The 56,690-nt window shown below is 38.9% G+C and overlaps 4 protein-coding genes across 8 annotated transcripts in view; 2 read left to right on the top strand and 2 right to left on the bottom strand.

Annotated features, from left to right (window-relative positions):
- The first annotated feature begins 2,897 nt into the window (after window positions 1–2,897).
- On the top strand, window positions 2,898–6,249 carry LOC118777711. Its single transcript, XM_036528826.1, has 4 exons — window positions 2,898–3,276; window positions 3,859–3,922; window positions 4,959–5,139; window positions 5,728–6,249. The coding sequence occupies exons 1-4, from the start codon at window positions 2,898–2,900 to the stop codon at window positions 6,247–6,249; spliced, it is 1,146 nt and encodes a 381-aa protein (XP_036384719.1).
- Window positions 6,250–13,579: 7,330 nt separating this feature from the next.
- On the top strand, window positions 13,580–28,384 carry LOC118777547 (myosin heavy chain, fast skeletal muscle-like). 2 transcript variants are annotated; one of them, XM_036528589.1, is made up of 39 exons: window positions 13,580–13,786; window positions 13,907–14,050; window positions 14,145–14,301; window positions 14,402–14,429; window positions 14,549–14,663; window positions 14,830–14,922; window positions 15,005–15,068; window positions 15,162–15,260; window positions 15,359–15,462; window positions 15,552–15,690; window positions 16,197–16,315; window positions 16,448–16,597; window positions 16,722–16,892; window positions 16,980–17,277; window positions 17,821–17,894; window positions 17,984–18,071; window positions 18,792–18,909; window positions 19,007–19,130; window positions 19,251–19,387; window positions 19,667–19,922; window positions 20,082–20,324; window positions 20,414–20,590; window positions 20,676–20,821; window positions 20,940–21,030; window positions 21,118–21,507; window positions 21,603–21,729; window positions 22,303–22,421; window positions 22,517–22,713; window positions 22,810–22,993; window positions 23,106–23,271; window positions 23,895–24,019; window positions 24,241–24,549; window positions 24,655–24,858; window positions 24,976–25,101; window positions 25,208–25,378; window positions 25,653–25,757; window positions 25,845–25,940; window positions 26,072–26,203; window positions 28,364–28,384. In XM_036528589.1, exons 1-39 carry the CDS (start codon window positions 13,580–13,582, stop codon window positions 28,382–28,384), a joined length of 5,814 nt encoding a protein of 1,937 aa, XP_036384482.1. The 2 variants fall into 2 exon arrangements, with proteins under 2 accessions (XP_036384482.1, XP_036384481.1); XM_036528588.1 differs by having other exon boundaries at window positions 16,980–17,286.
- Window positions 28,385–31,093: 2,709 nt separating this feature from the next.
- Window positions 31,094–42,439, bottom strand: LOC118777549 (myosin heavy chain, fast skeletal muscle-like). Of its 3 annotated transcripts, none has more exons than XM_036528593.1 (39): window positions 42,229–42,439; window positions 41,969–42,102; window positions 41,718–41,874; window positions 41,590–41,617; window positions 41,357–41,471; window positions 41,098–41,190; window positions 40,952–41,015; window positions 40,760–40,858; window positions 40,556–40,659; window positions 40,328–40,466; window positions 39,847–39,965; window positions 39,567–39,716; window positions 39,262–39,432; window positions 38,880–39,174; window positions 38,610–38,683; window positions 38,433–38,520; window positions 37,998–38,115; window positions 37,779–37,902; window positions 37,533–37,669; window positions 36,966–37,221; window positions 36,563–36,805; window positions 36,297–36,473; window positions 36,066–36,211; window positions 35,891–35,981; window positions 35,414–35,803; window positions 35,196–35,322; window positions 34,884–35,002; window positions 34,591–34,787; window positions 34,311–34,494; window positions 34,019–34,184; window positions 33,476–33,600; window positions 32,938–33,246; window positions 32,629–32,832; window positions 32,388–32,513; window positions 32,111–32,281; window positions 31,732–31,836; window positions 31,549–31,644; window positions 31,286–31,417; window positions 31,094–31,114 (listed from the first exon to the last, which is right to left on the bottom strand). In XM_036528593.1, the coding sequence occupies exons 1-39, from the start codon at window positions 42,437–42,439 to the stop codon at window positions 31,094–31,096; spliced, it is 5,805 nt and encodes a 1,934-aa protein (XP_036384486.1). The 3 variants fall into 3 exon arrangements, with proteins under 3 accessions (XP_036384486.1, XP_036384485.1, XP_036384487.1); XM_036528592.1 differs by having other exon boundaries at window positions 41,969–42,112; window positions 42,233–42,439; XM_036528594.1 differs by having other exon boundaries at window positions 38,610–38,681; window positions 38,890–39,174; window positions 41,969–42,112; window positions 42,233–42,439.
- An 11,194-nt stretch (window positions 42,440–53,633) lies between these two features.
- The window catches only part of LOC118777548 (myosin heavy chain, fast skeletal muscle-like), a 14,015-nt gene continuing 10,958 nt past the window's right edge, over window positions 53,634–56,690 (bottom strand). For both annotated transcript variants that reach the window (XM_036528590.1, XM_036528591.1), the window contains exons 32-39: window positions 56,671–56,690; window positions 56,357–56,560; window positions 56,114–56,239; window positions 55,837–56,007; window positions 55,465–55,569; window positions 55,282–55,377; window positions 55,033–55,164; window positions 53,634–53,654 (exon numbers count right to left, since the gene is read on the bottom strand). The exon at window positions 56,671–56,690 is cut by the window's right edge and continues 289 nt beyond it. In XM_036528590.1, the coding sequence (XP_036384483.1) occupies window positions 53,634–53,654; window positions 55,033–55,164; window positions 55,282–55,377; window positions 55,465–55,569; window positions 55,837–56,007; window positions 56,114–56,239; window positions 56,357–56,560; window positions 56,671–56,690 (875 nt within the window). The remainder of the gene's footprint in view (window positions 53,655–55,032; window positions 55,165–55,281; window positions 55,378–55,464; window positions 55,570–55,836; window positions 56,008–56,113; window positions 56,240–56,356; window positions 56,561–56,670) is intronic.

Below are 56,690 nucleotides of genomic sequence, written 5' to 3'. Positions count from 1 at the left end.
CATTGTATACAGAATACACAGTACAGAGATATTGTATCTCAGAGAAAATATAGTCAGTGAGATGACATATTTCACAGACTAAGAGGCATAATCTATAGAATAACACAGAGTAGCAGACAAAATATACAGTGTATATCACACACAAAGTGTAGAGCACATATCTAGGGGCTAACAGAGAGCAGGGCAGGATTGGCCTACATATCTAAGATGGCTTGAATGTTCTTAGTGTTATTTCCACCCTGTCCTATGGACGTGTTACATGTGGAAACTATTTCTTTTATTGATTTTTTTTCTCATCTCTTTAAAGGTCAGTCGGTAATATTTGACCTCTGTGCTGTTTAGTTTGAGATTTGACCTCTGTGCCTTTTAGTTTTAGCCCTCTCATTGTAGTGGTTCTTATTGCATATAGTGGTAGCAAGGCTTTACCAGATTCCACTGCCGTTTGCAAGCATGGGTTTGCATTAGTACAGCACAGACAGTAGTCATTAGTAATAAGGAGATAGGGGACACACCCCTGACAAGAGCAGAGCAGAGCAAAGCAGGTGGGAATGGGGGGTTTGGGGGTGTGGTTACAATTTATTACTTTATCACAGTATGTAAAGCCAGGAGTTCAGTCTACTCAGTCAATCAAATAGCAGTCTATGCAGCCCACCTTCCATAAGAAGTTCATTGCATATAAAAATACAGTAATATATACAGTGTATTAGCAATCTGAGTACATACACTTTTCATTTTAATGATAATACTAGAATAATAGAATAGTAGAATTTTAATGTAATGATGGATTTCTGCTGCTGTGAATTTAGCACAATTAAATGGTATAATGAGGTCATTCAGATATTATAGTGCCAGCCCATTTAATGATTTGCAGGTAAGGAACAGAATTCAAAAACCCTCACAGGATTTACTAGCCACCCAGTAAAGAGAGAGTGGGGCAAGTGTTATGCAGTCAGTTCTTTTGTTTAAATTAAAATCCTTGCAGTACCATTATTGACCAGTTAAAGAATGGGCAAAATACAGTTTTGATTGCCAAACAGGAAGCCACTGCAATAACACAGTTGTGAGGAAGGCCTAAACATGTTTTTCTATTGTATAGATGATTGGAAGCACCATCATAGTTTAACAATCGGAATAATGTTTCCAGTCAATTTAATACAGATGATTGATGACTGTATTTGTCAGCAAATATCTGTTCTATGTATGGGATTGTTTTAATATGTTTGTCAGTTCTGCTGTCTTAAATGTATAGTTTTTTGCTTTTAGCCAGCTTTGATTTTCTTTATTTGTTTTACAATTTACTGTTTGCCAGTCTACCAATGATTCCTACCTTGTTGCTCTACACAGCCCTGGACATGGTTAGGATCACTGGTTTAGGTCCTGACCACAAATAGCCCAAGTAGCTGGGTCCACACAACCAAGCAGAGTAATGAACTCCCCTGGGAAAAGCATCGGGGAGGATCCAAGCATTGAAAACTTCAGCAAGGCAAGGAAATGCGTTTAGAGAAGCAGATCAAAACCTACACTCCATACTTACAATTCAACTTCACACTCTATTCTTTCTTCCAGGCCACTCTGCTCAGCTGCTGCTGGTTGCCTAGTAGTCCCTTTTCCAGAAGAATTGCTCATCTCATTCTTCACCCTTGTCCCAAATTGGGGAATAAGATTAATTTTCCATTGCAGTCTCAAAATTCACTTAAGATTACACCTTGGCTCTCTGAACTCTCATTCACCCCCCACCCCAATTCCCGCTCATTCTAACATCATAATAAAAGTTAACAGTTTAATAGGCAGCCTTCTTAACTAGGTGGACATAACAAAATTCCTTTGAATTCTTGTATACCTTACCTCTCAGGCAGACATTTCCTAGTTTCAACTACTTATGGAGGGGTTAATTTTGGGTCCTCTATAATTCTTGACTTCTATGCCACCTCTTTGCCAGGTCATATGAAAGGAAAATCTCTCACTTTCATGCAGATGACAGTGTTTGTGCCACCAGACTCAAAAGAAAATGAAAGGATGAGTTCACTGCAAAGGCTCCATGGCTCTGGTTTCCAGAAGAGATCAGGGCTGCAGAATCTAGCAAACTCTCTTAAAACTCACTTTATTAAAACTTGCATTTAACTGTGTGCTTCATGTGTCATGTGTGTCACATACGAAGAGTGCTGTATGAATAAAATTATTATTACTGGCTCCCAAGCAGTGGTTTAATCCACCTCTCTCTAACCAGGGTACCTTAAACCCCAGTGTAAAACCTGAAGAGAGGAACCATCTTCTTAACTAACTTGACTGTTTTTTGTTACTTCTCAGCGCAGTGCTTAGGCATACAATGCTGCAGGATGTGGCTTACGAGGAAGAGAATACTGCACTCAGTGATGTGACAGGATTGCAGATGCTATCAGAGAACAACCACATTGCCACGACTGCTCAACTCATCTGCCAACTATTTGCCATTTTCCCTCCAAAGCTATAAATACAGACAATTAGCATCTCATGCTATAGCCATGGCAACACGTACGTAACAGCCCCATGACCAACACCTCATTCCTACCTCTTCTCCTCATAGCGTGACTATTACTGCTCCTGAGGTGTCAAAGCAGAGGGGCTATATAAAGAGGACACCATGTCTCCACGCCGCACAGAGCTTTTCTTTGGACCGCTCCTGTGATTGATGAGCCACACAAGCTCTTCAAAACACTGAACTGCATCTTTTGTCCTTTGTCTCCTCTACAATCAAACTGACTTGTGTCTTTTGGTTTCTGTAGGACAGAACATCAAGTCATCCGTTGCCAGGGGAGGAAAGTCACTGGCAAAGCAAAGGGGTGAAAGAGAAAACGAGAAAAGAGGAACTGTTCCCATCAACTTTGTTTTCTCCCTTCTCAACAAACGCTCTAAGAGCCATGGCCGAGCGCAGCCGTTTACCTCGCCCCCTGTTCCGCCGCGATATGCGCTGGGACCCTTACTGCGACTGGTCGCTGCCCAGCCGCACCTTTGACTACGAGATGGACCTGCCCCCCTTCCTGGAGCCGAGGGACCTGAGCTGGATCGAGTGGGCCAGGAGACGGCTGGCTACATCCTCGTGGCCGGGGTACATGCCTCCCCCCACTGTCAGTCCCTTTGCCATGCAGACTCCCAGTCACAGTCCCCACAGGGAGCTGTCTGCAGGAGTGTCGGAGGTCAGGACTGGCCCAGACAGCTGGAGGATCAGCCTGGATGTCAACTGCTTCTCACCCCAGGAAATTAGCATCAAGACCAGTGGGGGCTACTTGGAGATAGCAGGTAGTTTCTCCTCTTTATCAATACACTTTGGAAAGATTATGTGTCTATGTTTTGCACACTTTTTACATACTTTTAGTCATATACTGTTTCAGAGTGACTCAAATTCTCACAGAATAACATCTGATTCTTTAACCGAATGCAGCTCCTGTCTGCATTTATAAGGAACTACCATCACTGTTTCTCTGCTTCCAATACAATCTAAAATTCTGGGAACTGAATTAGCTATAGAGTCTCTAAAATGTTTTATTTTTCTCATTGTCATGTTCATCAATATTTACTAAATGCAACCTAATAGGAGGAAGGAAACATATTTCGTTTTTTTAATTTCTAAGGAAAATATGGTTGCTTTACAATATATATTAAATTTCATCAAAAGGATTCTTACTGCGTGCACTTCTCCTGAGAACAACATTTCAGAGTTAGAGAACTATTGTGCAGGAGGTCTATATGTTACCGGGGTATGTGATTATGCGTGGACATGTACTGTGTGTGTGTGTGTGTGTGTGTGTGTGTGTATATATATATATATATGCATGTGTTTATATATGGGCAGATGTAACTGATTTTGAATTTAATTTAAAGGAAAACAAGAGGGTAGGGAGGACATGTATGGCTTCGTCTCAAGATGTTTTTCAAGAAAGTACAAGTAAGTTGTCAATAAAAACAACTGCTAATAAACTTCTATTTACGTTTATTCATCAGGCTCAATTAACAATTAACAAGAAGTACATTCAATAAAGTTTTGCACTCCGAGATACAGATACTGAGTTATTAGTGCCATCCTACAAATGTAGTGCTTTTGTGGGAAATGTTGTCATAAGGCAAGTAAGTGCTGTTATAGGGCCACAGCCTCAAACTATTACTGACAACTTCTAGCCACCAGATTTGTACCACCACAATATGTTTGCCGCTGAACTTTTTGTCACTGCAAAAGTTTGAAGTTCCACCAAAATTTCATCCTCTATGCTTAAACTGTGATCTGTTTTAAAGCTATTATTTTCTATCCCATTGCTAGGGGGTCATAGTTCATAGAGCCAAGATAGAGCCCGAACCAGTGGGTTTTGAGTCTGTGCTGGAAACTGGACAGTGACTCCACTGTGCATACAATTATGGGGAGCTCAGTCCACCACTTGGGAGCAAGGGCACAGAAGGGACATGATAAACAAGATACGCAACTCTTCCAGGAAGGAACTACTAGGGGAACAAGGTGGCAGAGCAGAGTATAACAGATTGTAGGGTGTGATGATGGTTTGTGAGAATGGAGGTGCATTTTTTCTTTCCACTCTGTAGACTAGAAGCAGAGTTTTGAATTTTTCAAGCCATAACATGAAGACAGTGTAGAGAGAGGAGGAGAGGTGTGACATGACAGGTCTTTGGTTGTATATCATTTGAGCAGCTGTGTTCTGAATCAGCTCATACCATAGTTCGAGTGAATGCATTAAACTGTTAAACTATTTTCTCTGTCTCTTGATGTTGAAAAAAAAAAACAATAGAGTTGTGTCATACGGTTTAACCTCAGTGTATAATCCACTTCATCAACTGTCTGTGTGCTGTTTGTCTGGGCACCCGACTAGCTGTGCTTCTTGTGCTTTGGACCTTTTGTTGGCTGTGCTCCTTCTGTGCCAGATCCTGTTTGGCTGTGTTCTTTCTGTTGTGGTCCCTGATTGGCGGTGTTCCAGCAGGCTGCCAGCTGGAGTGGACCTCCGGCACATCCGCTCCTCTCTGTCCCCTGATGGTGTTCTGTCTGTTGAAGCCCCACTTCCTGTACTGGCCCCTGAAGTTCCAGTTGAGATCATCATTCCCGTCCAGGTGAGTCACCAGTACCATCTGCTGGCCGTCAAGCCTCAGTGCAAGCAGACACAAGCATTACTTTCTCCCTGAACTGGTCTGTTTAAGGTTAGTGCTGTTTGGATTTCGACAATAAACCTGAATTTATGACTGATTTGCATTTTAAATCTTTTTTCCCTGTTATTAAACAATTTATTTAAGACTATTTTTGCCTGGATTTTTCTCTCAGCCCCTGCATAAAAATACATGACTAATGAAATCTATGAATTTGGCAATCAATTAAATTACTAATCTTATTGAAAGGACAATATATTACTGCTGATAGGTTTGTATAGATACATGAATATATATTACCATAGATATTACTTTCACTGTAACACAAAATCCTTTTTACTAGGGGTCATCTTATGACTAAAAAAATATCTTAGATTACTTTATCCTCCACAAAGGAAAAACACAAAAAGTATTGGAAGCAATTCTTCTCTTCTAAAATGAAATTGATCAGGTTTATTTGGCAGTTTAAGGAATAACTTCTAAATTTAGACTAAAAGTGAATCAATTTTTCTTCTCATTAAGCCTGTATGTGCTGAATAAGTGATAACTCTGGTGTTGGTGGATCTTTCCTTTGTACTGTGAGTGACAGTTGATGTTGTTTTTGTGCAGGTGGAGAAGAGGCCCCAGACTCAGAGAGGGGGGGAAGTGAGTCCTCAGATGCAGAGAGGGGAGGAAGGTGAGCAGGGTCAGCAGGAGAGGGTCAGAGCGACTGAAATTGCTCCCCCTGCTGGAGACCAACAGGAGGGCAAAGGGAAACAGGTGGCCATTGAGGAGTTGCAGACCTCAGCCACAGAGAGAGTGTGGGCAAGTGCTGGGGAGGAATCAGAAGAGCACAGTCTAAGGAAGGAAGAGGATGGAAAGGAAGGCGAACATGATGAGGTGTCTGCCAAGACAGAGATGGAGACAGCAGTGCTGGGCAACTTGGGCAGCGTGGAGCAGAATGGAGAAGCTCTTTCTGAAACTGTCCAAGAGGAAGTGCTGGCTGAAGGTTCTGACCAGCCCAGTGAGCCCCAAACGTCTGGACGGGATGTCCTGCAGGAGAGTAAGGTGGAGACGCACGTGGACACCAAGTGGCTGTCCCGTGATACCAAGTGGATGCTCCGCAGCACCAAGTGGCCATCCCAGTACTAAACAAAACCAGGGGTTCGTCCAATCACCTTACACTTCCCAGATCCAGATCTGCTGACCCACCTTTCCAGAACCAGGAATGTTTTTATAGATAGGCTGTAAGGAGGCTGCACAGTACTGGCTTTCCCAGAGCACTAATAAATCATCAAATATCATTTACGCATGACTGGTCATTTAGGATAAATCTTGTGACAGTGAAAAATTATAGATAATTGGGATATTTGCTGTGTGATTTATTTGATCCCTGATAAAATAAAGAATTAAAATTATTCCCTGAGATTATGTTTCCAATTTGTTCTTGGTCTAAGTGGATTTTAAATAAAATATAAAATATATTTTACCATAAATATATACACCCTTATGGAAAGCAAAATAACTCCATACATTTTGACATCAGACTTAAAAGGCCATCCAAAGGCTTTCTCATTTACAAATCCATTATTTCATGCGGTGTCAGTTAAGCAAACATTATTGCTTTGTGTTATAATAAAAGGTAGATCAGTTTTATGACTTTTCTCAACATATTATTTGCCTTGGATTCTAATTAAATCTAGGTGTTCATTGTAAAATAGCAACATTTTTAAGAAGCAGAGAGCTTCTAAAAATGAACCTTTTTAATAATATTAGAGTCAAGTGTAATGTATCCAGCTAGCACCCATCTCCTCTGGCTAAGTATCGCTGACATCAGCTATGCCTCTGCACTCATGGTGGCTGTGTGCAAAGATTACTCTCAGACACTTGAGAAGGACTCCAAGCTGCGAAATATCTCATGATTTATGATACCCCTCTCAGAGGGAAGCACTTGTATAAACAAATTTGTGTTCTATTTTAAAGAGAAAATGACATAAAGAAACCTGAAACTACTCATGGTGGTAGGAGATTTCACCTCTCTTCACAGCCATGCACATACACATGTTTAGAAAATGTAATTTAAAGTCTAAGTGGAGTAAATACACACTATATAATTTTGACATGTTTAATTAAATTCCGTCAACTAAAATTCAGCACAGTTAAAAGTAAATGTTTTGAATTTATTCATGATAAAAGTATTTAAGTTATACGGATTTTATTTTCAACATGGTGTCAGGATTTGGGGAAAACAGCAGGGCATTGATAAATGGAGACGCACTGAGTGAGCTGCTTCAGTAAGGTCGTAGACGTGGAAGTGAAATTATAGGAAAGGACTGCAAAGACTGCAGGTTGATAATGTACTGAGGGTATGTATATCCAGTAAGTTTTGAATTGCAATAATTTTCTTCTGGTTTCCTGCTCTGTGTTTTTTTCAAATATATTCAATCATTTTTAAAATCAAAACTAGCAGCTTACACAGATAAGGCTATGATGTGTGCATATTTTAACATCCATGTTGACATAAAAAATGATCCTTTAATTTTTCTTTAATCTGTGCTTGATTCCGTTTTTTTGAAGTTTTGTGAAGCTACCAGCCACATAATAACAAAGTAAATATTTATTTTGCACTGTTCCTTTTGTCCTTGCAAGACTTGCATTTTAGAGCTTGACTGAATAGTTTGTTTGTCTTGGCAGGAAATGCCATCTTGTGGTTTACAGCATACAGTACCAGTCAAACTTTGGACACACCTACTCACAGAAGGGTTTTTCTTCTTTTTTACCATTTTCCACATTCTAGAATAATAGTAAAGACATCAAAACTATGAAATAACACAAATGTTAGATTCTTCAAAGTGGCCAAAAAAATATATATATTTTTTAAAGAATGTCATACATAGGTATAAACTTCACTATTTACATTTGTCTAACAAACAAAGGTAGGCCTATTCTCACACAAGCTGGTTAAGAGAAGTTAGTTTATACTGTTTTTACAAACAAGGTAGACTATTGCAATGCACTAGTCTCTAATCTGCCTCCCCTTTACAAGGCTGTAATTGGTACAGAACCCTCCAGTCAGAGTAACAACCTGAACCAAATAGAGAATCCATGCTACCCCTGTACCTTTCTTCTTGCACTGGCTACCTGTGAGTTCAAAAATATATTTTAAGGTCCTCTTATTAGTTTTCAAAGCACAGAATGGTTCAGTGCCTCAAGACATAACAGATTTGTTAACTCATCACCAGCCCAAATGTATTCTCAGATCATCCCAAGATAATCTGCTGCATGTTCCACAAGTAGAGGGGAGAGGTGAGACAAAGCCAGGTGGAGAGGCATCATTCTGTTGTTATACCCCAGACTTCAACACACCCTACCCAAACATATCCTATTACAGTAGATACAGTATCGTATTTCAGCAGATGCAGCATCCTGTCACAGCAGTGAGTTTTCACTAGACTGTATTCCCTCATAAGACCTCCATGGGAAGTGTCTTTTTCTAATGTTATACACATAACAGTATCACTATTTGAAATTTATAATCCACAGATAACATTTAGTAAATATTAGTTTTTCACTTCAGTCTTTAAAGATACAGTACCAGTCAAAACTTTGGACACAACATTTATTCTTCATTTTTACTATTTTCCACCATTTAAGGATAATAAGAAAGACATCAAAACTATGAAATAAATGGAATTATGCAGTAACCAAGACAGTGTTAAACCATTCAAAACTATCTTAAGTTTAGATTCTTCAAAGTAGCCAAAAATATTTTTTTTAAATATTTTTTGGAAAGAAATTCATACATAGGCATCAACTTCACTATTTATATTTGTCTAAGAAAAAAATTCAAGCATTTAAGCATAAGTCTTTAGATCAAAATGTCTTTGAATGCATGTTTCCCATTATCTTAATCAGGTGTGTCCAAACTTTTGACTGGTCCTGTACATGAAAGATACATCTTCCCAGTGAATTTCTAAAGTATCAAATATATTACACTAGATGGCTGAACAGTGCTATTTGGTAGTAAAGTAAGTAAAGTAAAATATTATTTATTAAATTTATGGCAATTGATCATGCAATTCTTTTACTGACTTGAGGAACTGCATGACATCTCCTGCTGTGTCAGAGTCTACACCAAACCACAGTTTCACATTCTAATCTTCTCCCATTCTAAACTTCTTTAAGCCCTTCTGCTGGTGGATATTAATGTTTATAAATATATAACACTAGTATACATGCATTATATTATTAAACATAAAAAACATCATTCCGCACTGAAGTCAGCATTCGATTTTCAATTAAATTTCCTGACAGGCTGTTAAGAGATAATCTCAGATGACTTTAAAACTGACAACAAAATTTAGATACTGTTCAGTGTTAACATTTCCCCTGTGCGGAATTCACATTTACACATACCACACAACACACACACAATGTTACCAGTGCAATACAGTAGCAGCATCCCCTGATTTCTTTACACATGCACAGCATAACCAGTAGAGTACTTCTAATAGAGTAGTAGTGTCCTAAATAATCCTACTAGCCTAACTCACACACAACAAAACCATTGTAACACAGTACTACTGTCCTCAGTAACCCTATTAACTGACACAACACAACCAATTAGTAGAACAGTATAGTCCTCACTTCCCCTCCTCCAGTCTTCTTGTCTGCTGGACACAGCAGCTGCTGCCTAAGGAAGACGAAGTGGTAAAGGCTCTGCCCACATAAGGACATGTTTCCTGGTAGAAGATCAGGTACACACCCTTCCTGACCAGCTGGGCCCCCAATTTCCTCTCTGGTCACTCTGAGTCCTGCTGCATAGGGGGTAAACAGAGAACTGGGGCTCAGGGGTACATAAGGTCCACCCTGGCAGATGAGGACAATTCCAGCGATCACATGTTATATGGTCCCTCTGCCATCAAATGCTTTTTGAAGCATCTTGCTGGGTCCATTACAGATAGATTTCTTCACCGCATTACATTACGATGCAAGCACTCACATCCATGTGATCTACTTTTGCAGTTGTATATTTACTGAGGCAATGTGGGCAGGTTATCATGCCCAAGGGTACAATAACAGTACCCCACCTGGGAATTGAACTGGCAACTACTGAGTCATGAGTGCTGCTTCATACCTCTACACCACAATGTGGCCCCTGTGTTTCTACATGCAATTATTTCTTAATAATAATAATTTTACATTTACATTTATTCATTTGGCAGACACTTTTATCCAAAGCGACTTACATAGGTTACTTTTCTTTACAATGTTATCCATTTATACAGCTGGATATTTACTGAGGCAATTGTGGGTTAAGTGCCTTGCCCAAGGGTACAGCAGCAGTGTCCCAGCAGGGATTGAACCAGCAACCTTTTGGTCACGGTCTTCCTAATAATAATGATAATAATACCTTTAATCAAAAGAAAATTGAACCAGATTGCTTCAAAGAGAGCCATGTTAATACTCAGGTTAAAATGCAGTCAAAATGCAGTGATATTGGAGTCTACAAAGTTAAATTAGTCTAATGAAGAACACAAGTATGGCTGCATCTCTCTTATCAAATCACCCTGCCATCAAGCATCATCAAGTAAATAAAAACATAACAAATTTAAACCTAATGAAAGAAAAGTCAGAATATGCATTTTTTTAAAGTGCAGTTCTACATACACATCACTGATCTGATTGCGTTTCAGAATGAGATCATTGCTTTTCTTCAGAGTTGCCTTTACCAGAAAAGTAAAGGCTAAAAAGTATAAAAGGGATTTTGTTTGAAATACAAATTCATAGTGTGCTGTTGAAAGCCTACAGTGCTCTCTTGCTTCCACAGGTTTTGGGGGTGCCATACAAACAGCAGCCCAGCAGCGGAGCCCTTTCTGAAACTCAGAGATGCCTCACATGGACGGGGTCAGTCATCCTGAATTAGATTCCCCTCCCTGCAGTGACGAACATGCAGAAGGGCTTTGCTCCTGTCAATGAAAAAATGCCAAGTATGCTGATGAGAAGTGAACAGATGCCTGGATCTGCAGTGTGGACTGACAGCACAATATGCCAGCCTGTCATGCCTTCTGTGTAAGCAAATGTATCCTCATCTTCTTGACCGCTGCACACACCTCATAAAATTTTACTGCTAGTTATGTGAGGGCAAATGCCTTTACTAATTGCCTTGGTGTTCTGAAGACTTACAATTATGTCATTATTTTAGAAAAGAAAACACCGGTTTTCACGTTCATTGTTTGGTGCTGTAATGTATTACATTGCAATGCTGGGCTTCACAGTGTGCTTCACAGAAATAATTACAGTATACTATTTTAAAAGACAATTAATAATGATAATGAAGCATTCATACATACACTGTCCATACTGTGCGCAACTACATCATGTCAGTGGCATTTGTTGATTGATATATAATATTTTACAATGTTAGACACTGAGTAACTGATAAGTTGTGAATGCCCAAATGGAAGTTAGTTGCAGCAATATAAGGACAAACAGGATAACAGCTCTTCAGTTAATACTAAGTGGATCATAAAGATGAGCATTCTGCACTGCTATTCTGCACTATTAAATCATTATCTTGGACTAAATCATAAAGGTTGATGGTTCATTTACACGTTAAAAGTAAAAACTAATAAAACAAATGTTAAAGCCTAAATCCCACACAAACTGTTAAGTCATATAACTGACTCAGGAATGTGCCTCAATGTATAAAAATTCAGGATGACAGTTCAGAGATACAATGAATTTACTCCATTCACATGTAACTGGTTCGCCTTTTCAGTTAATGTGAATAAATTCACCAACACCACATATTCCATGAAAAGATGGTAGAGTCACAAGATAAACAAAAGGCCTTTAAAGAGAAAAAAGGGAGAACGTTTAAAAAAAACACTTCTAAGATCATGATCAGATTATCTTGGTATTTTATTTGTGCCAGGAAAAAAAGGTTGTCTACACTCTCAAAAATATGATTTTAACAAATTGTCTTTTATGAAACTAACAATTTTTAACGTAATGCTGTACTGACATGAACAATAGATAATATTAGATGAAACTGTCATTAGATGTATTAGGTACTAGTGTATTTTGAGACAAGAATAAATTAAAAATATCTAGACCTATTGGACAACCATATACAAACATGTTCGTGCACACAGGAGTCAAGCTTCTGACAAATCAGTGGCTGGACCAAAGCGTCCAAATTTAGCTTGTGCTTAGATGGCAGATGGAGACCAATATAAGGAGCCCCACAGAGCTGGGACCACAGCAGAGAAGAACATCAAGACCCAGTTTGTGGTGAGTCTTTTAACCAACACTGATCACAAGTGTGAAGTCTACTGTTTGTCCTTAACAGAGTAGCAGGAATTGCTATAGAATTTTGAATGTTTGTTTACCCAACAGACATATATCAAGCTAGCTCTGAAATCTGAATAATCAATCTCAAGTATTTTTGTTATTTCTTTTTCTTGGGTGGAGTGCTTCAAACTCCTTGTATGAAAAGGCCATGTTATAATTAAATCCATTATGTATGAGTGTGCTTCTCATGTTTAAAATGTACTCCAAAAAGAGTTAGATCAATACATGATTAATATATAGTCCTTTCTGAAGATAAATAGTACAGGACAAAGGAAAATGGAAAACCTCCACAAGTTGGAAAAAGCTATTGGACATCTGTTCACATACAAATTTTATGATACAACTGATATTTCATTAAGCCTTGTGTTTCTCACTCTAATTATATTAAAAAAGATCAAAATGGTAAGTGAAATCTAAAAAACTGATCTTGAAATATATTTAATATAAAAAATAGATATAAAATGTTAAAAATACACAAGTGGGCTAAATAATAATCATCCTCAGATTAAGTTAAGTTTTAAATAAATTAGAATTTTTAATTTTAAATTGCATCATTGAAAGAAAAAACAGAAAATATTTGAAAAATGAGTAATATTTGTGTTAAATATATGTGTGCATTATACAAATAGCATGGTGGTAAGGAGCAGTGCTTGTAACCAAAAGGTTGCTGGTTCAAATCCCTTCTGGGACACTGCTGCTGTACCCTTGGGCAAAGTACTGAATCCAGGATTACCTAAAAAAATATCCAGATGTGTAAATGTAAAAACTGTAGCCTATGTAAATCACTCTGGATAACAACATCTGCTAAATGACAATAATGTGAATTTTTAAATTCATTAATATGAAATGGGAACTGTCCAATATAACTAGAAAACCTTAAATGACATTTAAATATTTGCATATACACTTTATTATTAAATGTTAAGTCATGGTGACTGAAAATAACATATTTTGCAGTGTCCTGGAATACTAAACTGCTCTTGGTGTAAAAAAGGTAAGATATGTTGCTCTTTTCTACTGAATACAATTCGAAAAGCCTCAAAAAGATCTGAATTATGTGTTTAATGGGGGAAATAGTGTTGACAGAGCATTAACTAAATTTTTAATACTGCAGTAAACAGCCACCATGAGTACGGACGCGGAGATGGCGATTTATGGCAAGGCTGCCATATACCTGCGGAAGCCAGAAAAGGAGAGAATTGAGGCACAAAGCAAGCCTTTCGATGCCAAAACCGCCTGTTACGTGACCGATACCAAGGAGCTGTACCTCAAAGGCACAATCCTGAGCAAAGAGGGGGGCAAAGTCTCTGTCAAAGTGCTCGATACCCAAGAAGTAAGTCTGTCACCCATGAAACAAATATAACCATTTGGCTTCATTAAGTTTAAATGTGCTTCAGTGAATAGTATGTTCAAGAGTTTTATGATTTCTAAGGTTTAACTGGTTGTGTTTCAGACTGTAACAGTTAAGGAGGATGACGTCAGCCCAATGAACCCCCCCAAGTTCGATAAAATTGAGGACATGGCCATGATGACCCACCTCAATGAAGCCTCTGTGCTGTATAACCTCAAAGAGCGTTATGCAGCATGGATGATCTATGTAAGATATTCAATAATATTGAGAGAATAACTTAATTCCACTAGCTATGAAGTGCCTTGAAGTCATCTGAACTCTGTCCCCTTTGCTGTTTCAGACCTACTCTGGGCTGTTCTGTGTCACTGTAAACCCCTACAAGTGGCTCCCAGTGTACGACCAAGAAGTTGTGACAGCATACAGAGGCAAAAAGCGCATGGAGGCCCCACCACACATCTTCTCTGTCTCAGACAATGCCTATCAGTTTATGCTTACTGGTAAGATCCTGTTGAAGAAGGCACTGCTCATTTTGTGAACTTTTCATAATTCACTGATTTTTATGGAAAATACATGTTGAGATTTATCTTCTTTTTGCAGATAGAGAAAACCAGTCTGTCCTGATTACGTAAGTACTGTCATTAAATTCCTTAATTTCTAGAAACAAAAAAAACTTTCAAATGTCTCCTTCCTTTGTAGCCCCATAACAAACAAGACTAATCTGCCTTCCCTTTTCTTACTACCCAGTGGAGAATCTGGTGCCGGAAAGACTGTGAACACCAAACGTGTCATCCAGTACTTTGCGACAATCGCAGTTGCAGGTGACAAAAAGAAAGAAGCTGCAGCTGCTGGCAAAATGCAGGTAGGAAACAGTGACCCTCTGTCAGATCCTTCTGAACTGGGTTTCTTTCAAAAAGCAAAACTACTACTACATGACACATTACAGAGATTGCATTATAGGAATGCAGACATGTATTTGAAGTGTACATGCTATGACACATGCATAAGTTATCTGACATCCTCTGCAGGGATCTCTGGAGGATCAGATTATTGCTGCTAACCCCCTGCTGGAAGCTTACGGCAATGCCAAGACTGTGAGGAATGACAACTCCTCTCGCTTTGTAAGTCTGAAATGAAAACATGCACTATTGAAGAAATGATGTTGGTTGACACTTCAAATAACACATGGATTGTTTGCAATAGGGTAAATTCATCAGAATTCACTTCGGCACCTCAGGAAAACTGGCCAGTGCTGACATTGAAACTTGTGAGTTCTTTCACTATCTGTTAGATCAGAATTGTTTTCTCAAGACTTTTTTGAATAAAAGTTAATTTGATTTTGAATGAATTTATTGGACAGATCTGCTGGAAAAGTCAAGAGTGACATTCCAGCTTCCAGATGAGAGAGGCTACCACATCTTCTATCAGATGATGACAAACCACAAGCCTGAGCTGATTGGTAAGCACTAAGTAAAGAATAAAAATTGTTTTAAAATAATGAAATGAGAAAATGAACATTAAGATTTAGTGATTTAAATCAACTTTTTTTCATATCAGAAATGACGCTCATCACAACCAACCCCTACGATTTCCCCATGATCAGCCAGGGCCAGATTACTGTGGCCAGCATTGATGACAAGGAGGAGCTGGTGGCCACAGATGTGAGTGATTCAGAGGAAGTCACCTGGGACCAATGCTTATGAGTGCTGTTAATTTTCTGGTCTGACGTCTCATCTTCTTTGTCCTCTAGACTGCCATTGACATCTTGGGCTTCAGTGCAGAGGAGAAAATGGGCATCTACAAGCTGACTGGTGCTGTGATCCATCATGGAAACATGAAGTTCAAGCAGAAGCAGCGTGAGGAGCAGGCTGAACCAGATGGCACTGAGGGTGAGTCCACACTCTGCTTGGAAAAGTTGCCTGTTTTGCATATAACTGCACACTCTGGGGTATTAAAGTACACTACTCAAACACATTTTACTACAAGAGTAAGGGCAAATGGAGTAAAACAGATTAACTAATAAAAAAGTGAGATACAAAATATGCTTAAGCTCTAGTGCTCAGTAAGCCATCTTGATGCAATTAAAGGGGTAAACCTTCCACTAGCACTAGCTGCTGCAGATGATTGAAAAATGGACAATACCCCCTTGTCATTTCATGTTAAACAGAGATACTGTATAATAATCTTTCAGCTTCTGTTTTGTGAGACTAACTATAAGTAAAGACTATACTGCACAGACACAGTATACATTTATTATTACTCTTTACCAACTCATTTTGTTTCTACATTGATATTCCTTTTATGAGACCAAAATGATTTTCAATGTCTGATTGAACTAATCAATGTCTGTGAAGTCATAGAGCCTGAATCACTTAAATCTATGTTTTGTTTCCAGTGGCTGACAAAATTGGCTACCTGCTGGGCTTGAACTCAGCTGATATGCTGAAGGCTCTGTGCTACCCCAGAGTAAAGGTCGGAAATGAGTTTGTCACCAAGGGGCAGACTGTACCACAGGTAAGGTTTTTACAGCTGAATACAGGTTTATCCCATACTATAAAATATCGCTATATCAGCTGTGTACAATGGACAAAAAATGTACCAATACATGGGAAGATGTATTTACAAGTGTCAATACCATTTTCTCAGGTCAACAATTCCGTGAGTGCTCTGGCCAAGTCTATCTATGAGAGGATGTTCTTGTGGATGGTCATCCGCATTAACCAGATGCTGGACACAAAGCAGCCCAGGCAATTCTTCATTGGTGTGCTGGACATTGCTGGTTTTGAGATCTTTGATGTAAGTATAAAAAACCAGACACGCTTAGGTGGTTTTATATAGATGTTGGAAGGAATGAGTCTAACCCAGATTCTCACAGTCTTTATGGATGTCACTGTTAAAATGTCACTGTTTCCATTCAAAGTTCAACAGCATGGAACAGCTGTGCATCAACTTCACCAATGAGAAACTGCAACAGTTCTTCAACCACCACATGTTTGTGCTGGAACAAGAGGAGTACAAGAAAGAGGGAATTGACTGGGAGTTCATTGACTTCGGTATGGACTTGGCTGCCTGCATTGAGCTCATTGAGAAGGTGAGTGAATGTTACTTTAATAGAAAAAGGAAAATGTAAAGCATGATTATCTTTGCATGTTTTCTCACTGTGGTCTTTTCTGAACAGCCCATGGGCATCTTCTCCATCCTTGAAGAGGAGTGTATGTTCCCTAAGGCTTCCGACACTTCCTTCAAGAACAAACTGTATGACCAGCATCTTGGCAAGAACAATGCCTTCCAGAAGCCCAAGCCTGCCAAAGGCAAGGCTGAGGCCCACTTCTCCCTGGTGCACTATGCTGGCACTGTGGACTACAACATCTGCGGCTGGCTGGACAAGAACAAGGACCCCCTGAACGACTCTGTGGTACAGCTGTACCAGAAGTCCTCAGTCAAACTGCTGTCCCTCTTGTATGCATCTGTTGCTAGCGCTGAGGGTAAGGACTTCAGTTCAAAAATCAAACATTCTAGTCAAAATAAAATTAATCTCCTATGTAATCTCACAGGTTTAACTAATACACTTCAGATGATAGTAGGTTCATGTCTTTTTAACTATGTACTGGTAAAATGCCATTTCATTTCTTAAGATGTTTTAAGAAAAATAGCAACATTAACATTTATTTGCCCTTTTAATGGTTTGTGATGAACAGCAGTGTAGCTACTCTAAGGAGTTGGACAGTAGCCAGGGGCATTGCGCTGTCACTGTACCTTTGATCTAGGATAGGAGACTGTCACTATACCATTCAGCTAGAGTAGGACACTGTCACTGTCCTCATCGGCTAAAGTAGGACTGTGTCACTGTACCCTTCAACAAAGACAATACACTGTCACTGAACCCCTCAGCTAGGTACTTAATGTGAAATTCTTTCTCAACATGCATGCTCGCATATCAGTTAGAATGAAAAAACCCACTGAAACCAAAGGCTGTGGAAAGTACACTTAAAACTGTTGAACATTGATTTCTTATTTAGAGAGCGGTGGTGGTGGCAAGAAGGGAGGCAAGAAGAAGGGTGGTTCCATGCAGACTGTGTCCTCTCAGTTCAGGGTAGGTTCATATTACTTAATAGCACAGTTAAGGCAAAATCTATGAGTATTTTACATAAAATTAACTGAATATATTCCTTCACCATACAGGAGAACTTGGGCAAGCTGATGACCAACTTGAGAAGCACTCATCCTCACTTTGTGCGTTGCTTGATTCCCAATGAGTCCAAAACACCAGGTACTGTTCCTATGGTTACATACTGAAATAAATCTATCAGTGTATTTTCATAGTATAACTAGTCTAGTGTTCTTGTAGTTATGTATTCATTGTCAGTAAATAGATGTGATTTATAAGCTGCCCTGACATCAGTAGCATCCAATGCATGTACAACTGAACTAATAGTTCTATGGAAGTTCTTCATTTTCACATCAAAGACCATGGTGCTGCTGTCAAAAGAAATCAATCAGTCAATCTCTGAGCTCCACACAACTCTATATATTTTCACACAGTATAATTTATGATTACGAAATCATTTGGAGATCAGATGTCCACATGTGATTTCAATGTCCTCTGTACTGCAGCACTTGTGAATAAAGGAAATTGTTAGATCTTGCCATTGCATAATGATTCCATGATAGGAGGTATTCCCAGGATACATCCTGCATTTTGAGCTCCTCAGCATAGCACATGGTCAGTCCAAAATATTTTTACCACACCATAGATGTCATGTGCACATCATAATCATGTGCTGCCCTTCTAATCCAGTCCAAAGAGAAATTTCAAGCACCACAGCAGAGCTTGCTCTACAAGTTAAAAATAATTCCTTAGTAAAACTGAGTGCATAAAAATGAGTGATGGATTTAGCTCATATAGTTCAGGGACGTTTCCATGCCAAGGCCAGTTAACATACTCTGTCTGTAACAGAATTTTCACAAGCGTTACTGTATTTCTCTCCAGGTCTCATGGAGAACTTCCTGGTCATCCACCAGCTGAGATGTAATGGTGTGCTGGAAGGTATCAGAATCTGTAGAAAGGGTTTCCCCAGCAGAATCCTCTATGCTGATTTCAAGCAGAGGTGATTCAGATTCCTGACACACGCACACATGCCAGTCTTTTCCAGTCCCTTTGCAAAAGTGTCTAACCTCTTCTCATCTTAAATCTACCTTTGACAGATACAAAGTACTGAATGCCAGTGTTATCCCAGAAGGACAGTTCATTGACAACAAGAAGGCTTCTGAGAAACTCTTGGGATCCATTGATGTGGATCACACACAGTACAAGTTTGGACATACTAAGGTAAAGAAAATCTATTAGAAAATGAATATAGAGATATTAGAAGTTTCAGAGAAAGCAGTTAGAAAAAAATTAAACTGAAACAAATTCTGTGTCTGATTCCACTTGTGAAACTCCATGCAGGTGTTCTTCAAAGCTGGTCTCCTTGGTACTCTTGAAGAGATGCGAGATGAGAAACTTGCAGCTCTGGTGACCATGACCCAGGCTTTGTGCCGTGGTTTCCTCATGAGAAAGGAGTTTGTGAAGATGATGGAGAGGAGGTAGGTGATAGGACTACACTGTCACCATAACTTCATTTTAGTATTTTGATGATTTATGGCAGTTAATTAAAAATTAACCCTGAATCTTCTAAATGCTAAGAAAATGTATCTTTTAATAATCTAACTGAAGTCACAGTTCAAATGAAAAACCAATCTGAACATCAGTGGTTCAATCTCTTAAAATCCCTATCTCCACCCTCATTTTCAATCATTCTTTCTTCATTCATTTCTTAGTATGACAATATTACTAATTCATTCTGTCATATTTTCATTACACAGGGAGGCCATTTTCACCATCCAGTATAACATTCGCTCATTCATGAATGTGAAGCACTGGCCATGGATGAAGGTGTACTTCAAGATCAAGCCTCTTCTGAAGAGTGCTGAAGCTGAGAAGGAAATGGCCCAAATGAAGGAGGACTTTGCCAAATGCAAGGAAGATCTGGCCAAGGCAGAAGCCAGGAAGAAGGAGCTTGAGGAAAAAATGGTCTCTCTGCTGCAAGAGAAGAATGATCTGCAGCTCCAAGTAGCATCTGTGAGTAGGACATCAATTGCACTGTAAACCCACACATGCACAAGAAGTAAATCTGGTTGCATTTATATGCATTTCCATTAAAAATAACATGCTCCATTCATATAATCAAGAAAAGTTCTCTCATATGATAATCATGAATGTTCCTGCATCATAAAACAGGAATCTGAAAGTCTTGCGGATGCTGAGGAGAGATGCGAGGGGCTCATCAAAAGTAAGATCCAGCTTGAAGCAAAACTCAAAGAGACGTCTGAAAGACTGGAAGATGAGGAGGAAATCAATGCCGAGCTGACAGCCAAGAAGAGGAAACTGGAGGATGAGTGTTCCGAGCTGAAGAAAGACATTGATGACTTAGAGCTCACCTTGGCTAAAGTGGAGAAGGAGAAACATGCCACAGAAAACAAGGTTTGAGTTACTGAAAGTCTAATATAAAAAAGGGGGAAATTCACCTTTTTCAAGTATAATTAACATATTCTGCTTTTCACAAACTGTAGGTTAAAAACCTGACTGAAGAGATGGCCTCTCAGGATGAGGCCATTGCCAAGCTGACTAAGGAAAAGAAAGCCCTCCAAGAGGCACACCAGCAGACTCTTGATGATCTCCAGGCAGAGGAGGACAAAGTCAACACTCTGACCAAAGCTAAGACCAAGCTTGAGCAACAAGTGGATGATGTGAGTTTGAGTATGCCGTATAGAATGTAACACATGACAAACTGCTTACACTCTGACTATTATTCACTGTATTGTAACTTCTCAGCTTGAAGGGTCTCTGGAACAAGAGAAGAAGCTTCGCATGGACCTTGAGAGAGCCAAGAGAAAGCTTGAGGGTGATCTGAAACTGGCCCAGGAATCCATAATGGATCTGGAGAATGACAAGCAGCAGTCAGAGGAGAAGCTCAAGAAGTAAGAAAGAATTTAGAGAAATAATTCTCTCAATTATTATTATATTATTATTATAATTACTCAATTAGAACTGAGTATGAAACAGGTTCTGATCACTGAAATTACTTTTGTTTCATAGGAAGGACTTTGAGACCAGCCAGCTCCTCAGCAAGATAGAGGATGAACAATCCTTGGGTGCTCAGCTTCAGAAGAAGATTAAGGAGCTTCAGGTATATAATGTGTTCTCCCTTTTATTTATGATAAATGAAGAACGTATTTCATTGGTTGACTTACAGTGTAACCCTTTCCAATCATAGGCTCGAATTGAGGAACTGGAGGAAGAAATTGAGGCAGAGCGTGCTGCTCGGGCCAAGGTTGAGAAGCAGAGGGCTGATCTCTCCAGGGAGCTTGAGGAGATCAGTGAGAGGCTAGAAGAGGCTGGTGGTGCCACTGCTGCTCAGATTGAGATGAACAAGAAGCGTGAAGCTGAGTTCCAGAAGCTGCGTCGTGACCTGGAGGAATCCACCCTGCAGCATGAGGCTACCGCTGCCGCTCTCCGCAAGAAGCAGGCCGACAGTGTGGCGGAACTGGGAGAACAGATCGACAACCTTCAGCGCGTCAAGCAGAAGCTGGAGAAGGAGAAGAGCGAATACAAAATGGAAATTGATGATCTCGCAAGCAACATGGAAGCTATTGCTAAAACAAAGGTAAGTCAATGAGTTTTGATCATGTTAAAGTAAATGTGCAATAATGGTTAATTTATTATTAATTTAAGAAATAACTAAACACATCTTGTCTAAAGGCAAATCTGGAGAAGCTGTGCCGTACTCTTGAGGACCAATTGAGTGAAATCAAGACAAAGAACGATGAGAATGTGCGACAGTTGAATGACATGGGAGCACAGAAAGCAAGGCTTCTGACAGAGAATGGTATGTGAATTAATGTTTCAGCCTGCATTACAGTCAAAAAACATTATCTACTTATACAGTATTTGCAAGTTTTAAATGCATGAAAATAAAAGTAATGGTTAAAAGAAATGTTCTAAAGCACAGAATTATGACATTATTATTACTCTCCCTAAAATGGCTGCCCATTTCCATCCATGGGAATATACTGTATTTCTACAACATGCCAATATTTACAAATTATCAGTTGACCGTGTCAACACTGCCCCTAAATTGTGCTAAAGAGAGATACATAAAAATATTATTTCACATTAGAGCAGTTAATTCTGTGAGCAATTTTGTTTTTAATTTTTTATGGAAATGTGATGTCCACACTGTTGGAAATGCCTGTATGTAGATAGTTTTTTTTTTTTAATTAAATATTAAACTCTACATTTTTTCATGGCCACATTAATATTTTATTCTATAACTTCATAAAGTTTGGTTTTGTATTGTCCTGTGTTAATTAGCGTTCAAGTAGCTACAGTTTTTGTTGGTTAAAACCAAAGTTTAGAACCTACAACTTCAAATTTGTACCTTACACTTTCATCTACTCAGGTGAATTTGGTCGCCAGCTGGAGGAGAAGGAGTCCCTCATCTCTCAGCTAACAAGAGGCAAACAAGCTTTCACTCAGCAAATTGAGGAGCTGAAGAGACTAATTGAGGAGGAGGTTAAGGTAACAGTAGACCTGTTCTACTAGTTATATAAGATTATACCACTGTATCATTCTGTAACTCAAGTTTACACTAATATGTGTTTTATTTTTGACAGGCCAAGAACGCCCTGGCCCATGCTTTGCAGTCATCCCGCCATGATTGTGATCTGCTGCGGGAGCAGTTTGAGGAGGAGCAGGAGGCCAAGGCTGAACTGCAGCGTGGAATGTCCAAGGCCAACAGTGAGGTGGCTCAGTGGAGAACCAAATATGAAACTGATGCCATCCAGCGTACTGAGGAGCTGGAGGAGGCCAAGTAACTTCACAATTTCTATAGATCCACTCAGTATTTTAGTGAATGTCTAAGCAACAGAAATGTGTTGCAACTTTAAATTAATGTTATTTCAACCAGGAAAAAGCTGGCTCAGCGTCTGCAAGAAGCAGAGGAGCAAATAGAGGCTGTCAACTCCAAGTGTGCCTCTCTGGAGAAGACCAAGCAGAGACTGCAGGGAGAAGTGGAGGATCTCATGATTGATGTGGAGAGAGCAAATGCCCAGGCTGCTAACCTTGACAAAAAGCAGAGGAACTTTGACAAGGTAATGATGCCTACTGTTTCATACATTCTACGTGCTTCAATATATTTTCTACCTTTTGACTCCAAGATGGAGAGGAGTGCAATCACAATCATAACAAACATATTTCCTCCAGGTTCTGGCAGAGTGGAAGCAGAAGTTTGAGGAAGGCCAAGCAGAGCTTGAAGGTGCTCAGAAAGAGGCTCGTTCTCTCAGCACTGAGCTGTTCAAGATGAAGAACTCCTATGAAGAAGCTCTGGATCAGCTTGAGACCCTGAAGCGAGAGAACAAGAACCTGCAGCGTATGTCTGAAGCAACATGTTGGGGAATTGTTTGACTGATGGTTCAGATCTTAAATATATTCAGTTTTTGAATAGAAGCACTATGAGAAGTAATTAAAATATAGCAGTCTAATTCAAGACATGATTTAGAGCGGAAATTCTTAATATGTGGAAGTAGGGTTTGATAGCCTTTTGAGAGGTTGAAATAATAACTAAAGATAGTTGAATGCAGCAGAAAGAGGAGACCAATCACAATAAATTAAGATTGCTTAAGTTGTTCATCACCACAGGCAGTGGTGGAAAACTGTAAACTACTTGTCAATTTAACAGGCAGACAATCAGCTTTACTTTGCTGATGTCTTAAATATTTAATTATTTTCAACCATTTTCAAAAGTTTCAATCCAAATATATTGGCAAACTTTAAAAGAAAGACCTCCCTCCATCACTGTTTAATGCTGCTTTTCTACTTTTAGAAAACAACAGAATGGCAGACTTAAACTGTACATTTTCTTATTGGCATTTGGGCTATATCTTCATGAAATTCATTGCACCATACTACATGAGTTGTACCTACATGGATTTAAGAATATGGCTAGGTAGAGATAATTCATGGTCTTAACTGGCTTTGTCTGTGTTACTGCAGAGGAGATCGCAGATCTGACTGAACAGATTGGTGAGTCAGGAAAAGCCATTCATGAACTGGAGAAGGCTAAGAAGACTGTGGAGACTGAGAAGGCAGAGATCCAGACTGCACTGGAAGAGGCAGAGGTATACTTCATAACCAGACTGAAACACAATGACTTATTCTACTTACGTATATCTTGGTGTATTAAACAATTGATTTTATTACTTTTTAATAATGTTTTAAATTTAATTTGTCTGCTTCATTAAATGCTTACATTAAAATTCTGTCTGCCATTTTAAAAATTGCATATGATTTAAAGGTGTACTTGTTCTGTAAGTTGAAACATTTGTGAATTCACTGACAGGGAACTCTGGAGCATGAAGAGTCCAAGATTCTCCGTGTCCAGCTGGAACTGAACCAGATCAAGGGTGAGATTGACAGGAAGCTCGCTGAGAAGGACGAGGAGATGGAGCAGATTAAGAGGAACAGTCAGAGAGTGGTCGAATCTATGCAGAGCACTCTTGACTCTGAGGTCAGGAGCAGGAACGATGCTCTGAGAGTGAAGAAGAAGATGGAGGGAGATCTCAATGAAATGGAGATTCAGCTGAGCCATGCCAACCGCCAAGCTGCTGAAGCTCAGAAACAACTGAGGAACGTTCAGGGACAGCTGAAGGTAAGTTGCTCCTACCTTTGCTAGTAGGTGCTATATCATTTTGACAAAGGCCTGTCAAAGAATCCCTTGAGGAATCATTAAGTCTGAGTCATGATGTTATTTTAGGATGCCCAACTGCACCTTGATGATGCGCTCAGAGGTCAGGAGGATCTGAAGGAGCAGGCTGCCATGGTGGAGCGCAGGAACACTCTGATGCTGGCTGAGATTGAGGAACTGAGGGCTGCCCTGGAGCAGACAGAGAGAGGCCGCAAAGTGGCTGAGCAGGAGCTGGTGGACGCCAGCGAGCGTGTGGGTCTGCTGCACTCCCAGGTAAACACAAGAAGGCACTTCTTTGCATGTTCATTTGACTTCTTTGTGTATTTTTTCTAACCTCATTTTCTTAAAGTAGAATGCATCTTTAAGATCATTATATTTTCCCTCACCTAGAACACAAGCCTTCTGAACACCAAGAAGAAGTTGGAAGGTGACTTTGTTCAGCTCCAGAGTGAAGTGGATGACACCATCCAGGAAGCAAGAAATGCAGAGGAAAAGGCTAAGAAGGCCATTACTGATGTGAGTCACTAGATACGTGTTGTTAAAGACCACATAAACTAATGTCAGTTATTCTTCCAGATAACCAAGTTCATGATGACTTAGATAACTCCATGTGAAATTCCAGGCGGCCATGATGGCAGAGGAGCTGAAGAAGGAGCAGGACACCAGTGCTCACCTGGAGAGGATGAAGAAGAACCTGGAGATCACAGTCAAGGATCTGCAGCACCGTCTGGATGAGGCTGAGAATCTGGCCATGAAGGGCGGAAAGAAACAGCTCCAGAAACTGGAGTCAAGGGTAACCCATCAGATGGCATATTTATCAAATCTAGGGGTCGGGGTTTAGGGGTAATTTAGGGATTCAGAAAGATGTGATTTTTGCTGTGTAAGTAAGGTAGATTGTGTTTGCCCTGGAATTCAGAACTGTACTTTCACAAATATGATAGACGGTGAAGTCTTCATCTTATGGCACTTGAATCTTTGTTTTCTTGCACTGTAATATTTAGCTTTTGGACGTGCTGTCTAATTTCATAAACATGTTTTAGAATTAATATCTTGATTCTGAACTCAAGGTGCGTGAGCTGGAGTCTGAGGTTGAAGCTGAGCAGAAACGTGGAGCAGATGCTGTTAAAGGTGTCCGTAAATATGAGAGAAGAGTCAAGGAGCTCACCTACCAGGTATGATAACTATCTTCATAAAATATTTAAGATAAGAATGTTCAGGTGTTGGACCTCTGAACAACTTTCCTTACAACCTTCCGTTAGACTGAGGAGGACAAGAAGAACATCAACAGACTGCAGGATCTGGTGGACAAGCTGCAGCTGAAGGTCAAGGCCTACAAGAGGCAGGCTGAGGAAGCGGTGAGCTGGATTTTCATCTGTTTTCTAGAACATTATTTTTTTTGGAAGAAAACATCATGTAACTACAGCCATGCTAACCTTCAGTCAATTGACCTATCAAAGCACTGATGGAATGTCTAACTACCTCACAGGAGGAACAAGCCAATGGCCACCTGTCCAAGTTCAGAAAGGTCCAGCATGAGCTTGAGGAGGCTGAGGAGCGTGCAGACATTGCCGAATCTCAGGTCAACAAGATGAGAGCCAAGAGCCGTGATGCTGGCAAAGTAAGTTCCCTCATTTGTCTAGAATACGTATAAATTACAAGACACCATAAAACATAGCCCACTTATGAGATGCTTTTAACAGCATGAACAGATACTGCTTCATCCATAAGCAAGGTGACAGATTTCCACTTTGGGGGGGCAGGGAAAGACCATCAGGTCAAAGAGCTGGAAGAGGTTGATTGGGAGAACTATAAGCACCTTACATTTGACAGTGATGGGCCATTTCTAGTTCTAGTTCTGACATCCCCATGCTGTAAACCACATTGAAGTGAGCATAAAGTTTAAATGAAAACAGATCATTCACCAAGCTAGGTTTGTCATTCTGACCAGAATGTAGAATATTGTTAGGACTGTGCCAAAACAGGTCTGTATCTCTCTTACCTTTTGTCATAATTTTAACTAGTAGAATTGAACTAATTTACACCTATGTCTCCATGTTTCCCTTACAGAACCAATTTTAAAATAGCTTTTGTAATCTGCTCAATTAATACATTATGAAAAATTTAAAACCTCAATCAAATTTGCCCTTACTCTCTTTTCCTTGAGCCTACAGATACTAAGTGCCTCTTTCCATACCTTCTTTGTTTATTGCAAAGATATTTTTGTGTTCTTAAATGTCTATGATATATAAACTTGTTTAAGGGGAGAAATGTGGAATTAGAGTTAAAATAAACATGACTTTATGCCAACACAAAGTGAAACCAGTCTTAATTTCTAATTATTCTTCATCCATTCTAAATAGTCAGTGAATAATCTAGCAAGTTAATGCTAACAATGAATGTAAAGCTTGTAATTTTTGTTATTAGCATTTTGGTTAAAGTCTCTCAGCTTGTTTGGTTTCGTTAACTGTGATCTTAGCTAATGTGCCTTTTGATCTAAAGTTCTTGCTGATAGGATACAAGGCGATCCTCAAGAAGAACATTTTACAAATGACAAAAATGCTCTTCAATAAATTAAAATAAAAATATGCAACTGCAGTGATCAATAATGTGAAAAAAATGATGTTTTGACTTACCATAGAAGCTGGTAGAGCTTGTGTTTGTAACTCAATATGCCACAAAAACTAAATTAACTCAACAAAAAGAAAAATATAATTCTCCTTCACAACTTTAAAAAATATCTGCTGTAACATTTGTCAAATATCTCTCTCATCACTTTGCCTCACATTATATGATGTGACAACATTTCTGTATGAGTTGTTTGTTACCACAATATATATCATTGCTCCTGTCAGCCTCCAGTGTCAGGATGCACAGTGAGAATGTTATAACCAGAGAGAGAAATACTCTGCAAATGCATTCTGAGTTTTGTATGCAACTTCAATTGCTGCTGAGCTTCCATGGAACAAGTAAAAAAAAAAATCACAATATCCTTATTACTGGTTTGGAAAAGACAAAAAATAATCAGCTCTCATGTGGATTCATAATTTCGTAAAGACCAAAAAAAACATTACATAATAACATTAGTGTCCTAGAAGTTCCTTAAGCTTGAATTGTACTAAGACAACACACATATTCACCACTATATGGTGCTATAACCACACTATAACTGCCTACAACAAGTAGTCCTGCCTGCAGTGTGATGCTGTTATGCAGCCTGGGCTGGGTTCAGTAATGGCATGTTCCTTAGCTGTGAGAAATAGCCTGTGGCTTACAGTCTACAGCATGACGAGAGCTCCAATCACGGGTTCCAGCTTCACCCAGCAGCCTGACCCTCAGATACTATTCGCATTTCATTTCATACTGTATCGCTTTTGGGAAAGGCTATAGTTAGACACTTAGCTATTACTATTAGCTAGCTTTAGTATAAGCCAACTTGTTAATACATGTAATACCAAAATGTTAAAAACTTCCCATATAAGTAGACATTTGATATAAGTGATTACTTCCTCAGCAATTTTTATTTATATATTAGTTAACTGTTGACCAAGTTGTTGGAAATAGTTAGGATCTGGCTACTTTGCTGAATGATGTCAGTCATTGTCTGTGTTCTTGTGGACGCTGTTTAACAGACATGCACATGTGTATTACACATCTGTCTTTTATGCAGATTATGCAGTTCACTCTCTTTCTTACAGTTGCTGGTAGTTGACTTACAACAACTTAAAATCTGAATGTTACATTTAATTTATTGACACCTCTCTCTTTGTATCTTTTACAGGGCAAAGAATCAGCAGAATAAACTCAAGACTAATGTCTGCAGCCAGATCAATTCAAACGTTATTAAAATATGACTGTCATTCTCAAAGACCTGGCAAGCATTGAATAAAGAAATCAGATGTAACACTTGGATACTTTTGTGGATTTTATTTCCATAAGATGACATGAGTTGTGGGTGTTTATTATATCTGTGGTTTTTATTCATGTGGGTTGAATTGTGTGTAAAACAGGGGAACACATATTATTTGTGACAGCTGAATATAGTGACATATATAGACATGCCAAATAATCAAGTAATGCATCACTATTATGGAGACGCAGCAAGGAATTTGACACTGTGGTCAATTCTGTGGGGCCCAACAGCTGTCACCTTTGACCCTAAACCTTTGCCATATAAGGAAATATCTCTTGGTGCAGGGATCAGGTGCCACACCAGGGCAGTCTGAAAATGACCTTTTGTGATCCTGTTACTTCTGTGATTGATACAATTACTCCTGACTCCCTAAAACTGCCACAGTTAAAAAAGGACATCATCCATTCCCTCCCAACATGGATTCCAATTTTTTTCAGATGATGACTGGAAACAAGGCAGTATAATGCTGCTGCATACATGAAAAAGTATCACACTATAAGTCTAGTCAACTATAAGTTTAACTCACATTTTATTCATGATTTTGTAATCTCTTTACAGACAGATTAGTACTACTCCTGGAAAAACACTTCGGTAAAAGCACAGTAAACATAGTTGACTGCCCTTGTTAAGCACGAGAGATCCGCAGAGGGAGATCATACTCAACAAATTGCCTGGATCTGGTTTCACCAGCGGGTTATAAAAAAAAATTAGCTGTAAGTGTTACATCAGACTATCATCCAGTTTGTGGTGGGAAATGGTTTGGTCATAGCTATGTCTGACTGCCTTTCTAATTACTTGCAGATAATCCACATTAATGTAGGTGGCCAATGCTTTTGCACCCTTGGCCATGGACTTTAACTCAAAATGCCTCAGTAAAATATCCAATGAACAGCATGTAAAACTTATAAGATGTGTAGGCTGGTCACACTTTCCATTTGCAAATACCAATCAAACAAAAATGTTTTAACTTCATTGATTCAGCAATAAGAAAAGTAAATGATTACATACCAGCTACATATCAAATACATGAACACACTGGCAGCCAAACACAAAAACTCTGGAAGGCAGGGCATGCTATGGATTTGCGCATACTAATCATAACCCTCCTAGTATGGTCCCATATTTTGAAAAGCACAAATAGCATATTAGCAAAAACCCGGCCACATTCAGTACTTAAAAGGTTTACATTTCGATTGACTTAATCATTAATCTTTAAGTCATCTGTAACACTTGTCTGTAGCTTTTCACATATGGTCAGCGGAGCAGTGTCAACAACACATTCCTTGGAGGGAAATACGTAGGCACTGTACGTGTTGTTCATTCTTAAACTGCGTCTTCCAAGTATATGTTACTTTTTTGATTAACGAGCATACAGAAATACATCATGCTACCTCTAACATTTTTAGCTTCTCAGCATGTTCCTGGAATGTTAGACAAGAACATTGCCAGAAGAAAAAAATTGTCCCATTTTATTGGCCTTTCCAGAACATTATTTCTAGGTTCTCAGGAACGTTTCCTTGACACTTCCAGAACCAGGATGCGAGACATTGATTCCGTGATAACTACGTCAACTAGGCCACAGGCATTATTTGAAGTTAATTGGTTAACATCAGCTTGAAATCTAAACAGTTACTAGCTGATTAGCTAATTGCCTAGCTCTCACAGTAGGCTAATAGCTAGCTGGTTAACATATTTTTACTAGCTACTTGCTAATAGACAACTTGTTAAAACAGGTTACTTATATCAGAAATCAGACCTTTAAATTGAAAATTAGTGAGCTAACATCAGTTACTGAAAGGTTCAAGTGTGGAACACATCCACCTCACTTGGACCACTTAAGCATCGGCATTGGCTAAATGAAAAAATGTAAATGTAAATGTAAACTTCAGTGACTAGCCAACGTTGGTGTTAGCTAACTACCACCATTTGCCAACCTACCTCTTACATTCATTTAGTTTAGCTAGCTATTGTCTAACTACAATTTCCAATTTCTGGTCATGTCAGTGATAAATGAGTTTAACTTTATAAGTATTTTTTTATCAGTTCACCTACCCCTGACTGTTTTCGAGTAACGAGTTCCCTATGTGGAACTGGTCTACCACCCAAAAATGTTTGAGAATCACCAATCTAATGGTTATTGGATTAATAAATATCATATTTATATCATATCAAATTCTTGCTGAGTTGAACTTTTTGTATTTTTGCAACTGATTTTAAAATATAGCTATTTTTTACACCCTATGTGTTCACATGACGCTTGATGATAAGGATATTGGGGTCAAATTTATTAATATTACGGTCATAAATGTTGTGTCTGCAAAAAACATTCAATACTGTACAGGTGTAGAGTGTGCCATCCCAATAGACCAATGCTACTGAATAAATCTTGAAAAAATTGTGCTATTTATCCCACTGATTCCTAGCTCAACAATTCAATTGCTGAAAATATTTACCCATAGTGTGCTATTATGAAAAAATGTCAAACAAGTCAGAATGTAACATTTGAAAATTTTAATCAGTGCTTACAAAGACATTCACATTGACATTCATATTGTATGAGACTTGGAGAGTCTTTGGCTTCAGAGATTTTTCTTGCATTTATTCCGCTGACTCTTTGGCCTTTAAAAAAATACAAAAAAGTATAAATAAATAATGCTTTACAAGCAGATCTGACAGCATTACTTTCACTTCAAAGTAACATTTATAGGACATACATGTTTATCTTAAATATTATATTTAATCAATAATGATAATGACTTATACGTGGTTTAGGTAAATGAGGGAACTTACTTTGCCAGCATCACGGCTCTTGGCTCTCATCTTGTTGACCTGAGATTCGGCAATGTCTGCACGCTCCTCAGCCTCCTCAAGCTCATGCTGCACCTTTCTGAACTTGGACAGGTGGGTATTGGCTTGTTCCTCCTGTGAAGTAGTCAGACATTCCATCAGTGCTTTGATAGGTCAATTGACTGAAGGTTAGCATGGCTGTAGTTACATGATGTTTTCTCCCAAAAAAAATAATGTTCTAGAAAACAGATGAAAATCCAGCTCACCGCTTCCTCAGCCTGCCTCTTGTAGGCCTTGACCTTCAGCTGCAGCTTGTCCACCAGATCCTGCAGTCTGTTGATGTTCTTCTTGTCCTCCTCAGTCTAAAGGAAGGTTGTAAGGAAAGTTGTTCAGAGGTCCAACACCTGAACATTCTTATCTTAAATATTTTATGAAGATAGTTATCATACCTGGTAGGTGAGCTCCTTGACTCTTCTCTCATATTTACGGACACCTTTAACAGCATCTGCTCCACGTTTCTGCTCACCTTCAACCTCAGACTCCAGCTCACGCACCTTGAGTTCAGAATCAAGATATTAATTCTAAAAAATGTTTATGAAATTAGACAGCACGTCCAAAAGCTAAAGATTACAGTGCAAGAAAACAAAGATTCAAGTGCCATAAGATGAAGACTTAACCGTCTATCATATTTGTGAAAGTACAGTTCTGAATTCCAGGGCAAACACAATCTACCTTACTTACACAGCAAAAATCACATCTTTCTGAATCCCTAAATTACCCCTAAACCCCAACCCCTAGATTTGATAAATATGCCATCTGATGGGTTACCCTTGACTCCAGTTTCTGGAGCTGTTTCTTTCCGCCCTTCATGGCCAGATTCTCAGCCTCATCCAGACGGTGCTGCAGATCCTTGACTGTGATCTCCAGGTTCTTCTTCATCCTCTCCAGGTGAGCACTGGTGTCCTGCTCCTTCTTCAGCTCCTCTGCCATCATGGCCGCCTGGAATTTCACATGGAGTTATCTAAGTCATCATGAACTTGGTTATCTGGAAGAATAACTGACATTAGTTTATGTGGTCTTTAACAACACGTAACAAGTGACTCACATCAGTAATGGCCTTCTTAGCCTTTTCCTCTGCATTTCTTGCTTCCTGGATGGTGTCATCCACTTCACTCTGAAGCTGAACAAAGTCACCTTCCAACTTCTTCTTGGTGTTCAGAAGGCTTGTGTTCTAGGTGAGGGAAAATATAATGATCTTAAAGATGCATTCTACTTTAAGAAAATAAGGTTAAAAAATACACAAAGAAGTCAAATGAACATGCAAAGAAGTGCTTTCTTGTGTTTACCTGGGAGTGCAGCAGACCCACACGCTCGCTGGCGTCCACCAGCTCCTGCTCAGCCACTTTGCGGCCTCTCTCTGTCTGCTCCAGGGCAGCCCTCAGTTCCTCAATCTCAGCCAGCATCAGAGTGTTCCTGCGCTCCACCATGGCAGCCTGCTCCTTCAGATCCTCCTGACTTCTGAGCGCATCATCAAGGTGCAGTTGGGCATCCTAAAATAACATCACGACTCAGACTTAATGGTTCCTCAAGGGATCCTTTGACAGGCCTTTGTCCAAATGATATAGCACCTACTAGCAAAGGTAGGAGCAACTTACCTTCAGCTGTCCCTGAATGTTCCTCAGTTGTTTCTGAGCTTCAGCAGCTTGGCGGTTGGCATGGCTCAGCTGAATCTCCATTTCATTGAGATCTCCCTCCATCTTCTTCTTCACTCTCAGAGCATCGTTCCTGCTCCTGACCTCAGAGTCAAGAGTGCTCTGCATAGATTCGACCACTCTCTGACTGTTCCTCTTAATCTGCTCCATCTCCTCGTCCTTCTCAGCGAGCTTCCTGTCAACCTCACCCTTGATCTGGTTCAGTTCCAGCTGGACACGCAGAATCTTGGACTCTTCATGCTCCAGAGTTCCCTATCAGTGAATTCACAAATGTTATTAACTTACAGAACAAGTACACCTTTAAATCATATGCAATTTTTAAAATGGCAGACAGAATTTTAATGTAAGCATTTAATGAAGCAGACAAATTAAATTTAAAACATTATTAAAAAGTAATAGAATCAATTGTTTAATACACCAAGATATGCGTAAGTAGAATAAGTAGTAGTAGTAGTAGTTTCAGTCTGGTTATGAAGTATACCTCTGCCTCTTCCAGTGCAGTCTGGATCTCTGCCTTCTCAGTCTCCACAGTCTTCTTAGCCTTCTCCAGTTCATGAATGGCTTTTCCTGACTCACCAATCTGTTCAGTCAGGTCTGCAATCTCCTCTGCAGAAACAAAGAATAAAACTGCTGTAGAATATCTCTAACTACAGTTGTAGTTAGATAGTCAGATATTGACAACCTTAAAACTAAAATATACAATATATGTGAATGCTAAATTAAAAGAAATGTTTTGCAGCATAATTTCTGGGATTGGTCTGTGTAGTTAATATTCAGGTAAATCCAGATCCACATTTTTTAGAAGATTTGTCTTGATTTTAGTGTTTTCAGGTACCCTTAAGTTTGGTACAAGTATATAGAGAAATATGCTCAAATGCAAAATCGATTCCCTAAGTCATGTATTGAATATGTTTGCCATAGTGTGTATTTTTTATTTTTATTTGTGCTTCTATTAAAAAACTGAATATATTTAAGATCTGAACCATCAGTCAGACAATTCGCCAACATGTTGCTTCAGACATACGCTGCAAGTTCTTGTTCTCTCGCTTCAGGGTCTCCAGCTGATCCAGAGCTTCTTCATAAGAGTTCTTCATCTTGAACAGCTCAGTGCTGAGAGTACGGGCTTCTTTCTGAGCACCTTCAAGCTCTGCTTGGCCTTCCTCAAACTTCTGCTTGCACTCTGCCAGAACCTGGAGGAAATATGTTTGTTACTCCTTTCCATCTTTAAAAGGAGTCACAATGTAGAAAATAAAATGAAGCATGTAGAGGTGTATGAAACAGCAGACGTGATGCTGTCATACATAGTGTTGCATTACCTTATCAAAGTTCCTCTGCTTTTTGTCAAGGTTAGCAGCCTGGGCATTTGCTCTCTCCACATCAATCATGAGATCCTCCACTTCACCCTGCAGTCTCTGCTTGGTCTTCTCCAGAGAGGCACACTTGGAGTTGACAGCCTCTATTTGCTCCTCTGCTTCTTGCAGACGCTGAGCCAGCTTTTTCCTGGTTGAAAAGACATTAATTTAAAGTTGCAATACATTTCTGATGCTTGGTCATTCACTAAAATACTGAGTGGATCTGTAGAAATTGTGAAATTACTTGGCCTCCTCCAGCTCCTCAGTACGCTGGATGGCATCAGTTTCATATTTGGTTCTCCACTGAGCCACCTCACTGTTAGCCTTGGACATTCCACGCTGCAGTTCAGCCTTGGCCTCCTGCTCCTCCTCAAACTGCTCCCGCAGCAGATCGCAATCATGGCGGGATGACTGCAAAGCATGGGCCAGGGCGTTCTTGGCCTGTCAAAAATAAAACACATATTAGTGTAAACTTAAGTGACAGAATGATACAGTGGTATATTCTTTATAACTAGTAGAACAGGTCTTGAATATTACCTTAACCTCCTCCTCAATTAGTCTCTTCAGCTCCTCAATTTGTTGAGTGAAAGCTTGTTTGCCTCTTGTGAGCTGAGACACCAGAGATTCCTTCTCTTCAAGCTGGCGACCAAATTCACCTGGATTGACAAAATTTTTAAGTAGAGTTTGAGTTTCAGGACATCAGCTTTCGTAAATACACAACAAAACATCTACAGTGTTGTAAACAGCAGTTAGCAGTTAACAATTCCACAACTTCTCTAGAACTGAATCAAAATGTCAAAGCACTATAAAATGTTACATGACATGAAATATATATTTTCAAATACGTACCATTCTCTGTCAGAAGCCTTGCTTTCTGTCCTCCCATGTCATTTAACTGTCGCACATTCTCATCATTCTTCGTCTTGATTTCACTCAGCTGGTCTTCAAGAGTACGGCACAGCTTCTCCAGATTTGCCTTTAAAACAAAATGCGTTTAATTATTGCTTAATAATTAATAAACCTTTGTTGCATATTTACTTCAATATGGTCAAAACCCATTGAATCACCTTTGTTTTAGCAATAGCTTCCATGTTGCTTGCGAGATCATCAATTTCCATTTTGTATTCGCTCTTCTCCTTCTCCAGCTTCTGCTTGACACGCTGAAGGTTGTCGATCTGTTCTCCCAGTTCCGCCACGCTGTCGGCCTGCTTCTTGCGGAGAGCGGCAGCAGTAGCTTCATGCTGGAGGGTGGATTCCTCCAGGTCACGACGCAGCTTCTGGAACTCAGCTTCACGCTTCTTGTTCATCTCAATCTGAGCAGCAGTGGCACCACCAGCCTCTTCTAGCCTCTCACTGATCTCCTCAAGCTCCCTGGAGAGATCAGCCCTCTGCTTCTCAACCTTGGCCCGAGCAGCACGCTCTGCCTCGATTTCTTCCTCCAGTTCCTCAATTCGAGCCTATGATTGGAAAGGGTTACACTGTAAGTCAACCAATGAAATACGTTCTTCATTTATCATAAATAAAAGGGAGAACACATTATATACCTGAAGCTCCTTAATCTTCTTCTGAAGCTGAGCACCCAAGGATTGTTCATCCTCTATCTTGCTGAGGAGCTGGCTGGTCTCAAAGTCCTTCCTATGAAACAAAAGTAATTTCAGTGATCAGAACCTGTTTCATACTCAGTTCTTGAGAGAATTATTTCACTAAATTCTTTCTTACTTCTTGAGCTTCTCCTCTGACTGCTGCTTGTCATTCTCCAGATCCATTATGGATTCCTGGGCCAGTTTCAGATCACCCTCAAGCTTTCTCTTGGCTCTCTCAAGGTCCATGCGAAGCTTCTTCTCTTGTTCCAGAGACCCTTCAAGCTGAGAAGTTACAATACAGTGAATAATAGTCAGAGTGTAAGCAGTTTGTCATGTGTTACATTCTATACGGCATACTCAAACTCACATCATCCACTTGTTGCTCAAGCTTGGTCTTAGCTTTGGTCAGAGTGTTGACTTTGTCCTCCTCTGCCTGGAGATCATCAAGAGTCTGCTGGTGTGCCTCTTGGAGGGCTTTCTTTTCCTTAGTCAGCTTGGCAATGGCCTCATCCTGAGAGGCCATCTCTTCAGTCAGGTTTTTAACCTACAGTTTGTGAAAAGCAGAATATGTTAATTATACTTGAAAAAGGTGAATTTCCGCCTTTTTTATATTAGACTTTCAGTAACTCAAACCTTGTTTTCTGTGGCATGTTTCTCCTTCTCCACTTTAGCCAAGGTGAGCTCTAAGTCATCAATGTCTTTCTTCAGCTCGGAGCACTCGTCCTCTAGTTTCCTCTTCTTGGCTGTCAGCTCGGCATTGATTTCCTCCTCATCTTCCAGTCTTTCAGACGTCTCTTTGAGTTTTGCTTCAAGCTGGATCTTACTTTTGATGAGCCCCTCGCATCTCTCCTCAGCATCCACAAGACTTTCAGATTCCTGTTTTTATGATGCAGGAACATTCATGATTATCATATGAGAGAACTTTTCTTGATTATATGAATGGAGCATGTTATTTTTAATGGAAATGCATATAAATGCAACCAGATTTACTTCTTGTGCATGTGTGGGTTTACAGTGCAATTGATGTCCTACTCACAGATGCTACTTGGAGCTGCAGATCATTCTTCTCTTGCAGCAGAGAAACCATTTTCTCCTCAAGCTCCTTCTTCCTGGCTTCTGCCTTGGCCAGATCTTCCTTGCATTTGGCAAAGTCCTCCTTCATTTGGGCCATTTCCTTCTCAGCTTCAGCACTCTTCAGAAGTGGCTTGATTTTGAAGTACAGCTTCATCCATGGCCAGTGCTTCACATTCATGAATGAGCGAATGTTGTACTGGATGGTGAAAATGGCCTCCCTGTGTAACAAAAATATGACTGAATGAATTAATATTTTCATGCTGAGAAATAACAGTGGTTGTACAGCCATTGATAGAATGTGTGGAGAGAGGAGTTTGAAAGAAATGGGACCCTTCAAGTTCAGATTTGTCTTGTCTATGTTGATCTGTGCTGATGTGAGGTCTAAAAATTATTACACGAATATGTTATTTGAGCATTTAGATGATCTTCACAGTCATTAACTCTAGAGAGGTATTTGTAATGAACTTCCAGAAATGATCAAAATACTAAAATGAAGTTATCATGGTGATAGTGTAGTCCTATCACTTACCTCCTCTCCATCATCTTCACAAACTCCTTTCTCATGAGGAAACCACGGCACAGAGCCTGAGTCATGGTCACCAGAGTTGCCAGTTTCTCATCTCGCATCTCTTCAAGAGTACCAAGGAGACCAGCTTTGAAGAACACCTGCACAAGTTTCAGATACAGAATTTGTTTCAGTTTTAATTTCTTCTAACTGCTATCTCTGAAACGTCCAATATCTCATTTATATTTCATTTTCATTTTCTTTTTTTACCTTAGTATGTCCAAACTTGTACTGTGTGTGATCCACATCAATGGATCCCAAGAGCTTCTCAGCAGCCTTCTTGTTGTCAATGAACTGTCCTTCTGGGATAACACTGGCATTTAGTACTTTGTACCTATCAATGGTAGATTTAAGATGGAGGAGTGAGACATTTTTGCAAAGGGAGGGGAAAAGACTGGCATGTGTGCATGTGTCAGGAATCTGAATCACCTCTGCTTGAAGTCACCATAGAGGATTCTGCTGGGGAAACCCTTTCTACAGATTCTGATACCTTCCAGCACACCATTACATCTCAGCTGGTGGATGACCAGGAAGTTCTCCATGAGACCTGGAGAGAAATACAGCCATTCACATGACACATTCTGTTGCAGAGTTACAAACAGAGTATGTTCACTGGCTTGGCATGAAAACATAGTCCCTGCTGTATGGCAATATATGGAGTTGTGAGGAGCTCAGGGATTGACAACGGCACTATTTTCTTCCCTGTGAAAACATATAGCTTAGATGGGATTGTTAGTTTTGTATGCAATGGATGCTGCTGATGTCAGGGTTAAAATGAACATATAAATATAAGAATACTGGATTAGTTAATGCTATGAAAATATATTGATAGATTTATTTGAATATGAGCCATCCAAACAGTACCTGGTGTCTTTGATTCATTTGGAATCAAGCAACGCACAAAGTGAGGATGAGTGCTTCTCAAGTTGGTCATCAGCTTGCCCAAGTTCTCCTGTATGGTGAAGGAATATATTTAGTTAATTTTATGTAAAATACTTATAGATTTTGCCTTAACTGTGTTATTACATAATATGAACCTACCCTGAACTGAGAGGACACGGTCTGCATGGAACCACCCTTCTTCTTGCCTCCCTTCTTGCCACCACCGCTGCTCTCTAAATAAGAAATCAATGTACACGTTTGGGGTTTGCGGCTGAGGATCATTGACATGGTTCAACATCAACATAATGTAGTCAAATGGCATTTTATCAGTGGGGAGGAATTTTAACATATTGCTGACAAATATATCAGTAAAACCTATGAGATACATTTCTAATTTTGCATGACCAAGACATTTACCTTCAGCCCCGCCAGCAGATACATACAGAAGAGCTAGCAGTTTGACTGAGGACTTCTGGTACAGCTGTACCACAGAGTCGTTCAGGGGGTCCTTGTTCTTGTCCAGCCAGCCGCAGATGTTGTAGTCCACAGTGCCAGCGTAGTGCACCAGGGAGAAGTGGGCCTCAGCCTTGCCTTTGGCAGGCTTGGGCTTCTGGAAGGCATTGTTCTTGCCAAGATGCTGGTCATACAGTTTGTTCTTGAAGGTAGTGTCGGAAGCCTTAGGGAACATACACTCCTCTTCAAGGATGGAGAAGATGCCCATGGGCTGTTCAGAAAAGACCACAGTGAGAAAACATGCAAAGATAATCACGCTTTACATTTTCCTTTTTCTATTAAAGTAACATTCACTCACCTTCTCAATGAGCTCAATGCAGGCAGCCAAGTCCATACCGAAGTCAATGAACTCCCAGTCAATTCCCTCTTTCTTGTACTCCTCTTGTTCCAGCACAAACATGTGGTGGTTGAAGAACTGTTGCAGTTTCTCATTGGTGAAGTTGATGCACAGCTGTTCCATGCTGTTGAACTTTGAATGGAAACAGTGAAAATTTAAAGACACATAATTCATTGTACATTGTATAGACTATGAGAATCTGCATTTGACTGTCATGCCTTCCAGAATCAATACAAAACAAAGTGTGTTTGGTTCTTTATACTTACATCAAAGATCTCAAAACCAGCAATGTCCAGCACACCAATGAAGAACTGCCTGGGCTGCTTTGTGTCCAGCATCTGGTTAATGCGGATGACCATCCACAAGAACATCCTCTCATAGATAGACTTGGCCAGAGCACTCACGGAATTGTTGACCTAAGAAAATAGCATGGATACATGTAAATGCTTATGTCCATATGCTGATAGGAATTTAACAAGTCATAGAGCTGATGTAGAAAATTTTGTCGGTGTAAGAGAAACCTGTCTCCAGTTATAAAAATCTTACCTGTGGTACAGTCTGCCCCTTGGTGACAAACTCATTTCCGACCTTTACTCTGGGGTAGCACAGAGCCTTCAGCATGTCTGCTGAGTTCAAGCCCAGCAGATAAGCAATTTTGTCAGCCACTGGAAACAAAACATAAAAATATGTGATTCAAGCATGTTGTTCTAAAACCTTTTGGTAGAATAAACCTGGGCAGTCTTTTTAGTCACTTAAAGGGTTTGGCATTTCAGCAATAATACAGTTTTTAAAAGTTTAAGAGTAAATGCAGTGTCTATAGAGTGGTTTCTGTATTTGAAATCAGGCAGAAATACAGTAGCAGATGTAAGGAACAGGGTTTCTACAGAGGTGTTGTTGTCAATTTGTGAAATGTATTACTGATAGAGTGTTAAAATTCAATAGATTGAATAGCTGAATTTCCTTAACCCCCCAGAGTGTGTAGTTATATGCAAAACAGGCAACTTTTCCAAGCAGAGTGTGGACTCACCCTCAGTGCCATCTGGTTCAGCCTGCTCCTCACGCTGCTTCTGCTTGAACTTCATGTTTCCATGATGGATCACAGCACCAGTCAGCTTGTAGATGCCCATTTTCTCCTCTGAACTGAAGCCCAGGATGTCAATGGCAGACTAGAGGACAAAGAAGATGAGATGTCAGACCAGAAAATTAACAGCACTCATAAGCATTGGTCCCAGATGACTTCCTCTGAATCACTCACATCTGTGGCCACCAGCTCCTCCTTGTCATCAATGCTGGCCACACTAATCTGGCCCTGGCTGATCATGGGGAAATCGTAGGGGTTGGTTGTGATGAGCGTCATTTCTGTTAAGAAAAAAAGTAGATTTAAATCACTAAATCTTAATGTTCATTTTCTCATTTCATTATTTTAAAAACAATTTTGTATTATTTATTTAGTGCTTACCAATCAGCTCAGGCTTGTGGTTTGTCATCATCTGATAGAAGATGTGGTAGCCTCTCTCATCTGGAAGCTGGAATGTCACTCTTGACTTTTCCAGCAGATCTGTCCAATAAATTCATTCAAAATCAAATTAACTTTTATTCAAAAAAATCTTGAGAATACAATTCTGATCTAACAGATAGTGAAAGAACTCACAAGTTTCAATGTCAGCACTGGCCAGTTTTCCTGAGGTGCCGAAGTGAATTCTGATGAATTTACCCTATTGCAAACAATCCATGTGTTATTAGAAGTGTCAACCAACATCATTTCTTCAATAGTGCATGTTTTCATTTTAGACTTACAAAGCGAGAGGAGTTGTCATTCCTCACAGTCTTGGCATTGCCGTAAGCTTCCAGCAGGGGGTTAGCAGCAATAATCTGATCCTCCAGAGATCCCTGCAGAGGATGTCAGATAACTTATGCATGTGTCATAGCATGTACACTTCAAATACATGTCTGCATTCCTATAATGCAATCTCTGTAATGTGTCATGTAGTAGTAGTTTTGCTTTTTGAAAGAAACCCAGTTCAGAAGGATCTGACAGAGGGTCACTGTTTCCTACCTGCATTTTGCCAGCAGCTGCAGCTTCTTTCTTTTTGTCACCTGCAACTGCGATTGTCGCAAAGTACTGGATGACACGTTTGGTGTTCACAGTCTTTCCGGCACCAGATTCTCCACTGGGTAGTAAGAAAAGGGAAGGCAGATTAGTCTTCTTTGTTATGGGGCCACAAAGGAAGGAGACATTTGAAAGTTTTTTTGTTTCTAGAAATTAAGGAACTTAATGACAGTACTTACGTAATCAGGACAGACTGGTTTTCTCTATCTGCAAAAAGAAGATAAATCTCAACATGTTTTTTCCATAAAAATCAGTGAATTATGAAAAGTTCACAAAATGAGCAGTGCCTTCTTCAACAGGATCTTACCAGTAAGCATAAACTGATAGGCATTGTCTGAGACAGAGAAGATGTGTGGTGGGGCCTCCATGCGCTTTTTGCCTCTGTATGCTGTCACAACTTCTTGGTCGTACACTGGGAGCCACTTGTAGGGATTTACAGTGACACAGAACAGCCCAGAGTAGGTCTGAAACAGCAAAGGGGACAGAGTTCAGATGACCTCCAGGCACTTCATAGCTAGTGGAATGAAGTTATTCTCTCAGTATTATTGAATATCTTACGTAGATCATCCATGCTGCGTAACGCTCTTTGAGGTTATACAGCACAGAGGCTTCATTGAGGTGGGTCATCATGGCCATGTCCTCAATTTTATCGAACTTGGGGGGGTTCATTGGGCTGACGTCATCCTCCTTAACTGTTACAGTCTGAAACACAACCAGTTAAACCTTAGAAATCATAAAACTCTTGAACATACTATTCACTGAAGCACATTTAAACTTAATGAAGCCAAATGGTTATATTTGTTTCATGGGTGACAGACTTACTGCATCGGTATCGAGCACTTTGACAGAGACTTTGCCCCCCTCTTTGCTCAGGATTGTGCCTTTGAGGTACAGCTCCTTGGTATCGGTCACGTAACAGGCGGTTTTGGCATCGAAAGGCTTGCTTTGTGCCTCGATTCTCTCCTTCTCTGGCTTCCGCAGGTATATGGCAGCCTTGCCATAGATGGCCATCTCCGCGTCCGTACTCATGGTGGCTATTTACTGCAATATTAAAAATTTAGTCAATGCTCAGTTCAGCCAACCTTCAGTCTGCCATCAAATTCCTAAGTCACTTATATTGTGGAACACTTCTCTTTAGTTCATAATGGAAACAAACAATATGTTTTACCTTGTTTACACACCAGGAAGAGATTAGTATTCCAGGACACTGCAAAATGATGCACATTCATGATTTTGATGCACATTCATCATTTTCTTAAATCTATTTATGTTGTTTATTTAAGTGTTATCATCCTATTACAGTACATCCATAGCCTGTCATAATTTCTACAGAGGGTTCTAAAATGCACTCTCCTTTCATATTGGCTGAAAAAATATCTGTTTTGAGTAGTTTTTCTTCTTTGTTCCCTCTTTTTCAAATATAATTATTCATGAATATTCCTAGAAGAATCTCAGTTTAAATATTATGAATTATTGGACCTTTATTATTTCATATTTCCCATCCTTAGAAACCAAAACAAAACAACCGCCAGCAGAAGGACATCTGCACATTATATTTTTCATGCCTTGCTCTGATCAATTGAGTATATTTTACACATATGAAGCTCGCAATACTCATACTTCAGATTTATCTTCACAAGCAGGTTTTTCATAAAAATATAGATGAGACACCATACATTTTCACGGTAAGGCATTTCTTACTGCTCCGTTCAACACAGAATTTGAGTATGTTTGGCTCTGGCAGTATTAGATGAAAAAATACATGGAGCTCACCACAGTCTGGATCCTGATGTTCTTCTCTGCTGTTGTCCCAGCTCTGTGGAGCTCCTTATATTGGTCTCCATCTGCTAGCTAAGCACAAGCTAAATTTGGGCAGCTCAGGTTCAGCCTTAGATTTCTCCAAACTTTGACTCGTTTGAGGCCATGTTTGGATATGTTCACTATAGCAATAGCTGGAGGGTATCGTATTAGATATCTATATCTCTTCTTTGCTTCTCAACACAGTCCCCCCAGAAATCTTTTTATAATTTTAACATGAATTTAATGAGCACAATTGTGAACAAATTCTGATATAGATATCCGTATAATATTAACAATTTACAGTATTTCAATAGCCTTTATGACTGATTTATTTCTTTCATTTGTGTTACAAAATGCAAGTTATAATTTTTTATATATGGAAATACATTCTGAAATTCCATCCTTGAATGCTGAAATGATGCTGACTTCTTGAGGTCATTGTTCTGTCACTCTTCCTACAGAAGCCTTCATTGGTGCATAGTGGGCTATGCTAGCTTGCCTTAGTTGTATAGGCATGTAATGTATATAGTAATGAACATCTTACATTTGGATCCTGTTTGTTTAAAGTTTATGATCCAATTATCACTATATGGTTTTGAAGCATATTGTAGGATAGTTTGTTATCAGAGTGTAGAAATGGAAGATTTTTTCTTAACTTTAACTTCATTTAAAAACTTTACATTGGAATAAATATGTAAACGAAAATAACACTTCCATTGAAATGAACACCAAACATGATGAATCACTTTCAGTGAATTGTTCCTTATTATCAATGAATAAAAAGTATACAGAAAGAAGAAATGACATTGTTTTTTTCTTTTATTGGTTTTGTGTGTATGTGTATGTGTGTGTTTTGACATCCAATAACATCATAATATTCAATATTCGATATATATTCTTTACACTTCTAGAGTTTCTGACAGAAGACATGTTCCAATGATCCTATTTTAGCTGGCTGGTGCTTGTAAATTTTATGGCACTTGTCAAAAAGTTTTACAACTTGACAGCTGGTGCAAATGCCATGTATTTATATTTTGTTTTGAAAAGCTTAAAAGTGGAAATGCACATACACCATAAGCTTTTCCCCTGTAGTCCAAATTGACACATTTTGTATTACAGCCACTGTATAGTAATGCAGAAATTGTTATCTACACTTTCTACATTGCTGTCTGTGTAATAATCAAAGAGGAGTAACCTTTTCATAAGCAAAGGGCAATGTCTTTCTCACCATACTTCTATAATTGCCTGCCATCTGGGGTGAACTTGGAGGTCAGATGCTATCATATATTTTCAGATCCATCAGATTAGAAAACATCCCTTAATAAGCTTTTGGAATTCAAAGGTAGTGACCAATTTTTTATTGTCTCGTTCCATTTCCCAGTGACATTTTGGGGTCCTGCTGGAAAGTAATTTCATTTTAATTTGAACCTGTCTGAAAGAGACTGAAAGGAAGGCTACACATGATATATGGTAATTCCTTGCGGTTTGTCAGTACGGGTGGTAATTGCCAGACGGCTGTTTACGAGCATATGTTGTCCCCTCTTCCTGTCCAACAGGATTCAGCATCAGCTGCCCCTGCTCTAAGCAACCATCACAGAAATAATGTTCAGGCATTTGTTACAATTAGGACCGAATGCTTTTGCTCCATTTGTTTTATCACATGCATTCCTTTTCTCCAAAAGTAGTGCTTTAAGAGCTGGGATAACTAAAACAGGTGCTGTCCCTTGCTATAGCACACTTGTCTTTATTATAGGTCAGCTCTGATTTAAGGCTCCGTTAAGCTTTCACATATCTCCCAACAAACAGTAGTTATTCTATATTCGCTGAAAAAAGGGTGCGTATGACCCAGTCATGTGCAACTGTGTAACTTATAAATTACATTATATTACTGGCATTTAGCAGACGTTCTTATCCAGAGCGACTTACACAGGTTACATTTTTTTCATGTTACCCATTTATACAGCTGGATATTAGCTGAGGCGATTTTGGGTTAAGTACCAAAATATCTATATACACATGGTTTCAAACCACATGGTTAACATTTTTCCCATTGTGGTACCTCAGTCATCTCAATCATCATTAATCACCTCATTACCACAAATTAAGCATATAAGCATGAAGATGACAGTGATACCTTATGTGCCTTGATGCATTCTTTGGCACTGTGGCTATAAATTAAAATGTTCACCAGGAATGCATATACATCTTATTAAAAAGTTTTTCTACATAATAAAGGGATGGGAAAATATTGACTTTAGAAAATTAGTGCAGTAGCATACTACCCTTAACTTGCACGTAAAATGTCATTAAAGCAAAATAGACAAGTTATTTGTAGCAGAAACACATTAAAAATTGTTGGCAGAAGGGACTTGTGAAATAAACATTAAACTAATACTAACTAATAAAAGGGGCATGTGAATGTCACATATAAAGTTCAGTTAAGGAATGCTTAGTATTCTAAAATTTGTGGTTATATTTAATCATTGTCAGATGGTTTATGGTCTTTCCTTTCATGAATTGCTGATACCGTGTGGAAGCTTGCCCTTATAAAGGCTTCTCTAAGCATCGGTTGACTGTACAGTTCAGCTCTTGGTGTTAGACTGTGAAATATTTTCTTCTGATTTATCCTAGGTTATTTTTTATTTATTTATTTTTTTAAATAAATCTTTTCCCCTTTTGTCAATGCAACGTGAAATTTCCAGGGGCATGGTAAACTCATCCCATTGTCACAGCACAAGCACTTGCTCAGGAATGCTGGACATTGTGAATGCGATCCTCCCATACAAGGAAATCCCTGCTGGTATAATCACCCCTATCCCTGGTGGAACATACCCAGTTTGCTTCGTCGCTGTGATCATCATCAGCTGATGACATGGTAGGGATTGAACCATGCCTTAACCACTGAGCCACTCTAAAGACTTAAGAAATTTGTGAAGTGGTTGACTGAGAAACATTTTATAAAACTGAATTATGAATTCATGACCTAGTAGAATGTTTTGATACAATGAAGGTTTATTTTTTTGTGTCTCTCATGTAACCAGTCATCAATATTAATTTGTCATCCCCTCAAGTTTATTGTAGGTTTTGTTGATTCTGAGGCTATGCTGTAAACAAGCCTTGAAGGATAGCATTGTAAGCTGAAAATATGGGTCAGTGTGTCTGACAGACAGTGTGTCTGACCAAAAGAGGGTTTTCAGAGCATTTTTAAAACTGACTTCAGGTGCATTTAAACATTTCATGATGCCATCTTCCACTGAGAAGTAATTCACATACATTAGATACACTGTATAAACCAGAATATCTCTCAAATCAGATGTTATTAATTACCAAAGCAAAACAAAATACGCAAAACATAATGATCTTTCACATCTATTGATTGATTGCTCATTCATAGAAATGACTGCATGTGGCTTATGCATCCATGTTTTTTTTACCCATAAATGTGTCAATTTTTGTTTTGCACAACAAATTGGTACAATTATACCACTGATAATTGTATATTTATTTATGTGCCTGTGTGTTTGCTCAAAGTGTCCACATGGACATCGGGTGGATAACAACTGAACTACAGTTTGAAAGGTCAGCGGTTCATGTAGTGATGAAAAACTCCAGGGGCTTATTATAACTTGTAGGTTTTCTCAGTTCAAAACCACAAAGCTGTCTACAACCAGTATCTCCACATCTGAAAATGGGTTCTCATACTTACCACAGCTGCTGCATTGAGATATGTGTAAATTAAACATGGTTGAGATATTGGCCATTTTTCCTTACAATTTTTGTTCCATAATTAGGCTGAGGGATAGCTTTTCTTTTTCTTTTAGTGCTTTATACAACAATCCCATCATACAGATACCTTGGGACCAGGATAAAATATTCAGGTATGGGTATACTCGTGCAAATTGCATTTCAAGCAGTTTCTGCTTTGCACTGCTTATAGGTTGCTTGGGTGCTGTTTCATTCATTTCATGCAGCTTGAAGATGTGTCTTAATGTTTAAAATTTTCATTGTTATAATTTGAAATGCTGGAATATATTGTTATCATAAAGACACTTGTTGCTGTGTCATGTGCTATTTGGCATTTTACAAAAGGGAAACTACATACACACTCATCTTTATATTCCTCTTGTGAAAATATTGCTCTCTTTCACTCTCTGACAACAAGACAGAATACAACCAACAAATAAGAGAGGGGACTGTACAGACCTAAGAAAATACATGTGAGATTTTGTAATGTATCATTGAGAAGGGGACAAGGGCACTAGAAACTATGGTGTTTTAACAGTAATGAACATGAGTAAACCAACAGCAGGAGAAGTAACATAGGTCTGGGGGGAGGGAGGTGTTATCCATCTCTGGTTGTTAAGGGGCTCCTCCTCTGGTTTTCTGATTTTTTTTTTTTTCTAATGTCACGATATTAGTGATAGTAGTGATATTTCTGATGATGATGATGTTTTCCCCAGGACTGTCTGTCATTACAGGGAAAGTGTCCAATTCTTCCTTCTTTCTTCCTCTGTCCCATTTTTGTCACATACAGTTCTCTTGTCTTTCATTCTTACACTTTCCATACACTGTCTGCGCTTCTCTTCAGAAATATATATGAAATATGCTGGTATAACCAAATGAATATAATCATCCAGTATATCATACACAAGACAGAGGTCTGGACATGTATGTCATTGTTACATGTACGTATGAGCATAGGCGATATGGGGATGTGGTACTTACCACCATTGATTATTTAGTCTCTTTTTTAAAAAAAATTTTTTATTGATTTTATTTTGAAATGACTGGAGGGTAGAATCTAAAAGTCCCATCTGAGTCACAGATCCCTGTTAGATCCATTTTTTCAAATACCCTTTGGTGCAAACTTCGAAAATATTCCTGACTGGTTGAAGTCCTGCTGTTTGGAGATATAACAATCCATGATGAACAACGACCGTGACTCCCGAACCATTCGTTTTACTTGGCATCATTTTTTTTCCTTGTCGCAACGGTAACGTTAGCTGGTAACAAAAAATGCCTAAACTAAAGATACAATGCATCCATAAATTATTCAATTATTTAAGAAGAAAAAAAAAACGACAATGAAAACTGCCGCCACACCAGACACTTGAATCTGCTGCAGCAGTTACAAATGTCTGCTTCGATGGACAATCATCTGACAGCGTTGCAGTTGTTTGTGAAACGTATCGTGTTGATACAGAAGGTGTCAGCAATGAGATAAAACTAATGCAATTTTAGATGTCAGCCAGCCCAAGACATATGAAGAGCTCACACATCTTAAAGAGACACAGCATTACATAGATAAAACGGCACTACAGAATGGCTTTCCTTATCAGAGACTACACCTCTCACTATATCTGTTGTGACTGAAGGTGCATTCGTGTGGTGTCGGAATAAAAAGAAAAATGAGTTCCTGGGAAAATTCACGTGAACACCCCCTGAAGTCGGAACAACTCGGTCTGTCGGCGAAAATTTTGGTACACGACTTGCAGAGTTGTTGACGTCATACACGCAAAAACATGACAGATGAAAGTAAATGTTTGGTTGATGGTAACAAACTTTTGATTAATGGTGCAAATTCACGTATTGCATATCAATTTTTTTCCTAACATTTAATTTGTAATTAGTTAGAAAAGTTATTTATTAGCTGTAACCCTGATAACAAGACAGATAAAGCAATATTTTAGTGGTTTCAGCTATCAACGTATTGTTTAAACGCTCTGAGCAATAAAATACAACACATCTTTTTTGTAGCGTTCATGCTGTTTCCACATTCCGACTTAAAAGCACATGAACGCACCGAGGTCGGAAGAACAACTTCACAACTCGGGAAATGGGACCATCCAGGAAGCACGTGAATGCAGCATTAGTACACGACTCAGTCGCGCTTCCGCAGAGGGAGGTTTATCCACTTTGAGACAATTGAAGACATATCTCCAATCAACAATGCACAGGTGTCAAAATTTGGCAGTCCCAGAGAAGGCACAGGCAATCAATGCAACAAGCATAAATAAAAAGTATGCGTCAGGAAATAACAGGCGGCTTCACCCTGTGTGAAGGTAAGCGACGCGTATTATCTGGTTGTATGATTCCAGATTTAACTTTGATGATACAGTAGCGACGTCTACAGTACAGTCATGGATGTGGCGGAAGAAGACCAGGACAGAGCAGGCACCTGAAAAAAAAAAAAAAAAAAAAAAAAATTCCAGACCAAAATACATTCAAATACGTATAGAGAGAGGAGCCTGAGGAGGAGATCCTGGCTTCCTTCCTTTCAACAATTTACAGAGTAAACTCTGGTTCCTCACAGCAATCGGATCCCTATCAGAATAACAGTCTACTATTTGCAGTTTTGCCTTTTAGGCTTTATGTATAGAAATATGTGAACTCTTGTCTAATATACTTTGGAGAGGGAGGTTGAACATCTTAATGATGATGCTTGTCATGCATTCTAAAACAAAATAAACAGTAACACAAAAAGCTATACTAAATTTAGAAAACTAGTAGATTTTAAGGCCTATTTAAGGAATCCAATATTTAAAAACTGAGTAAATAAAATAATGAATGAATAATTACAGTGTAAGAAGAGGGAAATGACCAGTGTGTTCGGTTTGTTCTTGAATTGTCCTTCATGTCTCTGACTACCACAGATGCAGGCATGCTGTTCCGTGCGTTAATAGCTTACTGTGTTACGAAAAGCTCTCAAATGCCAGAGTGAAATTTAATTCTGCATAAATTTTCACATGCTCTTATTTTGCCGACAAAGCTCAGCTTGAAATAGCTTCAATTTAACACCTCATAAATCCCTTTTAAGTTTTTAAATACATCTGTACAATCCCCCAAGGCTCCATTTACAGAGCTTAAGTGTTATAAGTCTGTCTAAATATGTAGTGTGTTTTAGTAAAATAAGCAAGATTGCAGCTGTTGGGGTCCTTGCTGGAAAAGGTCCTATATCTTTCCAGTCCATACACTGGCTTCCATTTTAGCATTGTTTTTAAGATTCTTTTGTTAAGCTTAAAGTATTAAATGGAACAGCCCCATGTGGATAAGCCATAAGCATAATCGAGATGCTTATGCGTTGGATGTTAGTATGTCCCGTGTGGTCAGTTGGTAGCAGCCTTCTCTGCATCCCAAAAACAGAGCAGTAGAGAAGAGGCTGCTTTTTGTGAAAAAAAAAAACAAAAAAAAAAACAGTAAAATGCTGGACTTCATTACCATGTTATATAAGAGAAGCAATGTCACTAAATATTATAGAGTAGATTGATAGTCTCGTGGGTTTGTCATTAATCAGTTTTGTTGATTTTTAACCTGACATAATTAGTCTCACGAAAACAGAAGCTGAAAGATTATTATACAGTAACTCTGTTTACTATTAAATGACAAAAGGGGAATTTTTTTGATCACTACCAGCTGCATCAAGACAGCTTTTTACATTTACATTACACTTACATTTATTCATTTGGCAGATTGTTTTATCCAAAGTGACTTACAAGTGAGGCAGAGACAACACAACAGCTTTTTGGTTACTGACCACTACAGCATAAAAATATGTTGAATATCACTCTTATTGTTACTCTATATGTTTTGTTCCATTTGTCAGTACTCTTGTCATAAATTGTGTTTGAGCAGTGTCCTTAGGTTTAATCCCCCAGAATATATTGTTATATGTGGAACAGTGCATTAAAATGTGTTGTGTATGGCTCAGATTACACTGAAGATGCAGAATTTGCATTCAATAGAATGAATATCATCAATCCAATAATTCCATAAATGATAAAAGACTGTACAGGATATGCATTAGATTCACTTATCAAAGTGGAATCAAGCATATTTGTCTTGATACTTCAAGTAAAGGTTCAGTGTTGAGTTGACGATATTGCTTTGTTCCTGTTCTAGGTGATTGGTGCTGGCAAAATTTATGGCACTTGCCAAAGTAATTACATTTTACAGCTTTGCAGCTCGTGAAGTTTATGCCTGTTTTGAATAACGTCAAGCATCATAAATGTATACACATCACCAACCTTTCTCATCTAGTACATATGGATGATTTATTACACCTGAAAACACAGATGGGCACTTAAACACATTGTTCAGTATAAATTTTTAAAACTGGATTATATTCCCGTGTAATGTAGGTGTGCCCAACCAATCAGGCTAAATTCAGAGGAAGTTATCTATTATAGTATCTGTACCCTAATGTGGTTTGACTGTGAATGAAATTTATTAGAAACCCTTATGTTGTTAGACAAAAATGGTTATGTTTATGTCATGTGGGCAATTGCTTAACAATTTAATTATGTAATAATATAACCAACTACTTGTTTGAATGGATAAAAATTTATTTCAAAATAATTTCTTTTTTGAAAAAAAAAAAAACAAAAACAAACTATAGGGTAGATTTCAAATCCAAATATAGCACTATATGCATTATACATGAATATATGTGCTAATAAATGTGAAAATAAGTGGTGGAAGATCCATGTGCCAAATTTATGTCATGCCCCACCATTCACAGACAATGATTTCCTTTTGCCAGTCTTATATGTTGTAATATATGGTATTTTGCTAGATTATTCCATTAAATGTTCTCAGTCCAAGTCTATAAAGTTTGAAGATTCTCTTGTTTCATTGTACTGGTCTTTTGAAACACAAATACAGAAAACTGGCACTAACTACAACAACCTCTGCCAGAAAACATTCAGCTCATTTAGTTGGCTCAAAAAAGCCAGTTTGCTGTTCTTAAATTCTTATTATTATACCATCTCATTTTCTGTATGTATCTCCTCCTACAGCTTTTCAGATACACTTACAAAGCTCTTAGGCAATACCTTCACCTAGCATGGGATTGCATTACTTGTACTTTTAGTGTTAATAACTGAAATATTTTTTGAAATATTTATGATTTTACATTAAAAAGTTTCTTATTGACTAACATGGATAGAATGTTCAGAATCGGAACATTCTAACACAAGTAGCTCTTGTCACAATTGGCCTGATACAGTAGCCACAAACACAGACCATCTCTTGAACAAAGCTTGTAACTGCTGGCTACTACCATGCTAGACTTTTCCAGAGATGACTTAGTTTGTCCTCAGACTTTCCTTTCTACCATTTGTTGCCATTCGTTACCATTCATGACCATTTGTTATATAAATTGGATGTTGCTAGGGCCAAGCTTATTTTTTGGTTGGTGCAATCAGCATACATAGCACACTCTAAATGCACCATAATACTAATATACGGAAGGATATAATACTAATATAAGGAAGGCACATAATAATAATTATGTGCCTTCCTTTCATAGTAAGTACCACCATGTGTGCTGCATCTTTTTGAGTATGTCTGTAAATGTTTCTGTGTACATTTGGTTGGTGAGTGATTTTCAAATCCATCTGCATGGTGCCTCTATAACTTGTAAGTTAGATTACAAAACATTTACATTACATTTACATTTATTCATTTTAGCAGACGCTTTTATCCAAAGCGACTTACATAGGTTACAGTTCTTTTACAATGTCATCCATTTATACAGCCGGATATTTACCGAGGCAATTGTGGGTTAAGTACCTTGCCCAAGGGTACTGCAGCAGTGTCCCAGCGGGGATCGAACCGGCAACCTTTTGATTACGAGTCTTGCTCCTTAACCACTATGCTACACTGCCGCCCACAAAACCCCTCTTCACTTCACAACATGGCAATTTAAATATTTTGTAGAGATTTTAAATGTCACAGATTAGTTCGTATCTTAATGAATGTATGCAATGGATCAGTTATAACAGTCTCTATTGAGACATGATTTGTCTTTTTGTAGATTATTTTATCTTGCATTTGTAGCTCACTATATGAAATATTGGATCTGGTAATATTTACTACATAGGCCTGAAACTAGCCAATTGTGTTATCCTGAAAGTTCAACAGCTACCTCATACAGGAATGGGAACTTTTTAACTTAGGTAATTGATGGCAGACAGAAATAACTGTAGCAATCACAGCAATAACAGGATCAGAAGAGGTCACATTTTTAAACTGCCTGGGTTAAGTATCAGGTGGCTGATCCCTGCACCTGCAAGATATATTTCCTTATATGGCAACAGTTTGGGTCACAGGCCACAGCTGTTGGGCCCAAGAGATTAGATGAGCATGTCCAGTTCTCAGTTGCAACTCCTTAATAGTGCTGCGCTGCTTGATATATTTCACAACATACAAGCTAAAGTGTTAAGATGCTTTACAAATAATATTTTCTTCTGCTTTCAAAATATTCAACTAGGAAAAGCAACACCCAAAATCACACCATGTAATGCACATAAAACACTCAAAACATCTCAGTGTTACATTTAATTTTTTATTGAATGCTTTCAAAGACTTTCAGAATGAATGTTATAAGACTTTGGGAGACATTGGATATGGTGATGAATCTTCTTTATTCTGCTGATTCTTTGCCCTTTAAAAGATGATAGAAAATGAATGAGTATATCAATAAGGAATAACACATGACATACAGATTTCAAATTCACATCTTACTGCAACTGTGAGAAAGAGCTTTTTCACTGCTCTCCTGTAAATAAAGTACATGAAATGCAAGTATGTTTACTGTAAAATGAAAATCTGGAAACCAAATATGTCTGAGGTTGTCTGACTCATCATTAAACCTGATTCAAGTTGAGTGCAGTTCCAAAAAACTTTACACTACCAACAGACAGGCAACTTTTTGAGAGGAAGCACTGTAGTTCCTGTACTCTAACTGGAATACATTCCTGGCATTCATATTCTTACTCTCCATTTGTGTGGAGAATACCTGAAATGTGAAAGCTCATGGACTAATAGGGGAAATGTAATTAAATAATTACATTAAATGTCCCCAACATCTAAGTGAAATACATTGAGTGCTTGTTAATACTGAGTGAACAAAGTTCATTTTCAAAATATAAAACCTCAGCTAATTTGAACATTTTCAGGACAAAATCTCATAACTGCAGACTGAGAAATACAGAGCAAGGACTAAGATTTCAGTATACCATTTGTATTAGTTTTCTAGGCAACTTGTACGAAGCCATGGTATTGCTGAATGCCTAGCTATCTAATTGCTCCTTAAGCAATTGAGGTACAGCAAATATCAAACATTATTGTGTAACATATACACATTTGGGTAAATAATAATCTAAAAGACATATAAAATGCAAACAAAAACTTTTTGTATGAGCACCCGACTCTTACTCATTTTTCGCCAATGTTAAAACCAGCTAAAAGCAGTTGAGTTTTATTCTTCATAAAAACAGAATTATATCAAGGTGTATGCTTACTATATACCCTGTCACAAGTAGTTGATCTGATATAGTATGTAGTGTTGTAGGTACAGTATCTGAGAACTGCATCTGCAACTGGCTGTTACACATAGCTTAAGAACATGCTATCACTGAAACTGTACTCAAGTGCTACCATGCAGCGAGGATGCCTTGCTGTAGGCTATTACTGTATGGTTATAGTGCCATTCAGTGTCTAATATCTGTATGGCCTTGGACAAATCCATCCCTTTTGAGACAGTAGTCTGTGTGGTAGTGTTTAAGGACAAGAACAGTGAGGAACTCTAAACTAAGCCTAAAAGAAATTATACATTTAAATTTATAAGTATATAAACCAAGAAATGTTAATGTAACAAAAAGATTAACACTAGCTGCATACAGACTGAAATCAAAAGCAGGGGACAGAAGTCCGGAAAAAATATATTGTCTTTACTTTTCCTTCACAACAAATATATATTTCATCAATACTGATAGATTCATAATGATTTATAAGTGATTTAGATGAATGCGGAAACTTACTTTGCCAGCATCACGGCTCTTGGCTCTCATCTTGTTGACCTGAGATTCGGCAATGTCTGCACGCTCCTCAGCCTCCTCAAGCTCATGCTGGACCTTCCTGAACTTGGACAAGTGGGCATTGGCTTGTTCCTCCTGTGAGCAACGTTATGATAGGTCAATGGACTGCTTTTTATCATGGCTGTAGTGACAATGTGATGTTTACTTCCAAAAATAATAATCTTCTAGAAAACTGAAGAAAATCTGACTCACAGCTTCCTCAGCCTGCCTCTTGTAGGCCTTGACCTTCAGCTGCAGCTTGTCCACCAGATCCTGCAGTCTGTTGATGTTCTTCTTGTCCTCCTCAGTCTAAAGGAAGGTTGTAAGGAAAGTTGTTCAGAGGTGCAACACCTGAACATTCTTCTCTTAAATATTTTATGAAGATAGTTATCATACCTGGTAGGTGAGCTCCTTGACTCTTCTCTCGTATTTACGGACACCTTTAACAGCATCTGCTCCACGTTTCTGCTCAGCGTCAACCTCAGATTCCAGCTCGCGCACCTTGAATTCAGAATCAAGATATTAATTCTAAAAACTATTTATAAAATTAGGAACAATGTCCAAAAGCTAAAGATTGCAGTGTAGCCATATAAACAAATGCCATAATGTGAAGACTTCAAGTTTTGATGATACCTGTTCAGAAAAGTACAGCTATGAGTTTCACTGCAAACTCTTAACATAATCTACATTATGTATTCAGTGACAGTCATATCATTTTGGGATCTACCCCTTAATCTGACAAATGTGCCAACTGATAGAGTAGGTTACCCTTGACTCCAGTTTCTGGAGCTGTTTCTTTCCGCCCTTCATGGCCAGATTCTCAGCCTCATCCAGACGGTGCTGCAGATCCTTGACTGTGATCTCCAGGTTCTTCTTCATCCTCTCCAGGTGAGCACTGGTGTCCTGCTCCTTCTTCAGCTCCTCTGCCATCATGGCCGCCTGGAATTTCATATGGAGTTATCTAAGTCATCATGAACTTGGTTATCTGGAAGAATAACTGACATTAGTTTATGTGGTCTTTAACAACACGTATCTAGTGACTCACATCAGTAATGGCCTTCTTAGCCTTTTCCTCTGCATTTCTTGCTTCCTGGATGGTGTCATCCACTTCACTCTGGAGCTGAACAAAGTCACCTTCCAACTTCTTCTTGGTGTTCAGAAGGCTTGTGTTCTAGGTGAGGGAAAATATAATGATCTTAAAGATGCATTCTACTTTAAGAAAATGAGGTTAGAAAAAATACACAAAGAAGTCAAATGTACATGCAAAGAAGTGCCTTCTTGTGTTTACCTGGGAGTGCAGCAGACCCACACGCTCGCTGGCGTCCACCAGCTCCTGCTCAGCCACTTTGCGGCCTCTCTCTGTCTGCTCCAGGGCAGCCCTCAGTTCCTCAATCTCAGCCAGCATCAGAGTGTTCCTGCGCTCCACCATGGCAGCCTGCTCCTTCAGATCCTCCTGACCTCTGAGCGCATCATCAAGGTGCAGTTGGGCATCCTAAAATAACATAATAACTCAGACTTAATGATTCCTCAAGGGATCCTGTAACAGGCCTTTGGAGTGTCCTAACAATATAGCACCTACTAGCAAAGTTAGGAGCAACTTACCTTCAGCTGTCCCTGAACGT

Source organism: Megalops cyprinoides, chromosome 5, assembly GCF_013368585.1.
Source record: "Megalops cyprinoides isolate fMegCyp1 chromosome 5, fMegCyp1.pri, whole genome shotgun sequence".
NCBI classification, from domain to species: Eukaryota; Metazoa; Chordata; class Actinopteri; order Elopiformes; family Megalopidae; genus Megalops; species Megalops cyprinoides.
The sequence above is the reverse complement of the archived record's forward strand: the minus strand, read 5'-3'. Positions and strand labels throughout refer to the sequence as shown.

Excerpts from the sequence above, each read along its gene's own strand:
- LOC118777711 (XM_036528826.1), top strand. The coding sequence starts at position 2,898 with ATGGCCGAGCGCAGCCGTTTACCTCGCCCCCTGTTCCGCCGCGATATG. Across the intron at positions 3,277-3,858 it reads GGGCTACTTGGAGATAGCAG|GAAAACAAGAGGGTAGGGAG; the intron begins GTAGTTTCTCCT and ends TTTAATTTAAAG. Across the intron at positions 3,923-4,958 it reads TGTTTTTCAAGAAAGTACAA|GCTGCCAGCTGGAGTGGACC; the intron begins GTAAGTTGTCAA and ends GTGTTCCAGCAG.
- LOC118777549 (XM_036528592.1), bottom strand. The coding sequence starts at position 42,439 with ATGAGTACGGACGCGGAGATGGCCATCTATGGCAAGGCTGCCATATAC. Across the intron at positions 32,514-32,628 it reads TGGGTCTGCTGCACTCCCAG|AACACAAGCCTTCTGAACAC; the intron begins GTAAACACAAGA and ends TCCCTCACCTAG. Across the intron at positions 31,418-31,548 it reads AGAGGCAGGCTGAGGAAGCG|GAGGAACAAGCCAATACCCA; the intron begins GTGAGCTGGATT and ends ACTACTTCACAG.
- LOC118777547 (XM_036528588.1), top strand. The coding sequence starts at position 13,580 with ATGAGTACGGACGCGGAGATGGCGATTTATGGCAAGGCTGCCATATAC. Across the intron at positions 14,302-14,401 it reads CTATCAGTTTATGCTTACTG|ATAGAGAAAACCAGTCTGTC; the intron begins GTAAGATCCTGT and ends TTCTTTTTGCAG. Across the intron at positions 14,430-14,548 it reads AACCAGTCTGTCCTGATTAC|TGGAGAATCTGGTGCCGGAA; the intron begins GTAAGTACTGTC and ends CTTACTACCCAG.